At 39.9% G+C, this 71,435-nt stretch overlaps 5 protein-coding genes and 1 pseudogene across 10 annotated transcripts; 5 read left to right on the top strand and 1 right to left on the bottom strand.

Moving 5' to 3' along the window:
• Positions 1-4,513: 4,513 nt before the first annotated feature.
• On the top strand, positions 4,514-6,584 carry LOC149107548 (uncharacterized). Its single transcript, XM_089295899.1, has one exon. It carries the CDS (start codon positions 5,078-5,080, stop codon positions 6,221-6,223), a length of 1,146 nt encoding a protein of 381 aa, XP_089152025.1. The 5' UTR covers positions 4,514-5,077; the 3' UTR covers positions 6,224-6,584.
• A 4,414-nt stretch (positions 6,585-10,998) lies between these two features.
• Positions 10,999-18,660, top strand: LOC149107547 (tetratricopeptide repeat protein 28-like). Of its 2 annotated transcripts, XM_089295167.1 has the most exons (3): positions 10,999-11,077; positions 13,486-16,258; positions 17,531-18,660. In XM_089295167.1, exon 2 carries the CDS (start codon positions 13,506-13,508, stop codon positions 16,254-16,256), a length of 2,751 nt encoding a protein of 916 aa, XP_089151293.1. In that variant the 5' UTR covers positions 10,999-11,077; positions 13,486-13,505; the 3' UTR covers positions 16,257-16,258; positions 17,531-18,660. The 2 variants fall into 2 exon arrangements, with proteins under 2 accessions (XP_089151293.1, XP_089151292.1); XM_089295166.1 differs by lacking the exon at positions 10,999-11,077 and having other exon boundaries at positions 13,440-16,258.
• A 5,965-nt stretch (positions 18,661-24,625) lies between these two features.
• Positions 24,626-33,732, top strand: LOC149107546 (uncharacterized). Of its 4 annotated transcripts, XM_089295146.1 has the most exons (4): positions 24,659-24,712; positions 26,069-26,244; positions 26,500-30,838; positions 32,115-33,732. In XM_089295146.1, exon 3 carries the CDS (start codon positions 26,520-26,522, stop codon positions 30,834-30,836), a length of 4,317 nt encoding a protein of 1,438 aa, XP_089151272.1. In that variant the 5' UTR covers positions 24,659-24,712; positions 26,069-26,244; positions 26,500-26,519; the 3' UTR covers positions 30,837-30,838; positions 32,115-33,732. The 4 variants fall into 4 exon arrangements, with proteins under 4 accessions (XP_089151273.1, XP_089151272.1, XP_089151271.1 ...); XM_089295147.1 differs by lacking the exon at positions 26,069-26,244 and having other exon boundaries at positions 24,626-24,712; XM_089295148.1 differs by lacking the exons at positions 24,659-24,712; positions 26,069-26,244 and having other exon boundaries at positions 26,500-26,615; positions 26,749-30,838.
• Positions 33,733-37,866: 4,134 nt separating this feature from the next.
• LOC149107544 (uncharacterized) lies at positions 37,867-57,483 on the top strand. Its single transcript, XM_089295152.1, has 3 exons — positions 37,867-37,945; positions 39,715-43,333; positions 56,305-57,483. Exons 1-2 carry the CDS (start codon positions 37,936-37,938, stop codon positions 43,329-43,331), a joined length of 3,627 nt encoding a protein of 1,208 aa, XP_089151278.1. The 5' UTR covers positions 37,867-37,935; the 3' UTR covers positions 43,332-43,333; positions 56,305-57,483.
• LOC149107545 (uncharacterized) lies at positions 46,865-47,906 on the bottom strand (annotated as a pseudogene).
• A 3,164-nt stretch (positions 57,484-60,647) lies between the features above and the next one.
• Positions 60,648-68,819, top strand: LOC149107543 (uncharacterized). Of its 2 annotated transcripts, XM_089295153.1 has the most exons (3): positions 60,648-60,799; positions 63,237-66,375; positions 67,568-68,819. In XM_089295153.1, exon 2 carries the CDS (start codon positions 63,257-63,259, stop codon positions 66,371-66,373), a length of 3,117 nt encoding a protein of 1,038 aa, XP_089151279.1. In that variant the 5' UTR covers positions 60,648-60,799; positions 63,237-63,256; the 3' UTR covers positions 66,374-66,375; positions 67,568-68,819. The 2 variants fall into 2 exon arrangements, with proteins under 2 accessions (XP_089151279.1, XP_089151280.1); XM_089295154.1 differs by lacking the exon at positions 60,648-60,799 and having other exon boundaries at positions 63,025-66,375.
• The last annotated feature ends 2,616 nt before the right edge of the window (positions 68,820-71,435 follow it).

The raw sequence follows: 71,435 nt of genomic DNA, 5'->3' as shown, positions 1-71,435 counted from the left end.
TTGTGACGTCACTGCGCACATGTAACTTTACATGCTTTGTTATTTTTTATGCAGTTCGCACAGACCTAACAAAATTTTTTTGTGATGATAACTGTATTACACCTGTATTATGATGTAGTTTGAGTCTGATTTATGAAAGCTCAGGATTCGAAAAAAACGCTGTTGAAAGTAAAAATCAACAGAGACATAGAAGAAGAAAAACGTGGCTTTTTTATCATTTAGAAGGTAATATATCTATGTTTGAAAGCTCATAAAGAATCCCTGACTAGGCGAGAAAAAAACCGTTTTTTGATGTATTCATTTTGCACAGGGATTTTGCATAATAAGGGTTAAGTTGTTAAAGTATTTGAAAAAGCACGCGTTAGTCAAGTCGTAGCGAAATAACTTGTAGATATTAAGACGTACAGGTAGATCAACCCATTCGATGGACAACAGCGCCATATCTATGAAATGGTCTGTGTAAAATTACCATCATGGGTTCTATGTCAATTGCGTGGGTCGGAGAGCGCCATGGCAACTAAATAGGTGGCTTAAGCAACGACGACGGCGACGCCGAGGACCGCGTCCAGTCAAAAATAGATTCATATTTTACCAGCGAAATTCGCGATTATCCAGATCTTTTCAGTATGCCAATGGCTCAGAAAACGTGCTCAGGGTAACCATGCAACTACAGCGTTCAATTCCAAATGGAAATACGAAAAATTAGCCGTTGTCGTTCGTGTTCCTCAGATTACACAGAACTTGGTCATTTCATGTTGTTGTTGTGGCTGTGCAGAGGACAGCAACGAAATGTACAAAAATTTATAACGCACGTACAGAGCCATTGTTTTGCTCATTAACCCTTATGTTTGGTGACATTCTCTTTGCCGCCATCATCGTGGTTAACTAAAACTCCCTAATATTTCAAGTAAACAAATATCTTGCCGTTTTTCGGATTAATTTCAAAGGATTTCTTAACTCGCGAATCATGGACTGGGACGAGTACAAGATGGCGGAATAGACGTGTTTTTTGAAGCTCCCTCAGCAGTGGACGTAAAACCTTTATTGCAGCCTATGTCCGCTAACTTATTTAAGAGAAAGGTTCGGTCACCATCTGCAGACGTTTATGCCAACATACCTGAAGAAAAACGGACGCGAGACCACACTGAGTCAGAATATAGTGAAAGGCAAGACGAAGCGTTGGGCCGACCACGTGCAATGACGGCAGAGATTGCCACAAAGATGGACTTAGTACTGTCCAAATTGGATAATATAGAAAGCAGGCTGAACAGTGTATGCTCGGCAGTAGCCAACATCGAAGAAGCGTTAACCAACCTTGAAAAAGATGTTGCGGACCTGAAAGTTAAAACTGAAGGCAACGAAACAGACGTAAATCAGCTCAAAGAAAGGGTGGATTTTAACGAGGGAGATATTGCGGAGGCGAAGCGTGATGCGGCGGCTGTAAAACTAGAAGCAGAGAAACTTAAAATGAACCTGCTGTACTTTGAAACTTACAATAGGAGAGAAAATTTAAAGTTCTTCGGAACAGAGGAAAATACAAGTAACGTCGCCGAAGACACCGGAGACGCGAATATGGATGGTTCGCCGCATATGACCGAAGACACGAAGCAAGTCATGTACAACTTTCTGGAGCAAGAGTTGAAGATCAGCAACGCTAGAGACAGGATAGAGCTCCAAAGGATCCACCGTCTGGGTAAGCCGAATGATAAAGGTCCTAGACCAATTATCTCTAGATTTCTGCGCTACACTGATAGAGAAGAAGTTATGTCACAAGCCCGCAAGCATCTGAAGGGAAAAGATTTCTCCGTCTTCGATGATATTCCAAAGGAACTTTATGACTTAAGGAAAAAACAGCGAGATAAACTTAAAGATGCAAGAAAGAAGGGTCACACAGCGTTTTTCAGTAAGAAATATCCGGACAGATTATATATTGATGGAAAATTTATTTTTCAAGACGAGCCTTTCGCTTAATTTTCAAATTTACATATGTAGATTTTGGCCAGGTTATTTTTTTTTTCTTTTTTTGCATGCCTTTTCTCACCTAATACTTGCCGCTTAAATTTCTACTAAACACAAGCTCGATAAGCTGCAAAAACAAGACGAATTAATTACATCCTCAGCCGCCACAAAAGGAGCGGAACATCAAACACGCTATTTACCGATGGTGTGAAACTGCCCAAACAAAAACTTCGATGCACTGGGTAGGTAAGCAGTCAATATTCGTTCTTAGCTTTTTGTTTTGTAATTATGTGTTAGGTTGTCCAAGCTTTATACTTGTTATAGTCGCTCTGTACGAGCGTGTCTTGTGGTTAGCTTTTAGATCAGTATTTGCTTCCAATGTTTGGAAGCTCCCATTTATATACAGAATTAGCTTGTTCAAGGATTATTATAGAAAACCGTTAATTTCAAGCACCCGCATTATCTTCAACATGGTTGTGACACTTCAGCTGCTCCCAGGAATAATTTTTATTTCTAGACACTTTGAGGATGCATGGATCTTAAAATATGTTCTCTTAATGTAAGAGGCTTGGGAGACATGCTAAAGAGAAGGGAAATGTTCTCTTGGCTCAGGGCAAAAAACAGCTCTATTTATTTTTTACCAGAAGTCCATTGCTGCGAGAGCACGTCCACTATGTGGTCGGCAGAATGGGGGTACAAATCCTTTTTTAGTTGCTGTACGGGCGCTAAGGCAGGAGTTGCAATTCTATTCAATAATACATTCGATTTCGAAATGAAACGAGTGTACTGTGATCCTAATGGACGATTCATTATTTGTGACATCCAAACCAACCAAAAGTATATAACGCTGGCCACCATTTACGCTCCCAACGACGATGACGCGGCTTTCTTCGAAGGCTTCTTCGAGCATTTATCAGATTTTCAATGTGAAGAAGTAATTATTGGTGGCGATTTTAACTTAGTGCTTAATTTAGATAAAGACAAGAAAGGTGGCGTCGCAAGAACACGCAATAATTCAGTTAGGATCGTTCAGGAATTTATGGAAAACTTAGATTTAATTGATGCTTGGAGAGTGCTACATCCCGATTCCCTAAGATATACTTGGCGCCGACGGAAACCCGAAATTCAATGCCGACTAGACTTCTTTCTTGTTAGCCAAAGCTTAATGTGTAATGTCATGCGCGCCGATATTTTGACAGGATACAAAACAGACCACTCAATGATCGATATCAGTATAGCTGTTCATTCGAATCCAAGAGGACCAGGCTTTTGGAAACTTAATACTTCTTTCTTGAACGAAATTGAATACGTTAACCAAATAAAATCAACAATCCAATCTGTTAAAGAAGAATATCAAAATGATGACACTGTGAACCACGCATTATTGTGGGAGATGATAAAAATGAAAATCCGAGAACAATCATTAAAATATGCAACTGCCAAAAAGGCTAAAATTTTAAAACGGGAAGAAGAGCTAGAAAAAGCAATTAACAACTTGCAAATATATATGGAAACAACAAGCGACGAGGAAAATGCAAAACAAGTTGGGGCTCAGGAATTAGAAAGAAAAAAGGCAGAATTGGAGAATATAATTGAGTACCGCACCAAAGGTGCAATCTTAAGATCGAAATGTAGATGGTATAATGAGGGAGAAAGAAATACAAAATACTTTTTTAACATGGAAAAAAGGCACTACAAACAGGGAGTAATAAGTCAGCTAAAAATTAATGATGATGAAACAGTAAACACTGACAAAGAAATTCTAAATCAGTGTGAATCCTTTTACAGAAATCTATATAGCTCTCATATGAATATCAGCGACACTTATGTTAATGACATGTTTTTCGACGAGAATAATACTAAGGTACTGAACCCAGACGAGCAAATGTCATGCGAAGGCCTGCTGACCAAAGAGGAATGTTTACAAGCCTTAAAAAATACAGAAACAAATAAAACACCAGGCTCAGACGGAATACCTGCCGAATTTTATAAAGTTTTCTGGAACGATTTGTCGGACTTGCTTGTTAATTCGATTAATTTTGCATATCAAACAGGTCAATTTTCGGTAACCCAGAGACGCGGAATCATTAAATTAATCCCCAAAAAAGATGCAGAACCATACTTTATTAAGAACTGGAGACCAATAACTCTTTTGAACTGCGACTACAAAATCGCGACCAAAGCTATTGCAAACAGACTAAAAAAAGTTCTACCGAACCTTGTAGATAATGATCAAACTGGATTTCTTAAAGATAGGTTTATCGGGGAGAATATTAGACTCATTGACAGTATAATTCATTACGCAACGGCTAACAAAGCCCCTGGTCTTTTACTTTTTCTTGACTTCGAAAAAGCATTTGATACAGTAGAGTGGTCTTTCATTCAAAAAACATTTAAATATTACAACTTTGGACAATCACTAATCAACTGGATTAAACTATGCTACCATAACACAGAAAGCTGCATCCTCAATAACGGATGGGCCAGCGACTTTTTTAAGCTCGAAAGAGGAGTAAGGCAGGGTTGCCCCCTTTCTCCGTATCTTTTAATTCTCTGTGTTGAGGTTCTAGCGGATGCAATTAGGAAAAACCAAAATGTCAAAGGCATCTTTGTGAATGGAAATGAAATAAAAATTAGTCAGTATGCAGATGACACCACTTTAATACTCGATGGTTCCAAGGAATCTCTTACATCTTCTCTGCATATATTGGATAATTTTCAACGGATATCTGGCCTTAAATTAAATAACAAAAAGACGGAAGCCCTTTGGATCGGTGCTAATGCCGAAAAAGAAGACAAATTATGCCCAGAAAGAGACCTAAAATGGGTTAAAGGAAAGACCAAAGCTCTTGGAGTATGGTTCTCGACTAATCCTGACATAACAGTAGAGCTGAACTACAACGAAAAATTGATAAAAATAAAAAATAGCCTAAGCTGTTGGGAGTGTCGTCGACTTACCCTTTTTGGCAAAATTACTGTTCTAAAAAGTTTAATTGCGTTCCAACTTGTATACATTTTGTCTCCCCTCACGACTAATCACCGTGTCTTAAGGGAAATCAATAGGCTCTTCTATGATTTCTTATGGAACGGCAAAGGCGACAAAATTAAGAGGGAAGTAATGATTAATGACTATGAAAAAGGCGGCTTAAAAATGATTGATATTGAATCCTTCAATAAAGGATTGAAAACTACCTGGGTCAAAAAATATACTGATGTAAACAATCACGGAAAATGGAAACTTTTTTTTGACTTAGAACTCCGGAACTACGGTGGCAGAGCCTTGTTCAGCGGCAACCTTAGCAAAAAAGACCTGTCAAAGTATGTCAATTTATCCTATCCATTTATTGTGGAAATCTTAAATATCTGGACTGAAATCACTTACGAGAATAATACAGACCATTTTCGCTCTCAGAGCCTTTGGCACAACTCCCTTATAAGAATCGATAACAGACCAATCTTCCACAAAAAATGGCAGCAAAAAGGGATTAACAGGGTTTCGCATTTGATGAAAGATTCAGACACCTTCCTATCCTTTTCTGAATTCAAAGATCGGTATGGTATCACTGAAACAAATTATCTTGCTTTTTATGGGCTGTTATCCGCTTTAAAAAAAATCAAAGTACCTTTACACAATAATACAAATATACAATACGAAAGCTTTTATACGCAATTTATGAAAGCAAGTAAACCAAGCAGACAGGCCTATAAAAAAATAATTGGTCTTAAACAAAGGTGTCCAACCAAGAGTCAAGAAAAATGGGCTACGGATTGTGCCTTTGAAGCCCATGAACCAATAGACTGGAGTGCGGCGTACCAGCTATCTTTTCAGTGTACAAAATCTGTAAAACTAATTGTATTTCAATTCAAATTGCTGCATAGACGACTGGCGACTAATGATTTTCTTAAAAAAGTAGGAATAAAAGATAACGATCTCTGCAGTTTCTGCAAAACTGAGAAGGAAAGCCTAATTCATCTTTTCTGGTCCTGTAGAGTTGTCTCTACCTTCTGGCAAAACTTTAAGGAGCTTCTCGTAAGCCAAAATCTTGCGTTGAGAACATACAACCTTTCTTTAAATATAGTCTTAGGCCTAACGCCAGACAAATCAAAGAATAAACAGAAACTTAATTTTAATTTTCTTGTGGCGAGATATTATATATGGTTGTGTAGGACACGCAACTTGCCCCCTGAAATGAAACATTTCTCTGTCTTTCTGGCATGTTACAACAGCCTCAAAACCGGAGCAGCGTCAAATGATAATCTTTAGAAATCTAAGTGGGTGATAATAATAATTAAACGTATTTACCAACAAGCAACTGTAAAAAAAAAAAAAAAAAATGAAGAAAACCCTAAGGCTAACACTGTGCACGGATATTATTGTACTGTAGGTCAACCTTAACAAGTGTTGCACTTGTCAGTATTGTAAGTAACGTGTATTGTATGTAAGTAGTAAGTAGTCTTTTTAATCAATTAATTAATTAATTAATTGATTAATACAATGTAACTTATTGTAGTGTAAGTAATGTAAGTAATTGTATTGTTAGTAATTATCCAGTAAGTGATGTAGGTAATTGTCCCATAAGTAATGTAAGTAGTTGAACTGTAAGTTGTTTTTTTCCCTGTGTTTTGCAATAAAATTAAAAAAAAAAAAAAAAAAAACTCGCGAATCATCTAACATAGAATTCTACTACCTTAGCTCGCTACTAGTGCAGTGCTATGCAATGAAAATTAATTTGCATATAAACTTGAGTCATGCTTAGCGCCCAAGCCTTTAACATGGCGGCCGCAATACATACATGGGGGACCCTCATCGAGTTTGTCAGTGTTGTCGCAATCTGCTTAAAACGTAAGTATAAATTGTTTGCAAGCACGCACTATATACTCTCATCAAGGCGACTTGCCAAAAATTCGGGTTTTTTAAACTTTCTTTTCTTTTAAAACATAAATCTTACTGAATGAGCAATTATCGAAATCAGAAGCATCTAATTTGCTTCTGTCGAAATACACGGCGTGCTTAGTAATGATGCCGACTGTTTACAAACCAGTATCAACGTAAAGAATCGTTAACTGAATTTTTTTTTGGAAACTTGCGTCTGCTCGATCAAATCTACAAGCGGTAGTGAGGGACTGGTGGTTGATCGTCGGGTGGGTGTTCAAAGCGCGAGCAAAGACATGTTTACATTGTAAGTTACTAATTTGTCACTGACTGTTTTTAAGATGTTACTTCAACACGTTTCGTTTGGCGCTTAACGTTGCATGGGTTGAAACTGAAAGGCTTTACACGTGATTCAAAAAGGCAGCACGTTAAACGCGCACTCTTAAAAGGCGACATGCAAAATTCAGAAATGAATCGCAGGACTCACGCGCGTGCTAAACAGTCTCGCGCGACGTTTTCTGACTGGGCCAATAGGCCATTTGCAATTGCCTTTCGCCTCTGCGTCAAAAGGGGTAATAATAATAATAATAATAATAATAATAATGATAATAATAATAATTATAATAATAATAATAATAAAGATCTTTCAACAGGGAGCCCACTTCACATATATGTGGTTTTCAGTGGGGCCTTGCAAAAATAAAATTGCAAAAGCTAAAGAAATAGTAGATTAAAAATAATAATAACATTTAACCATTGTACTAATAGAAATATAGAAAACAGTAAAAAAAATGATAATTAAAAATTAAGAAATACCCCTAATTCGACTTTTAAAATTAAAAATACTGATACTGTTCCTAACTTCATCGGGTAAAGTGTTCCATTCATTAACGGCATTGTAAATAAAACGCTTTTGTCTCCAGGAGCGACGGGATGGAGGCTTACAATTGTTGTCTTTACTTCTCGTATTATACCCATGAATATCTTTAAAACTACAAAAATTAAAATCCCAGTCAATTAAACCATTTAAGGCCTTAAAAATTAAAATCATGCGATGAAAACTTCTTCTTCTCTTCATGTTCTCCCAGCCAAGCTGTACGAGTGCCTCTGTAGCAGATGAATGCATTGGCTTGTCAAGAACAATCCTCGCAGCTGTGTTTTGCAGTACTTGGATTTTATTCATCAGGATTACATTGTTTTTGTCTCCCTGCGTAACATCCGCATAGTCTAATAACGGTATTATGGTCGTCTTAACAAAAAGTTCTCTGATGTTCCTCGGAAGAAAACACTTAATTCTTCGTAATAAACCCAATCTTTGCGACACTTTGGTACAGAGGTGTTCTACATGGTCTGACCAAGTCAGATTCTCATTTATGATGACGCCCAGATACTGATAAGAACTCACTCTATCCAACTTACTATCCATGATTGACAAAGTAACATCATTAAATGAATTAAGCTTCTTATTGTCACCGATGAGCTTAAATTTAGATTTCGAGACATTTACAGTCAGTTTATGTGCGAAAAGCCATTGTGCTAGTCTGTCCAAATCATGATTCAGTATGGTCTGTAATCTATAAGCTGATTCTGAAGAGCAGTATAGGGCAGTATCATCAGCGAACAAGGTAACGCTGCTGTTCTTAAGGACGTTGAACGGATCATTGATGTAGATGGTAAGCAATAAAGGGCCGAGTATTGACCCTTGGGGAACGCCAACCGTCACTCTCCTAGTCGAAGACGAAACCTGACCAATGACCGTTTTCTGACAACGAGATGAAAGATAAGAGTCAAACCATGCAAGGTCAGTGCTGGTTACTCCTATGGCTTTAAGCTTCTTTAACATAATGCCATGGTCCACCGTATCAAACGCTTTCTTTAAATCGATGAACACTACACCGTTAACTAATCCTTTGTCCAAATTTCTTCGTACCTCATCGGTAAACTGAGTTAAAGCTAGACTGGTAGATCTTCCAGGTCTGAAACCAAATTGGTTAACGAAAAGAATGTTATTGGAAGCAAGGTAGCCATAAAGTTGAGAATGTACAGCTCTCTCGATCACTTTACTGACGGTGGGAAGGATAGAAATCGGGCGGTAGTTATCTTTATCACTTCTGTCACCTTGCTTAAAGAGCGCAATTACTTTAGCACATTTCCATGACGATGGGAATCGGCCACTTTCCAGGGACAGGTTTACGATATATCGTAGTGAACGAGCGAGTACACTTGCTGAATCTCTGAGCAGCCGAGCACTGATGTTATCCAGTCCAATGGCCTTATTGATCTTCAGCTGACTCAACTGCTCTTCAACAAAGGATATTGTTACGGGCTGGAGAGAAAAATTTGAGCTGCATGCAAAGCACTGATCCGGCAAAGCACCGCTAAAGGCTTTGGCAAGCTTCTTGCCAATGCTTGAGGGGGTCTTCGTACGATACCATTCATACGAAAACGAGTTCTGCATACAAGTTCATTTTCATCCAAATCAAACTCATTTTCATTAGAAAGGTTTTGCATGGTACTCTAGCCTGCAGCTCAGGCGTTTTACGTATGTTCACGTGTCATTGGTACTCCTACACCTTAGGACCTCTTTTCGTCTCTTGCGAGTTTGAATCCAAGATGGCGCTTGCCTTATCAAAATGCGTGCGTTCGCTCGTCAAAATACTCCTGCACTGCAGGCTTATGTTACTCTAGTACGTTTTTAATGGGGAAGCTCTGGCCGGAGGTCCACCCTCTTACCCTTTTGTATACCATTTTGACAGAAAAGCTACCCCATCTGGATACCTATTATTGAACAAGGCACCCCTTTCACCCACCTTCTTAAGAACACTGAATCCGTTTTCTAAACCCTTGGAATGAAGTTAATGAAAAATATTACGGAAAACATCAAGCATTACCAGAAGAGATGTTAACCAAAAATCACGTATTTATATTCAGTTCATGTTCCGGCAGGAGCCAAGATACTCCCATTTCCCTACCCTTTCATATACCTCAACTTGTGTAATCCCTGCCCTTTTATATCCCTGAGGCCTGAAAAAGGTACTCCTTTCGGGCGGACCCCCCCCCCGTATAGGCTATTATAGGGAGTACACTCCCCCCCGGTACATGGTAAGTTACCAGTTTGCCACTGACTGTTCTTAAAGTTGTTCTTTATCAACACGCTTCGTTTAGTCCTTACAACTTCATCAGTTGAAACGGAAAGTTTTTTTTATTATATAGACACGAGTGTTTTACTGGAAAATACACCACTCGTAAAATTCATACGAAACTACATCCGGGACTCGGATGGCGTATTTTCCATATCCTTGTGAAGATATCGATGACTTCACTGATATCATGTTTGAACCTTAAACTGTACTTAAGTTTGTTGGTGTATGATCGAAACATCTTCGAATCTTCCTCGAAAGTCTTCGGCAATCTTCAGTAATCTTCCACATTTTCGCAAATTGTTCGGAAGGAGAATCTTTGATCGGAAATCTTCAGAAATTGGTCGGAAATCTTCGGAAAACCGTCCAAAACGTCGTTATTAGTATGTCTATATGATAAACAAAATAATGCATAGTTCCTTTTTAGATATGGAATATCTCTTCTCGTCTTCTCTTCTCTTTTCTTCTCAAAAAGACAGGTCGTTAAACGAACGCGCTTAGAAACTTAGAAATGTAGTGCGCGACTCACGTGCGCTATGTTTTTTTTTTATGTTTTAGACGTAACCTTCCAAGGGCGCTCGTATATTGAATCACATGTAAAACTTTTCAGTTTCATCTGAAGAAGGTCTAAGCACTAACTGAAACGTCTTGAAGTCACATCTTAAAAACAGTCAGTGACAAACCAGAAACTTAAAGTGTCCGCATCTCCTGACTACAATTACTTAATGTTTAAATACGCGTTTACATCATGAAGAAGAGTTTTGTAGTAAGAATTGTACCCGTCCACTCCTCCTCGAGTCATTTTTTACCGGTAATTTATCTGAAAAAAAGTTTTCCTTTCTTACCAAGTTCTTGCTCATGCTCTATAATTATGTCCTTATTAATCATATTTCTGGTTTTTAAATGATCTTGTGCAAAGATCACGCGCAGACAAACATTTCGTTTCTTTTGTTTCCGCTTGGCACGTCAGATGATGCAAAACTGAAATGGTTCTAAGGATGGATAATTTATGCGAGGAACACAGTTATAAGCAGTAAAACACAGACGTACCTCTACAGTTTTTGTTTGGAAGAACGAAAGACTGAACAGAGACTACTGCGCAACGGTCAGTTAGTCGTTATTTTGTTTAAAACAATGCATTATTTGGGCTTCCACTGATAACATTTAACATATTATTCGACATATCGCAAAAGCCTCCTCAAATGATGTAATGCTTGGCCGAGTTAAGACGCGGAGTTCCCTGCTAGCAGTCTATTAGTGGTTTGCCTCAGGAAATGCTACATGACCCGCCCGACCTGTTCTTCGGATTCCCTACGTTCAAGCTTATGAATAGACTACAATGATCAAGAACGCACCTTTATATTTAGTTGACAAAGAAACTGCCCACCTACCGACACCAAGTAGAACTTTAAATCGTACCATGACACTACAAACAAATGTTCTTTACCGTGTACATGTACTGCATGGCTTTGCTGGACGACCTATAAGGAAGTCAGTTTTGGGATGTTCTGTACAAGCAACATCACTTACCGATCAAACTCGAACTCATTCGTTGTTATACAGCTTGATTTAAATCCGTTAAAACTTCTCTCGATTTTATAATGATACTTTTTCTCGGAATTTTGAGAGACTCGCCTACTGTTTCAGTTTCGACTTTTTCCAGTGCGAACTTCACTGTCGTGAGAAAAACTAATCTGTCATTTATTTCAACCAGTCCAAAATAAACTCGAGACTGTTCGGTAAAACTTGGTTTGATTTTGTTTGATTGAAAACATGGGTGTCCATAGCGCATCAAGCTAGACAATTTACGCGTATTACGTTACCCTGCTGGGGGGAATGAGGCACTGAGTATAACAAGGAATAAATCTGAACGGACTAATTTTGTGACCTGTAGCTATCGATGCGTCTTTCGGGCTTCTTGAACTACTTTTGGCTTCTGAGGGAGAGTTAAAGAGGAATCGCGATTCACTGTTTTCCATTCCATATCCCGACATTGATTTGAAAAGAAAGTCTTTCACTCCACTTGCCGAAGAGTGCAAATCATGTTTAAACCTGAAGATGCTTACATTCGGTATCTCGGCGTTATAGTTTTTATGGGTTTAAAAACCCATCTCGCATACCGCCAAACAGATACGTTATATGATCATCAGTTTTCCTGGAATTGCGTGAAACACCCAAATGTTTCGTAGGTGCCATGCACTTTTCAAAGGGAACTCTACTGAGGCTGGAATCCATCACTATGAGTGTGCAACTCCCATAGTAAACCTAGGTCATAGCATTTTTACAGACCGGTCTATTTTTAGGCTTCTTTTCCCGCGAGATAGGTCGGTTTCGGTCTACATGGGCGCGCATCGGTAAGGGAAAAAATGGCCGACCTCACATCAGGAGCCCATCACTTCTACCGGTGTAATGATGACGTCAGTTAAGAATAAAGTCCCTGTTCGTGATTAGTCACTGAAGTTTCTGTGGGGGTCTGAATTCCTGGTAAATTCAAACAAAAAATAGATCGGTCTGTGAAAACGACATGACCAGAATGTAGGGTAGTTGCATGCTCTTAGTGATTTGCTCCTGACTGAGGTAAGAACCTCATCTTGTAGTTTTTGCCTTGTTAGTCGAAAAAATATATCTTTGCGATATTCATAATATGACATGGCGAAGCTTAATCGAAGCAATTTTTTTTCCAAGTTTTTTCACTCAAATTTCGAAGCCTTTTCGCGCGTATTTCAAGCTCAGTTAACCTAATCACTCTGATCTGGGCATTATTGGAAAGATCTTTCCCTGTTGCGGACCTTGAGTAGAAGTAATGCCAATTATGGTCAATGGTGTTGACGTCAGAAGTGGAACAAAGGACAATGTTGGTCAAGGCCGTTTCGGCCGGCACAGGAGTCAAGATAATTAAAGTGTGCTCGCAGTACTGATCCCTCCTATTCACGGTCGATAACACATTCAGTAGAGAAAGGGGCGGGGGGATTTACATAATATATCAAACATGAAAAGCCGTGTTTGACCACATTTTCAAACACCGAGAAGAGAGTTGAAAATACGACGCGCAGCAGAGTATTTTTGACGAACTTCGAGGTATTTGGATATGTGGTCAAACACTGTCTTGAGTGTTTGATAGATGTTCTCAATAGAAAGTAAAACTAAGAAGAAAACGGAGAAATGAAATCGTAAAAATCTATGCTAATTAAGATCAGATATCCAAACACCGTCACGGTCATGATTTCCTTTGTTTAAACTTGATGAATTATTAAGGACTTTGAGAAGATTTCTTCAGGTTATTTTCTTTATAATGGAAAAGTTTCATAAAGTCTGAGCACGAGGTGAAAACCTTCTAGTCTGTGTCAAACCAACGTGTCCCATCTTGCATAAAACGAACAGCTAGGAGCCAATACCAGGCTCACCTCCAGCATTAAGTTCGCCAGTACTCATTTATGCACAAAGGAGAAGAGAAGTACAAAAGTATAATGTTATTTTACACTATGGAGCTTGAGTGGTATTTCCTTTTTACAGGGCTTATAGAGGAGGACGAAATGAACAATCTAGACTACGTTTTTCAAGTCATCTGTGTTGGTTTGGCTATTGCAACTTTCCTTCTCAACACCGGTCGGGGTGTAAAAGCTATAGAGGTCTGTAAAGAATGTTTGATTTTCGTAAATAATGTGATGCCGAAAGAAAAGGAGGAGCAGGTTGTTAAATTAGTTAGCCCTGCTTTCTATAAAACAATCTTCATGGCGTATTGTCTTATCTTTGATTACACAAATGCCATAAAATACGGCAAGCAACTTCTTGACATTTACCTAGAGCGTGGAAAAACAGGCGAAGATGAAGGCATTCTATTATTAGAACTAGCCATGATCTATGAAAAACAATTTAAATATGTAGAGGCAGGAAAACTTTATGAGAAAGCGATCAATATCATGAGAGAAATTGGTGACAGGAGAGGAGAAGCAGCCGCTTACGGAAACTTAGGAGTTGTGTTTGAATCTCTTGGTGAACACGATAAAGCTATAGAATATCTTGGGGAAGCACTTGCTATCAATATTGAAATTGGTGACAGAGCAGAAGAAGCGAGCTGTTACGGAAACTTAGGAACTGTGTTTCTATCTCTTGGTAAATATGACAAAGCTAATGAGTTTCTTGAGAAAGCACTTGCAATGAGAATTGAAATTGGTGACAGAGAAGGAGAAGCATCAGATTTGGCGAACTTAGGAAATATTTTTCAATCTCGTGGTGAATATGACAAAGCTATGGAATATCTTGAGAGAGCACTTGCGGTCAGAATTGAAACTGGTGACAAAGAAGGAGAAGCACGCTGTTACGGAAACTTAGAAACTGTGTTTCAACAGGCTCAGGAATATGGCAGAGCTAAAGAATATCATGCCAAAGCACTTGCGATCAGGCGTGAAATTGGTGACAGAAAAGGAGAAGCAAGAGATTACATAAACTTCGGAACTAAGTTTCTATCTCGTGGTGAATATGAGAAAGCTAAAGAAAATCTTGACAAAGCACTTGCAATCACAGTTGAAATTGACGACAGAGTAGGAGAAGCAGGCTGTTACGTAAACTTAGGATCTGTGTTTCAATCTCTGGGTGAATATGAAAAAGCTAAAGAATATTTTAAGAAAGGACTTGTGATAAGTAAAGAAATTGGTGAAGTAGAAGCAGCAGTATACTTCAACTTAGGATTATTGTTTAGTTCGATTGGTGAGCCCGTCGTCGCTGAAGGTTATCTCGAGAAGGCACTTTCAATTAGTCAAGACATTGGAGACCTTGAAAAAGAGTTTGCATGTCTTTGTGCACTTACAACGATGAAGGAAACCCAAAAAGAAATTCAGGAAGTATTTGACTATCTGGTCTTGAGTATGGAAAAAAGCGAAAGTCTGCGTGCTTTTCTAAGAGACAACGATCAATTTAAAATATCGCTCTCAGATATTCGCAGCTTTCCTTATCAGAATCTTGCTGCCTTCCTTGTTTTTTCGGGGAATCCTAACAAAGCCATTTATGTTGTAGAGCTGGCACGCGCTAGGGCCTTGGCAGACTTGATGACAACACGGTACTCTGTTGAAAGGCAAATCTCTCCTGATCCGCAAACTTGGGTTGGCATAGAGAATATTGTGAAACATGAAAGCAACTGTTCTTGTCTGTATATCTGTAATTTTGATAACGCAATGTTTTTGTGGATTATCAAAACAAGCGGAGTCATGCATTTTCGAACAATAACAGTAAAGGAAAGCGATAACGCTGCCGGATCATCTGACAGCTTGGATGAGTTTTTTGCTAAGAGCTTCCGTAGCTTTGGTATTTTATCCGAAGAGGATTGCGAAGATCGATCTTTAAATGATATTGAGCCAAAACCAGATGTCTCTCATGAGGAGGAGCACGCAACTTTGCGACAAGGAACGGGTGAGGATGATCCCGAACTGAATCTAATCTTGTTCTACAATATGCTCATCGCTCCTGTGGCCGACTTACTTGAGGGGTCCGAGATCATCATTGTTCCTGATCCCTGCTTGTGCCATGTTCCATTTCCAGCTTTACTTGATGACAGTGGAAAGTACTTATCAGACACGTTTAGGATTCGCATTGTTCCTTCCTTGACCACTCTCAAATGCATCCAGGACAGTCCTACTGACTATCACAGTCAGTGTGGCGTTCTGATAGTCGGTGATCCTGAGGTTGGTAGAGTGCGTTACAATAGTCGTCGTACAACTTTCAAACCATTGCCCTTTGCAAGAAAGGAGGCAGAGATGATTGGGCGACTGCTAGGTGTTCAGCCTTTGTTAGGAGAGAAAGCAACCAAGCAGGCGGTGCTTGAAATGCTACATTCAGCAGGTCTGATACATTTTGCCGCACATGGTGATGCCGAAAGAGGAGAAATTGTCCTCTGTCCCGGGCGGTCTACTAAGAAGTTTCCTACAGAAGAAGAGTACCTTTTGACAATGTCTGACATTTCAGAAGTTCAACTTCGAGCCAAACTTGTTGTACTTAGTTGTTGTCACAGTGGACGTGGCAAGATCAGAGCCGAGGGAGTTATCGGAATTTCTCGAGCGTTCTTAGGATCTGGTGCACGCTCAGTGTTAGTGGCATTGTGGGCTCTAGAGGACGAAGCAACAGAGCAGTTCATGAGTCGCTTTTACGAGCATCTTCTAGGTGGAGAGAGTGCCAGTGAATCTCTTCACGAGGCCATGAAATGGATGCGGAGTAACGGCTGGTCTGGAGTGAGGCAGTGGGCACCGTTTATGTTAATTGGAGATAACGTGTCATTTGAGTTTGGAAAATAAGGGTAAGTTTTCAGATAAGATAACAATAATTTTATCATTCTTGTGTTTTGAAGCCAGTATCCTTTAACTTGGATTTCATTACAAGTAGCAAGATCCCGGCAAATCATGCCAATTCTGTTTCAAGATTGCTTCAACTATTTGAGAATGTCTTTTAATATGAACTAATTTAATTTGGAGGACGTACAATGCACTGTCAGAAAAGTTCTTTGTAAATGAAAGGAGTTTTTACCATGTGATCAACTCTCGACTGGGTTAAGCTTCTGATGGTTGGATTTCAGCAGCCAGGCCTATGTATTTCAGTAAAAAAGGTTGGCCAATGATCGAAGGCGACGTGGTACCTTTTCAAAGTCGGTGAAAAATGCAAAGATATGGACTTCATTCAAATTCTTTTTTAATCAATAGTTCATCAGTGTTTACACTAAAATCGTCTGTAATAGTGAAATATTCTTTTGGATTATGACCAAAATAAGAGTAACAAACTTAAGTCAGACAATTTGCGTACTATCCTTTAATGCTGCCAGATTCAGAAACTGGGTTTTTAACGGTACAATAGAATATAGGTATGTCAACTCTATTGACCAATCAGAGCGCGCGTAGTATCTCTGGTATTATACAACAGCCATAGCAACCGCTGGCGTATTTCTCAGTGCTGTAAAATCACGTTAGTTGTTAATCCATGGCCAAAGAGCACTCGTTTTAATCTCTCGGATCGCGCCAAGTAAGACCCAAACGTTGTTGGTGGTATCTTTTGGACCAGAATTAGCTTAATACAACTAAGGAAGTAGCGTTTTTAATATTCTATGAAGGCTTACTTGAAGCTACTCTACCTGCGGGGGCCACGGGGGTGCTTGTCGTACCTTTTAGGGTTTAAGAAAAGGTTTCGGTACCTCGCTCGGTGGGAGCTTCCGCGGTACGTTATAGGGTTTTGAGCCCCAAAAAAATATGACCGGGTATAGTTGATTTTCAACTTTACCAGTAGAAGGTATTTGGAGCAATCGTCTTTAACGCTATTAAAAATTATGAAAGTGTCAGTTAATTTGTTCTTTTAAAATTGGTACCTTTTAGTGGTGAAAAAAATTCAAGCCACGCCCACAAAATAGGATCTTGGAACCTCTTAGGGGGTCTTTTCAAAATTTCCCACAAGCACCCCCCTCCTTTTTACATAGGAGTCTCCGAGGGACTTTACCCTGTTTACATGAAGAAGGAAACCATTTCAGGTGGCGAGTGAATCTATTGCTTACTCACAGTAACTGGTTATTTTTATGTTCTTACAGAGACGTTGTGCATCAGCCTCGTACTTGGGTCTGACATTGAAATCCAAGATGGCCACCACGAGGTATTTTCCCCTCGGCTTGTGTCCTGAGTACGAACAAGTTTGAGCCAAAGCGACATTTCAATTTTTGTGTGAATAACTCCGTGAAAAGACTGATTGATGTGATAGGAAAGTAGTAACAAGTAATCAGTGATTAAGTAGTCAGTAATAAGTGATCAAATCCTGATTTCCCCTTATAAGACCATGAAATTTTAAACAAACAGGTGATGAGAAGAACGAAAGTCATCAACTAGGAGATATTGTCTTGATGAACTCTTAAATTCTCAGAACTAACATCAACGGAAATGTATGGCGATAAGAAGGGAGGATCGGCATTTTGAGCTTAGGGCAGAACTGAAGATCACTGGCAAGAGGATTCAGCAAATTTAAGTTTTACCGTGACCTTTTTTGAAAACCTTGGGTCGTTAAGATAAACTAAAGCAACATGTGGCTGGTTGACATGGTAAAAAGTCGTCGCTGGTGGAACGGCTATCCCTATCCTCCTCGAACCAGCCTGTACTTAGCGTTTGTATCAGAAGAGTTGTCCAGTCTGACCACAGCAGACATTGGCCACCTAGAGTTTGTTCTTTCTCTCTACGTCTCTATTTATCCCGGCTAGGGATGGGTAGTGATATATTCTCCATGCCTTCAAATTAAGTTCTGCTCCACCACGGGGCACCCTGTTGCCCAAGATTTCTCATGTACTAAGTAAATGGTTCTCTGTTATTGATAAACCCACTTACCATACAGAGCTTTCCTCCTTGTAAAACGGCGCAGTGTTTAAGTTTTACACGCCGTGTATTACACTGTGATAAAACGCGACGGGTATTTGAGAACACGAGGGAGATGTAGAAAACACGACTCGCGGAGGAGTTCTTTCTACATTTCTCGAGTGTTCTCAAATGTCCGGTGTGTTTCATCACAATGTAATACTCGGCTTAGGTTTCTTTATTTGCTTCATGATGTAGATTTTACATGCCGCAAGTAGAAACAAAGAAAATGTTTCTCTCCATCTCTAACAAAAATGCTGAATAGAGGTAATGTGGCGAAAAACAATAAAACACGCTTTTTCTGTTTTGTATTCTGATAAAACATGGCTTTTCGACCAATCAGAGCGCGCGCAGGGTCCTATCTCCCTTATAAACTTATTTTAATTACAATAAAATGTTTTAGTAAACCGTAGTAAACAAAAAACAAAAAAACTAAGATGTGTAAATAAAGTTCAGTTCCTCGGGCGCGCTTGTAAAAAGTCAATTTTTGTCTCTTCTGCCTGTAGGAATATCCCATGTTATTCTCATTTGCAAGATGTAACGATGACTTAGCTTAGGTAGTCTTAGGAAAAGTAAACACATATATTAAAACACTTTTTGCTACCATGTCACGATCGTTAATTTACTGTCGTTGACATTTGTATGATTGCTACTTACATTGATACGTTTATAATACATTTGCTTTCTTATATCTTTGATATATTGTAATATCTTTTTCGTAGTTTTATATTTTACTTTTAAAGTCAATTGTAAAGGGGCCAACGTAACTGGTCGAGCCTCTTTAAATAAAGTTAGTTGATGTTTTTTATTATCATACGCTGTGCTTTCTCCTTTCTCATTGACTAACACCCGGAGGGGGACTCCCATATAAAAAGGACGGGGGGGTGCTTGTCGTACCTTTTAGGGGTTAAAAAAGTAGTTTTGTTACCTCTTAGGGTGTTAAACCTCAAAAGGTCCACAGTGGGAAGTGTTCCGGCACCTTTCCGAGTATTGAACCGAAGAAATAGGACAGGCTTTAATGAGTTATGTAAGAATTGGTACCTATTAGAGGAGAAAAAAATTGCAAGCCACGCCCACAAAACAGGATCTTGGTACCTCTTAGGGGTTGTTTTCGGGTGAGGTAGCAGCTCTCGTAAGGTCTCACATGAATGGCTTGATACCCCTTGAGAGAAGAATAGAACTAGCAACAGAAACAATGCCCCTAGCACTAAAACAATAACAGCTGCTAACTATGAAGAGAATTACAAGCTTACGAGAGCTGCACACTTTTGTTCTTATCAAAATATCCGACGAGCAGCCCGTGCTTTTTATATGGGTATCCCCCTACTAATGTGATTTGCTGGCGCATAGGTCAGATTAAGCTAGATTATAAATCTTGGAAACCATCGCGCAGTGAAGCAAACATGTCTTGGTTGTGTTCTGCGCAACAGGATGTTAGTCATTATTTTCTTTGAAACAATGTCAGCCGCCATGTTGTGACGTCACTGCGCACATGTAACTTTACATGCTTTGTTATTTTTATGCAGTTCACCCGTATTATGATGTAGTTTGAGGCTGATTTATGAAAGCTCAGGATCCGAGAAAACACTGTTGAAAGTAAAAATCAACAAAGACAGAAGAAGAAAACTGTGTTGTTTTTATCATTTATAAGGTGATCTATCTGTGTTTGAAAGCTTATAAAGAATCCCTGGCTAGGCGAGAAAAAACCGTTGTTTGATGTATCGATTTTGCACCGGGATTTTGCATAATAAGGGTTACGTTGTTACAGTGTTTGAAAAAGCTCGCGTTAATCAAGTCGCAGCGAAGTAACGTGTAGATATTAAGAAGTACAGGGAGATCAACCAATTCTATGGACAACACAGCGCCATATCTATGAAATGGCCTATTTAGAAATTGCCATCATGGGTTTTATGTCAATTGCGTGGGTTGGAGAGCGCCATGATGACTAAATAGGCGGCTTAAGCAACGACGACGACGACGCCGAGGACTGCGTCGAGTCAAACGATTAATTAACTCGCGAATCATCTAACATAGCATTCGGCTACCTTAGCTCGCTGTTAGTGCAGTGCTATTTAATGAAAATTTATTTGCATCTAAACTTGAGTCAGGCTTGGCGCCCAAGCCTTCAACATGGCGGCCACAATGGGGGACCTTCAACGAGTTTGTCAGTGTTGTCGCAATCTCCTTAAAACGTAAGTATAAATTGTTTGCTTACAGGCACTATATGATCTCATCAAGACGACTTGCTAAAAATTCGGGTTTTTTAAACTTTCTTTTCTTTTAAAACATAAATCATACTGATTAATCTACTATCAAAATCAGAGGCATATTATTTGCTTCTATCGAAATACACGGCGTCCTTAGTAATGATGCCGACTGTTTCCAAACCAGTATCAACGTGAAGAATCGTTAACTGAATTTCTTTTTTTAAAAAAAAAATTTGCGTCTCCTCGATCAAATCTACAAGCGGTAATGAGGGACTGGTGGTTGATCGCCGGGTGGGTGTTCAAAGCGCGAGCAAAGACCTGTTTACATTATAAGTTACTAATTTGTCACTGACTGTTTTTAAGATGTTACCTGAACACGTTTCGTTTAGTGCTTAACGGTTTATGGGTTGAATCTGAAAGGCTTTACACGTGATTCAAAAAGGCAGCACGTTAAACGCGCACTGTTAGAGGGCGACATGCAAAATTGGAGAAACGCATCGCGGGACTCACGCGCCTGCCAAACATAGTCTCGCGCGATATTTTCTGAACAGGCCAATAGGCCATTTGCGATTGCCTTTCGCCTCTGTGTAAAAACGAGTCTTCGTACGAAACCATTCATAGGAAAATGAGTTCTGCATACAAGTTCATTTTCATCCAAATCAAACTTATTTTTATAAGAAAGGTTTTGCATGGTACTCTAGCCTGCAGTTCAGGTGTTTTCCATCTGTTCACGTGTTATCGGTACTCCTACACCTTAGGACCACTTTTCGTCTCTTGCGAGTTTGAATCCAAGGTGGCGCTTGCCTTATCAAAATGCGTGCGCTCGCTCGTCAAAATACGTCTGCACTGCAGGCTTATGTTACTCTAGTACGTTTTTAACGGGGAAGCTCTGGCCGGAGGTCCAAGCCTTACCATTTTGTATACCATTTTGACAGAAAAACTACCCTATTTGGATACCTATTATTGAACAAGGCATCCCTTTCACACACCTTCTTAAGAACACTGTAGCCGTTTTCTAAACCCTTGGAATGAAGTTAATGAAAAATATTACGGAAAACATCAAGCTTTGTCAGAAGAGATGTTAACCAAAAGTCAAGTATTTTATATTCAGTTCATGTTCCGGCAGGAGTCAAGATACTCCCATTTCCCTACCCTTTCATATACCTCAACTTGTGTAATCCCTACCCTTTTATATCCCTGAGGCCTGAGAAAGGTACTCCTTTCGGGCGGAACCCCCCCCCCCCCCCATATAGGCTATTATAGGGAGTACACTCTCCCCCGGTACATGGTAAGTTACCAGTTTGCCACTGACTGTTCTTAAAGTTGTTCTTTATCAACACGCTTCGTTTAGTACTTACAACTTCATTAGTTGAAACTGAAAGTTTTTTTTTATTATGTGGACACGAGTGTTTTACTGGAAAATACACCACTCGTAAAATTCATACGAAACTAGATCCGGAAGTCCGGTAGCGTATTTTCCATATCCTCACCAGTGAAAATATCGATGATTTCGGTGATATCATGTTTGAACCTTAAACTGTACTTAAATTTGTCGGTGTATGATCGAAACATCTTCGAATCTTCCTGAAAAGTCTTCGGCAATCTTCAGTAATCTTCCACATTTTCGGAAATTGTTCGGAAGGAGAATCGTCGATCGGAGATCTTCGGAAATTGGTCGGAAATCTTTGGAAAATCGTCCAAAACGTCGTTATTAGTATGTCTATATGATAAACAAAATAATGCATAGTTCCTTTTTAGATATGGAATATCTCTTCTCGTCTTCTCTTCTCTTCTCCTCTCAAAAAGACAGCTCGTTAAACGAACGCGCTTAGAAACTTAGAATGTAGTGCGTGACTCACGTGCGCTAAGTTTTTTTATGTTTAAGACGTAACCTTCCAAGCGCGCTCATACATTGAATAACGTGTAAAACTTTTCAGTTTCAACTGAAGAAGGTCTAAGCACTAACTGAAACGTCTTGAAGTCACATCTTAAAAACAGTCAGTAACAAACCAAAAACTGAAAGTGTCATCTCCTGACTACAATTGCTTAATGTTTAAATATATGTTTACATCATGAAGAAGAGTTTTTTAGTAAGAATTGTACCCACCCACTCCTCCTTGAGTCATCTTTTACCGGTAATTTATATGAAAAAAAGTTTACCGTGATTTTGCATTCTGATAAAGGTTACGTTGTTACAGTGTTTGAAAAAGCTTACGTTAATCAAGTCGCTTCGAAATAACTTGTAGATATTAAAACGTACAGTGAGATCAACCCATTCCATGGACAATACTGCGCCATAGCTATCAAATGGTCTCTTCAGAAATTAACATCATGGCTTCTATGTCAATTGCATGGGCCGGAGAGCGCATTGATAACTAAGCAAGCGGCTTAAGCAACGGCGACGGCGACGCCAAGGACCACATAAATCTTACTGAGTGATCTATTATCGAAATCAGAAACATATAATTTGCTTCTGTCGAAATACACGGTGTGCTTAGTAATGATGCCGACTGTTTACAAACCAGTATAGACGTGAAGAATCATTAACTGAATTTTTTTTTTAAACTTGCGTCTGCTCAGTTAAATCTACAAGCGGTAGTGAGGGACTGGTGATTAAGCGCCGGGTGGGTGTTGAAAGCACGAGCAAAGACATGTTTACATTGTAACTTACTAATTTGTCACTGACTGTTTTTAAGATGTTACTTCAACACGTTTCGTTTAGTGCTTAACGTTTTACGGATTGAAACTGAAAGGCTTTACACGTGATTCAAAAAGGCAGCACGTTAAACGTGCACGCTCAGAAGGGGACATGCAGAATTCAAGAAACGCATCGCGAGCCTCACGCGCGCGCTAAACAGAGTCTCGCGCGACGTCTTCTGAATAGGCCAATAGGCCATTTGCGATTGCCTTTCGCCTGTGTCAAAACGAGCGCGCGCGCGCTTATTCAGTAGAACCCCGCCTTACGGTCACCTCGTTAATTACGTCACCTCGATTTTACGGCCAGTCTTTTTTGTCCTGGCGAAACGCCCATACATTTTCTCATAAGAAAACCCCGTTAATCTGGCCACTCTGTTAATACGGCCAACAGCCTTATTGTGAAATCCAAACTGTTTTTAATACCGTTTTTCCCCGTTAATATAATACGGCCTTTCGAACCACTTATGTTCATCTTCCCATTGTAATTATTGCAGGTTTTGATTGAACTTTCAACTTTTTTAAAAAAAAAATACCTGCAGTTTGAATGCTTATTAAAGAGCAGTTGCTTACAAGTGAGTTGTGATGTCTGTCAAGAAGTCACTTAAAATAGACCAGTTATGAAATTTTGATCCGATCCCTTCAATATCATATGGCCACCCCGTTAATACGGTGAAATTTTCATGGCCAGTTGGTGACCACTGTATGAAATCACGTGTAAAATCTTCCAGTTTCAAATGATAAAGGTTAAAGCACTCAATAACCGAAACTCTTGAAGTAACATCTTAAAAACAGTCAATGACAAACCACAAGCTTACAATATTATATCCTGACTACAATAACTCAATGTTCCAATATATGAAAGAATGAAAGATGCCAATGCAGCCATAAAACTTCTGGAAAAATGGCCTGAAAACATTTCTGGCTCTGAACGGGATTCGAACCCACGACCTTTGCGTTACCGGTCGTGGGTTCGAATCCTGTTCAGAGCCTGAAATTTTTTCAGGTCATTTTTCCAGTAGTGTTATCGCTGCATTCGCATCTTTCATTCTTTCACTATTTAATTGCTACTGTTGGACATCTATTACCATGAGTTCCAATACGTGTTTACATGATGAAAAAGAGTTGTTTTTGGTCGGAATTTTACCCGCCCACTCTTCCTCGAGTCATTTTTTTACCCATAATTTACACGAAAAAAGGTTGTCCTTTCTTAACAAGTTCTCGCTCATGTTCTATAATTATGTCCTTATTAATCATACTTCTGGTTTCAAATGATCTTCTGCAAAGATCACGCGAAGACAAACATTTCGTTTCTTTCGTTTCCGCTTGGCACGTCAGATGCTGGGAAACCGAAATGGCTTCAAGGATGGATAATTTATGCGAGCAACACAGTTATAAGCAGTAACACACAGCCGCATTTCTACAGTTTTTGTTTGGAAGAACGAACGGCTGAACACAGGCTACTGCGCAACGGTAAGTTAGTCGTTATTTTCTTTTAAAACAATGCATTATTTGGGCTTCCAATGATAACATTTAACATATTATTCGAGATATCACAAAAACCTCCTCAAATGATGTAATGCTTGACCGGGTTAAGGCGCGGAGTTCCCGGATTTAAAACCTCTGCTAGCACAAATCTGCTAGCAGTCTATTAGTGATTTGCCCTAGGAAATGCTACATGACCCGCCCGACCTGTTCTTCGGATTCCCTACGTTCAAGCTTATGAATAGACTACAATGATCAAGAACGCACCTTTATAGTTAGTTGACAAAGAAACTGCCCACCTTCCGACAGCAAGTAGAACTTTAAATCGTACCATGATACTACAAATAAATGTTCTTTACCGTGTACATGTACTGCATGGCTTTGCTGTACGACCTATACAGAAGTCAGTTTTAGGATGTTCTGTACAAGCAACATCACTACCGATCAAACTCGAACTCATTCGTTGTTATACAGCTTGATTTAAATCCATGGAAACTTCTCTCGATTTTTTAATGATACTTTTTTCTCGGAGTTGCGAGAGATACGCCGACTGTTTCAGTTTCGACTTTTTCCAGTGCGAACTTCACTGTGGTAAGAAAAACTAATCTCTCATTTATTTCAACCAGTCCAAATTAAACTCGAAACCGCGCTCGGTAAAACTTGGTTTGATTTTGTTTGATTGATAACACGGGTGTCCATGGCGCATCAAGCTAGACAGTTTACGCGTATCACGTTACCCTGCTGGGGGGAATGAGGCACTGAGTATAACAAGGAATAGATCTGAACAGGTTGATTTTGTGACCTGTAGCTATCAATGCGTATTTCGGGCTTCTTGAGCTACTTTTAGCTTCTGAGGGAGAGTTCAAAGAAGAATGAATCGCGATTCACTGTTTTTCATTCCGTATCCCGGCATTAATTATAAAAGAATACCGCATTCCACTTCCCAAAGAGTGCAAATCATTTTTGAACCTGAGGGTGTTTACATTCCGTACCCCGGCGTTGTATGGTTTAAACCCATCTCGCCTACGCGCCAAACGCATGCATTTGTGATACAGTCATACGTTTTCTTGTAATTTCGCCGGAGATACTCAAATGTTTCGTTGGTTCCTTGCACTTTTCAAAGGGAACAAAAATTGACGTAAGAATCTAATCTTGTAATGTTTCCCTTTTAGTAAAAAAATACATCTTTGCGATATTCTAAATATCACATAGCGTAGTTAAATTGAAGAAATTCTCCTCCAATTTTTTCATTCAAATGTCGAAGCATTTTTGAGCGTATTTCAAGCTCAGTTGACCCAATCACTCTAATCTGGACATTATTGGAAAGATCTTTTCCTCTTGCAGAACTTGAGTATAAGTAATGCCAGTTATGGTAAAAGGTGATGGCGTCGGAAGTGGAACAAAGGACAATGCTCGCCAAGGCCGGTTTCGGCCGGCACAGGGGCCAAGATAATTGAAGTGTGCTCGCAGCACTGATTCCTACTATTCACGGTCGATAACACATTCAGTAAAGAACGAGGGTATTTACGATTTCTTCAGGTTATTTTCTTTACAATGGAAAGGTTTGATAAAGTGTGAGCACGAGGTGGAAACCTTCTCGTCTGAGTTGGACCAACGTGTCCCATCTTGCATAAAACGGCCAGCTAGGAGCCAACAGCAAGCTTACCTCCAGCATTAAGTTCGCCGGTACTCATTTATACACGTAGGAGAAGAGAAGTACAAAAGTATAATGTTATTTTACACTATAGAGCTTGAGTGGTATTTTCTTTTCACAGGGCTTATAGAGGAGGACGAAATGAACAATCTAGACGACGTTTTTCAAGTCATCTGTGTTGGTTTGGCTATTGCAACTTTCCTTCTCAACACCGGTCGGGGTGTAAAAGCTATAGAGGTCTGTAAAGAATGTTTGATTTTCGTAAATAATGTGATGCCGAAAGAAAAGGAGGAGCAGGTTGTTAAATTAGTTAGCACTGCTATCTATAAAACAATCTTCATGGCGTATTGTCTCATCTTTGATTACACAGATGCCATAAAATACGGCAAGCAACTTCTTGACATTTACCTAGAGCGTGGAAAAACAGGCGAAGATGAAGGCATTCTATTATTAGAACTAGCCATGATCTATGAAAAACAATTTAAATATGTAGAGGCAGGAAAACTTTATGAGAAAGCGATCAATATCATGAGAGAAATTGGTCACAGGAGAGGAGAAGCAGCCGCTTACGGAAACTTAGGAGTTGTGTTTGAATCTCTTGGTGAATACGATAAAGCTATAGAATATCTTGAGAAAGCACTTGCGGTCAGAATTGAAATTGGTGACAGAGCAGGAGAAGCAAGCTGTTACGGAAACTTAGGAACTGTCTTTCTATCTCGTGGTGAATACGACAAAGCTAAAGAGTATCTTGAGAAAGCACAAGCGATCAAAATTGAAATTGGTGACAGAGAAGGAGAAGCAAGCTGTTACGGAAACTTAGGAACTGTGTTTATATCTCTTGGAGAGTATCACAAAGCTATAGAATATATTGAGAAAGCACTTCCGATCAGAACTGAAATTGGTGACAGAAAAGGACAAGCATCAGATTTCGCTAACTTAGGAATTATTTTTCAATCTCGTGGTGAATATGACAAAGCTATAGAATATCTTGAGAGAGCACTTGCAACCAAGAAAGAAATTGGTGACAGAAAAGGACAAGCATCAGATTTCGCAAAGTTAGGAACTGTGTTTCAATCTCGTGGTGAATATGACAAAGCTATAGAATATCTTGAGAGAGCACTTGCAACCAAGAAAGAAATTGGTGACAGAGCAGGAGAAGCAGGCTGTTACGGAAACTTAGGAACTGTGTTTCGATCTCGTGGTGAATATGACAAAGCTAAAGAGTATCTTGAGAAAGCACTAGCGATCAAAATTGAAATTGGTGACAGAGCAGGAGAAGCAAGCTGTTACGGAAACTTAGGAACTGTCTTTCTATCTCGTGGTGAATATGACAAAGCTAAAGAGTATCTTGAGAAAGCACTAGCGATCAAAATTGAAATTGGTGACAGAGCAGGAGAAGCAAGCTGTTACGGAAACTTAGGAACTGTCTTTCTATCTCGTGGTGAATATGACAAAACTAAAGAGTATCTTGAGAAAGCACTAGCGATCAAAATCGAAATTGGTGACAGAGCAGGAGAGGCAAGCTGTTACGGAAACTTAGGAACCGTGTTTATGTCTCTTGGAGAGTATCACAAAGCTATAGAATATATTGAGAAAGCACTTGCGATCAGAATTAAAATTGGTGACAGAAAAGGACAAGCATCAGATTTCGCTAACTTAGGAAATATTTGTCAATCTCGTGGTGAATATGACAAAGCTATAGAATATCTTGAGAGAGCACTTGCAACCAAGAAAGAAATTGGTGACAGAGCAGGAGAAGCAGACTGTTACGGAAACTTAGGAACTGTGTTTCGATCTCGTGCTGAATATGACAAAGCTAAAGAGTATCTTGAGAAAGCACTAGCGATCAAAATTGAAATTGGAGACAGAGCAGGAGAAGCAAGCTGCTACGGAAGCTTAGGAACCGTGTTTATGTCTCTTGGAGAGTATTACAAAGCTATAGAATATATTGAGAAAGCACTTACGGTCAGAATTGAAATTGGTGAGAAACGAGGAGAAGCAACAGATTTCGTGAATTTAGGAAACATTTTTGAATCTCGTGGTGAATATGACAAAGCAAAAGAGTATCTTGAGAAAGCACTTGCAGTCAGAATTCAAATTGGTGACAGAGCAGGAGAGGCAAGCTGTTACGGAAACTTAGGAACTGTGTTTATATCTCGTGGTGAATATGACAAAGCTAAAGAGTATCTTGAGAAAGCACTTGCGGTCAGAATTGAAATTGGTGACAGAGCAGGAGAGGCAAGCTGTTACGGAAACTTAGGAACCGTGTTTCTATCTCTTGGAGAGTATCACAAAGCTATAGAATATATTGAGAAAGCACTTGCGATCAGAATTGAAATTGGTGACAGAAAAGGACTAACATCAGATTTCGCGAACTTAGGAACTATTTTTCAATATCGTGGTGAATATGACAAAGCTATAGAATATCTTGAGAGAGCACTTGCAACCAAGAAAGAAATTGGTGACAGAGCAGGAGAAGGATGCTGTTACGCAACCTTAGGAACTGTGTTTCAACAGGCTCAGGAATATGACAGAGCTAAAGAATATAATGTCAAAGCACTTGAGATCAGGAGTGAAATTGGTGACAGAAAAGGAGAAGCAACAGATTGGATAAACTTCGGAACTAAGTTTCTATTTCGTGGTGAATATGAGAAAGCTAAAGAAAAACTTGACAAAGCACTTGCAATCACAGTTGAAATTGACGACAGAGAAGGAGAAGCATGCTGTTACGGAAACTTAGGATCTGTGTTTCAATCTCTGGGTGAATATGAAAAAGCTAAAGAATATTTTAAGAAAGGACTTGTGATAACTAAAGAAATTGGTGACAGAAAAGGAGAAGCAGGAGAATACTTCAACTTAGGATCATTGTTTAGTTCGATTGGTGAGCCCGTCGTTGCTGAAGGTTATCTCGAGAAGGCACTTTCAATTAATCAAGATATTGGACACCTAGACAAAGAGTTTGCATGTCTTTGTAAACTTGCAGTCGTGAAGATAGCCCAAGAAAAGATCCAGGAAGCATTTGACTATCTGGTCTTGAGCATGGAAAAAAGCGAAAGTTTGCGTGTTTTGCTAAGAGATAACGATCAATTTAAAATATCGCTCTCAGATATTCGCAGCTTTCCTTATCGGAATATTGCTGTCTTCCTTATTGTTGAGTACAAACCTGACAAAGCCCTTTATGTTGTGGAGCTGGCACGCGCTAGGGCCTTGGCAGAGCTGATGGCAAAACGGTACTCTGTTGAAAGGCAAATCTCAGCTGATCCGCAAACTTGGGTTGGCATAGAGAATATTGTGAAACAAGAAAGCAACTGTTCTTGTCTGTATATCTCTAATTATGATAACGCAATGTTTTTGTGGATTATCAAAACAAGCGGAGTCATGTATTTTCGAACAATTACAGTAAATGAAAGCGATAACGCTGCCGGATCATCTGACAGCTTGGAAGAGTTTTTTGCTGAACGCTTCCGCAGCTTTGGTATTTTATCCGAAGAGGATTGCGAAGATCGATCTTTAAATGATATTGAGCCAAAACCAGATGTCTCTCATGAGGAGGAGCTCGCAATTTTGCGACAAGGAAGGGGTGAGGATGATCCCGAACTGAATCTAATCTTGTTTTACAATATGATCATCGCTCCTGTGGCCGACTTACTTGAGGGGTCCGAGATCATCATTGTTCCTGATCCCTGCTTGTGCCATGTTCCATTTCCAGCTTTACTTGATGACAGTGGAAAGTACTTATCAGACACGTTTAGGATTCGCATTGTTCCTTCCTTGACCACTCTCAAATGCATCCAGGACAGTCCTACTGACTATCACAGTCAGTGTGGTGTTCTGATAGTCGGTGATCCTGAGGTTGGTAGAGTGCGTTACAATAGTCGTCGTATAACCTTCAAACCATTGCCCTTTGCAAGAAAGGAGGCAGAGATGATTGGGCGACTGCTAGGTGTTCAGCCTTTGTTAGGAGAGAAAGCAACCAAGCAGGCGGTGCTTGAAATGCTACATTCAGCAGGTCTGATACATTTTGCCGCACATGGTGATGCCGAAAGAGGAGAAATTGTCCTCTGTCCCGGGCGGTCTACTAAGAAGTTTCCTACAGAAGAAGAGTACCTTTTGACAATGTCTGACATTTCAGAAGTTCAACTTCGAGCCAAACTTGTTGTACTTAGCTGTTGTCACAGTGGACGTGGCAAGATCAGAGCCGAGGGAGTTATCGGAATTTCTCGAGCGTTCTTAGGATCTGGTGCACGCTCAGTGTTAGTGGCACTGTGGGCTCTAGAGGACGAAGCAACAGAGCAGTTCATGAGTCGGTTTTACGAGCATCTTCTAGGTGGAGAGAGTGCCAGTGAATCTCTTCACGAGGCCATGAAATGGATGCGGAGTAACGGCTGGTCTGAAGTGAGGCAGTGGGCACCGTTTATGTTAATTGGAGATAACGTGTCATTTAAATTTGGAAAATAAGGGTAAGTTTTCAGATAAGATAACAATAATTTTATCATTCTTGGGTTTTGAAGCCAGTATCCTTTAACTTGCATTTCATTACAAGTAGCAAGATCCCGGCAAATCATGCCAATTCTGTTTCAAGATTGCTTCAACTATTTGAGAGTGTCTTGTAATATGAACTAATTTAATTTGGAGGGCGTACAATGCACTGTCAGAAAAGTTCTTTGTAAATGAAAGGAGTTTTTACCATGTGATCAACTCTCGACTGGGTTAAGCCTCTGATGGTTGGATTTCAGCAGCCAGGCCTATGTATTTCAGTAAAAAAGGTTGGCCAATGATCGAAGGCGACGTGGTACCTTTTCAAAGTCGGTTAAAAATTCAAAGATATGGACTTCATTCAAATTCTTTTTCAATCAATAGTTCATCAGTGTTTACACTAAAATCGTCTGTAATAGTGAAATATTCTTTTGGATTATGACCAAAATACGACTTACAAACTTAAGTCGGGCAATTTGCGTCCTATCCTTTAGTGCTGCCAGATTCAGAAACTGGGTTTTTAACGTTACAATAGAATATAGGTTTGTCAACTCTATTGACCAATCAGAGCGCGCGTAGTATCTCTGGTATTTTATAACAGCCATAGCAACCGCTGGCGTACATATTTCTCAGTGCTGTAAAATCACGTTAGTTGTTAATCCATGGCCAATGAGCACTCGTTTTAATCTCTCGGATCACGCTAAGTAAGACCCAAACGTTGTTGGTGATATCTTTTGGACCAGAATTAGCTTAATACAACTAAGGAAGTAGCGTTCTTAATATTCTATGAAGGCTTACTTGAAGCTACTTTACCTGCGGGGCCGACGGGGGTGCTTGTCGTACCTTTTAGGGTTTAAGAAAAGGTTTCGGTACCTCGCTCGGTGGGAGCTTCCGCGGTACGTTATAGGGTTTTGAGCCAAAAAAAAATATGACCGGGTATAGTTGATTTTCAACTTTACGAGTAGAAGGTATTTGGAGCAATCGTCTTTAACGCTATTAATAATTATGAAAGTGTCAGTTAATTTGTTGTTTTAAAATTGGTACCTTTTAGTGGTGAAAAAAATTCAAGCCACGCTCACAAAATAGGATCTTGGAACCTCTTAGGGGCTCTTTTCAAAATTTCCCACAAGCACCCCCGTCCTTTTTACATAGGAGTCTCCAAGGGACTTTACCCTGTTTACGTGAAGAAGGAAACCATTTCAGTTGGCGAGTGAATCTATTGCTTACTCACAGTAACTGATTATTTTTATGTTCTTACAGAGACGTTGTGCATCAGCCTCGTACTTGGGTCTGACATTGAAATCCAAGATGGCCACCACGAGGTATTTTCCCCTCGGCTTGTGTCCTGAGTACGAACAAGTTTGAGCCAAAGCGACATTTCAATTTTTGTGTGAATAACTCCGTGAAAAGACTGATTGATGTGATAGGAAAGTAGTAACAAGTAATCGGTGACGAAGTAGTCAGTAATAAGTGATCGAATCCTGATTTCCCCTTATAAGACCATGAAATTTTAAACAAACAGGTGATGAGAAGAACGAAAGTCATCAACTAGGAGATATTGTCTTGATGAACTCTTAAATTCTCAGAGCTAACATCAACGGAAATGTATGGCAATAAGAAGGGAGGATCGGCATTTTGAGCTTAGGACAGAACTCAAGATCACTGGCAAGAGGATTCAGCAAACTTAAGTTTTACCGTGACCTTTTTTGAAAACCTTGGGTCGTTAAGATAAACTAAATCAACATGTGGCTGGTTGACATGGTAAAAAGTCGTCGCTGGTGGAACGGCTACCCCCATCCTCCTCGAACCAGCCTGTACTTAGCGTTTGTATCAGAAGAGTTGTCCAGTCTGACCACAGCAGACATTGGCCACCTAGAGTTTGCTCTTTCTCTCTACGTCTCTATTTATTCCGGCTAGGGATGGGTAGTGATATATTCTCCATGCCTTCAAATTAAGTTCTGCTCCACCACGGGGCACCCTGTTGCCCAAGATTTCTCATGTACTAAGTAAATGGTTCTCTGTTATTGATAAACCCACTTACCATACAGAGCTTTCCTCCTTGTAAAACGGCGCAGTGTTTAAGGTTTACACGCCGTGTATTACACTGTGATAAAACACGACGGGCATTTGAGAACACGAGGGAGATGTAGAAAACACGACTCGCAGGGGAGTTCTTTCTACATTTCTCGAGTGTTCTCAAATGTCCGGTGTGTTTCATCACAATGTAATACTCGGCTTAGGTTTCTTTATTTGCTTCATGATGTAGATTTTACATGCCGCAAGTAGAAACAAAGAAAATGTTTCTCTCCATCTCTAACAAAAATGCTGAATAGAGGTAATGTGGCGAAAAACAATAAAACACGCTTTTTCTGTTTTGTATTCTGATAAAACATGGCTTTTCGACCAATCAGAGCGCGCGCAGGGTCCTATCTCCCTTATAAACTTATTTTAATTACAATAAAATGTTTAGTAAACCGTAGTAAAAAAAAACAAAAAAAACTGAGATGTGTAAATAAAGTTCAGTTCCTCGGGCGCGCTTGTAAAAAGTCAATTTTTGTCTCTTCTGCCTGTAGGAATATCCCATGTTATTTTCATTTGCAAGATGTAACGATGACTTAGCTCAGGTAGTCTTAGGAAAAGTAAACACATATATTAAAACACTTTTGGCTACCATGTCACGATCGTTAATTTGCTGTCGGCGACATTTGTATGATTGCGGCTTACATTGATACGTTTATGATACATTTGCTTTCTTATATCTTTGATATTGTATATCTTTTTCGTAGTTTTATATTTTACTTTTAAAGTCAACTGTAAAAGAACCAACATAATTGGTGGAACCTCTTTAAATAAAGTTGGTTGATGTTTTTATTATCATACGCTGTGGTCACTGCTTCCTCATTGACTAACACCCGGAGGGGGACTCCCATATAAAAAGGACGGGGGGGTGCTTGTTGTACCTTTTAGGGGTTAAAAAAGTAGTTTTGGCGCCTCTTAGGGTGTTAAGCCTCAAAAGGTTCACAGTGGGAACTGTTCCGGCATCTTTACGAGTATTGAACCGAAGAAATAGGACAGGCTTTAATGAGTTATTTAAGAATTGGTATCTCTTAGAGGAGAAGAAATTGCAAGCCACGCCCACAAAACAGGATCTTGGTAACTCTTAGGGGTTGTTTTCGGGTGAGGTAGCAGCTCTCGTAAGGTCTCACATGAATGGCTTGACACCCCTTGAGAGAAGAATAGAACAAACAACAGAAACAATGCCCCTAGCACTAAAACAATAACAGCTGCTAACTATGAAGAGAATTACAAGCTTACGAGAGCTGCTACACTTTTGTTCTTATCAAAATATCAGACGAGCAGCCCGTGCTTTTTATATGGGTATCCCCCCGGGACTAACAGTCCAGGCATTGCGTTACTAATGTGATTTGCTGGCGCATATGTCAGATTAAGCTAGATTATAAATCTTGGAAACCATCGCGCAGTGAAGCAAACATGTCTTGGTTGTGTTCTGCGCAACAGGATGTTAGTCATTATTTTCTTTGAAACAATGTCAGCCGCCATGTTGTGACGTCACTGCGCACATGTAACTTTACATGCTTTGTTATTTTTATGCAGTTCACCTGTATTATGATGTAGTTTGAGGCTGATTTATGAAAGCTCAGGATCCGAGAAAACACTGTTGAAAGTAAAAATCAACAAAGACAGAAGAAGAAAACTGTTTTTTTTTATTATTTATAAGGTAATCTATCTGTGTTTGAAAGCTTATAAAGAATCCCTGACTAAGCGAGAAAAAAACCGTTGTTTGATGTATCGCCTGTTTTGCACCAGGATTTTACATAATAAGGGTTACGTTGTTACAGTGTTTGAAAAAGCTCGCGTTAATCAAGTCGAAGCGAAGTAACGTGTAGATATTAAGAAGTACAGGGAGATCAACCCATTCGATGGACAACACAGCGCCATATCTATGAAATGGCCTGTTTAGAAATTGCCATCATGGGTTTTATGTCAATTGCGTGGGTCGGAGAGCGCCATGATGACTAAATAGGCGGCTTAAGCAACGACGACGGCGACGCCGAGGACCGCGTCGAGTCAAAAATCAATTTTTATTTTACCAGCGAAATTCGCGATTATCTTGATCTTTTCAGTACGCCAATGGCTCAGAAAATGTGCTCAGGCTAACCATGCAACGACAGCGTTCAATTTCAAATGGAATTACGAAAATTAGCCGTTGTCGTTCGCCATCCTCAGACTACACACAACTTGGTCATTTCATGTTGTTGTTGTTGTGCAGAGGACGGCAAAGAAATGTACAAAGATTTATAACGCACGTGCACAGCCATTGTTTTGCTCATTAAACCTTATGTTTGGTGACATTCTCTTTGCCGCCGTCGTCGTAGTTTGCTTAAACTCCCTAATATTTCAGGTAAACAAATATCTTGCCGTTTTTCGGATTAATTTCAAACGATTAATTAACTCGCGAATCATCTAACATAGCATTCGGCTACCTTAGCTCGCTGTTAGTGCAGTGCTATTTAATGAAAATTTATTTGCATCTAAACTTGAGTCATGCTTGGCGCCCAAGCCTTCAACATGGCGGCCACAATGGGGGACCTTCAACGAGTTTGTCAGTGTTGTCGCAATCTCCTTAAAACGTAAGTATAAATTGTTTGCTTACACGCACTATATGCTCTCATCAAGACGACTTGCTAAAAATTCGGGTTTTTTAAACTTTCTTTTCTTTTAAAACATAAATCATACTGATTGATCTACTATCAAAATCAGAAGCATATTATTTGCTTCTATCGAAATACACGGCGTCCTTAGTAATGATGCCGACTGTTTCCAAACCAGTATCAACGTGAAGAATCGTTAACTGAATTTTTTTTTTTTTTTTTTAAATTTGCGTCTCCTCGATCAAATCTACAAGCGGTAATGAGGGACTGGTGGTTGATCGCCGGGTGGGTGTTCAAAGCGCGAGCAAAGACCTGTTTACATTATAAGTTACTAATTTGTCACTGACTGTTTTTAAGATGTTACCTGAACACGTTTCGTTTAGTGCTTAACGGTTTATGGGTTGAATCTGAAAGGCTTTACACGTGATTCAAAAAGGCAGCACGTTAAACGCGCACTGTTAGAGGGCGACATGCAAAATTGGAGAAACGCATCGCGGGACTCACGCGCGTGCTAAACATAGTCTCGCGCGATATTTTCTGAACAGGCCAATAGGCCATTTGCGATTGCCTTTCGCTTCTGTGTAAAACGAGTCTTCGTACGAAACCATTCATAGGAAAATGAGTTCTGCATACAAGTTCATTTTCATCCAAATCAAACTTATTTTTATAAGAAAGGCTTTGCATGGTACTCTAGCCTGCAGTTCAGGTGTTGTCCATCTGTTCACGTGTTATCGGTACTCCTACACCTTAGGACCACTTTTCGTCTCTTGCGAGTTTGAATCCAAGATGGCGCTTGCCTTATCAAAATGCGTGCGCTCGCTCGTCAAAATACTCCTGCACTGCAGGCTTATGTTACTCTAGTACGCTTTTAACGGGGAAGCTCTGGCCGCAGGTCCAGCCTCTTACCCTCTTGTATACCATTTTGACAGAAAAGCTACCCTATTTGGATACCTATTATTGAACAAGGCATCCCTTTCACACACCTTCTTAAGAACACTGTAGCCGTTTTCTAAACCCTTGGAATGAAGTTAATGAAAAATATTACGGAAAAACATCAAGCATTACCAGAAGAGATGTTCACCAAAAATCAAGTATTTATATTCAGTTCATGTTCCGGCAGCAGTCAAGATACTCCCATTTCCCTACCCTTTCATATACCTCAACTTGTGTAATCCCTACCCTTTTATATCCCTGAGGCCTGAGATAGGTACTCCTTTCGGGCGGAACCCCCCCGTATAGGCTATTATAGGGAGTACACTCCCCCCCCCCACGGGTACATGGTAAGTTACCAGTTTGCCACTGACTGTTCTTAAAGTTGTTCTTTATCAACACGCTTCGTTTAGTCCTTACAACTTCATCAGTTGAAACTGAAAGTTTTTTTATTATATAGACACGAGTGTTTTACTGGAAAATACACCACTCGTAAAATTCATACGAAACTACATCCGGGACTCGGATGACGTATTTTCCATATCCTTGTGAAGATATTGATGACTTCACTGATATCATGTTTGAACCTTAAACTGTACTTAAATTTGTTGGTGTATGATCGAAACATCTTCGAATCGTCCTCGAAAGTCTTCGGCAATCTTCAGTAATCTTCCACATTTTCGGAAATTGTTCGGAAGGAGAATCTTTGATCGGAAATCTTCAGAAATTGGTCGGAAATCTTCGGAAAATCGTCCAAAACGTCGTTATTAGTATGTCTATATGATAAACAAAATAATGCATAGTTCCTTTTTAGATATGGAATATCTCTTCTCGTCTTCTCTTCTCTTTTCTTCTCAAAAAGACAGGTCGTTAAACGAACGCGCTTAGAAACTTAGAAATGTAGTGCGCGACTCACGTGCGCTATGTTTTCTTTTATGTTTTAGACGTAACCTTCCAAGGGCGCTCGTATATTGAATCACGTGTAAAACTTTTCAGTTTCATCTGAAGAAGGTCTAAGCACTAACTGAAACGTCTTGAAGTCACATCTTAAGAACAGTCAGTGACAAACCAGAAACTTAAAGTGTCATCTCCTGACTACAATTACTTAATGTTTAAATACGTGTTTACATCATGAAGAAGAGTTTTTTAGTAAGAATCGTACCCGCCCACTCCTCCTCGAGTCATTTTTTACCGGTAATTTATCTGAAAAAAAGTTTTCCTTTCTTACCAAGTTCTTGCTCATGCTCTATAATTATGTCCTTATTAATCATATTTCTGGTTTTTAAATGATCTTCTGCAAAGATGACGCCCAGACAAACATTTCGTTTCTTTTGTTTCCACTTGGCACGTCAGATGCTGCAAAACTGAAATGGTTCTAAGGATGGATAATTTATGCGAGGAACACAGTTATAAGCATTAAAACACAGACGCACCTCTACAGTTTTTGTTTGGAAGAACGAACGGCTGAACACAGGCTAATGCGCAACGGTAAGTTATTCGTTATCTTGTTTAAAAGAATGTATTATTTAGGCTTCCACTGATAACATTTAACATATTATTCGAGATATCACAAAAACCTCCTCAAATTATGTAATGCTTTGTCGGGTCAAGGCGCGGAGTTCCCGGATTTAAAATCTCTGCTAATACAAATCTGCTCGCAGTCTATTAGCGATTTGCCCTAGGAAATGCTACATGACCCGCCCGACCAGTTCTTCGGATTCCCTACGTTCAGGCTTACGAATAGACTACAATGATCAAGAACGCAGCTTTATAGTTAGTTGACAAAGAAACTGCCCACCTTCCGACAGCAAGTAGAACTTTAAATCGTACCATGATACTACAAATAAATGTTCTTTACCGTGTACATGTACTGCATGGCTTTGCTGTACGACCTATACAGAAGTCAGTTTTAGGATGTTCTGTACAAGCAACATCAATTACCGATCAAACTCGAACTCATTCGTTGTTATAAAGCTTGATTTAAATCCATGGATACTTCTCTCGATTTTTTAATGATACTTTTTTCTCGGAGTTGCGAGAGATACGCCGACTGTTCCAGTTTCGACTTTTCCCAGTGCAAACTTCAATGTGGTAAGAAAAACTAATCTCTCATTTATTTCAACCAGTCCAAATTAAACTCGAGACTCGCTCGGTAATTGATTTTGTTTGATTGATAACATGGGTGTCCATGGCCCATCAAGCTAGGCAATTTACGCGTACCACGTTACCCTGCTGGGGGAATGCATGAGGCAATGAGTATAACAAGGAATAGATCTGAAAAGGTTGATTTTGTGACCTGTAGCTATCAATGCGTATTTCGGGCTTCTTGAGCTACTTTTAGCTTCTGAGGGAGAGTTCAAAGAAGACTGAATCGCGATTCACTGTTTTTCATTCCGTATCCTGGCATTAATTATAAAAGAATCCCGCATTCCACTTGCCATAGAGTGCAAATCATTTTTAAACCTGAAGGTGGTTACATTCCGTATCTCGGCGTTGCATGGTTTAAACCCATCTCGCCTACGCGCCAAACGCATGCATTTGTGATACAATCATATGTTTTCTTGTAATTTCGCCGGAGATACTCAAATGTTTCGTTGGTTCCTTGCACTTTTCAAAGGGAACAAAAATCGACGTAAGAAGCTAATCTTATATTGTTTGCCTTGTTAGTTAAAAAAGACATCTTTGCGATATTCTTAATATTACATAGCGTAGTTAAATTGAAGAAATTGTCTTCCAAGTTTTTCACTCAAATGCCGAAGCATTTTTGAGCGTATTTCAAGCTCAATTGACCCAATCACTCTGATCTGGACATTATTGGAAAGATCTTTTTCTCTTGCATAACTTTAATATAAGTAATGCCAATTATGGTAAAAGGTGATGGCGTCGGAAGTGGAACAAAGGACAATAATCGTCAAGGTCGGTTTCGGCCGGCACAGGAGGCAAGATAATTAAAGTGTGCTCACAGCACTGATTCTTTCTATTCACGGTCGATAACACATTCAGTAAAGAACGAGGGGATTTACGATTTCTTCAGGTTATTTTCTTTATAATGGAAAGGTTTGATAAAGTCTGAACAGGAGGTAAAAAGCTTCTAGTCTGAGTCGAGCCAACGTGTCCAATCCTGCATAAAACGGCTAGCCAGGAACCCATAGCAGGTTTACCTCCAGCATTATTTATACACGTAGGTGGAGAGAAGTACCAAAGTATGTTATTTTGCACTATATATAGAGCTTGAGTGGTATATTATCTTTTCACAGGGCTTATAGAAGACGACGAAATGAACAATCTAGAAGACGTTTTTCAAGTCATCTGTGTTGGCTTGGCTATTGCAACTTTCCTTCTCAACACCGTTCGGGGTGTAAAAGCTATAGAGGTCTGCAAAGAATGTTTGATTTTCGTAAATAATGTGGTGCCGAAAAAAAAGGAGGAGCAGTTTGTTAAATTAGTTAGCACTGCTATCTATAAAACAATCTTCATGGCGTATTGTCTTATCTCTGATTACACAAATGCCATAAAATACGGCGGGCAACTTCTTGACATTTACCTAGAGCGTGGAAAAACAGGCGAAGACGAAGGCATTCTATTATTAGAACTAGCCATGATCTATGAAAAACAATTTAAATATGTAGAGGCAGGAAAACTTTATGAGAAAGCGATCAATGTAATGAGAGAAATTGGTAACAGGAGAGGGCAAGCAGTCGCTTACGGAAACTTAGGAGTTGTGTTTGAATCTCTTGGTGAACACGATAAAGCTATAAAATATCTTGGGAAAGCACTTGCGATCAGAATGGAAATTCGTGACAGAGGAGGAGAAGCAAGCTGCTACGGAAACTTAGGAACTGTGTTTCTATCTCGTGGTGAATATCACAAAGCTAAAGAGTATCTTGAGAGAGCACTTGCGATCCAAATTGAAATTGGTGACAGAGCAGGAGAAGCAAGCTGTCACGGAAACTTAGGAACCGTGTTTATGTCTCTTGGAGAGTATCACAAAGCTAAAGACTATACTGAGAAAGCACTTGCGATCAGAATTGAAATTGGTGACAAACAAGGAGAAGCGGCAGATTACGGGAACTTAGGGGCTAACTTTAAATCTCTTGGAGAATATGACAAAGCTAAAGAGTATCTTGAGAAAGCACTTACGATCAAAATTGAAATTGGTGACAGAGCAGGAGAAACAAGCTGCTACGGAAACTTAGGAACTGTGTTTCTATCTCGTGGTGAATATCACAAAGCTAAAGAATATATTGAGAAAGCACTTGCGATCAAAATTGAAATTGGTGACAGAGCAGGAGAAGCAAGCTGTCACGGAAACTTAGGAACCGTGTTTATGTCTCTTGGAGAGTATCACAAAGCTAAAGAATATACTGAGAAAGCACTTGCGATCAGAATTGAAATTGGTGACAAACAAGGAGAAGCGGCAGATTACGGGAACTTAGGGGCTAACTTTAAATCTCTTGGAGAATATGACAAAGCTAAAGAGTATCTTGAGAAAGCACTTGCGATCAGAATTGAAATTGGTGACAGAGCAGGAGAAGCAGGCTGTTACGGAAACTTAGGAACTGTGTTTCTATCTCGTGGTGAATATCACAAAGCTAAAGAATATATTGAGAAAGCACTTGCGATCAAAATTGAAATTGGTGACAGAGCAGGAGAAGCAAGATGTTACGGAAACTTAGAAACCGTGTTTATGTCTCTTGGAGAGTATCACAAAGCTAAAGAATATACTGAGAAAGCACTTGCAATCAGAATTGAAATTGGTGACAGAGAAGGAGAAGCAACAGATTTCGCGAATTTAGGAAACATTTTTCAATCTCGTGGTGAATATGACAAAGCTATAGAATATCTTGAGAGAGCACTTGCAACCGAGAAAGAAATTGGTGACAAAAAAGGAGAAGCAAGCTGTTACGGAAACTTAGGAACTGTGTTTCAACAGGCTCAGGAATATGGCAGAGCTAAAGAATATCATGCCAAAGCACTTGCGATCAGGAGTAAAATTGGTGACAGAAAAGGAGAAGCAAGAGGTTACATGAACTTCGGAACTAAGTTTCTATTTCGTGGTGAATACGAGAAAGCTAAAGACAATCTTGACAAAGCACTTGCAATCACAGTTGAAATTGACGACAGAGCAGGAGAAGCAGGCTGTTACGTAAACTTAGGATCTGTGTTTCAATCTCTGGGTGAATATGAAAAAGCTAAAGAATATTTTAAGAAAGGACTTGTAATAAGTAAAGAAATTGGTGACAGAAAAGGAGAAGCAGCAGAATACTTCAACTTAGGATCATTGTTTAGTTCCATTGGGGAGCCCGTCGTTGCTGAAGGTTATCTCGAGAAGGCACTTTCAATTAATCAAGATATTGGACACCTAGACGAAGAGTTTGCATGCCTTTGTGAACTTACAGTCGTGAAGATAGCCCAAGAAAAGATCCAGGAAGCATTTGACTATCTGGTCTTGAGCATGGAAAAAAGCGAAAGTTTGCGTGCTTTTCTAAGAGATAACGATCAATTTAAAATATCGCTCTCAGATATTCGCAGCTTTCCTTATCGGCATCTTGCTGCCTTCCTTATTGTTGGGGACAAACCTGACAAAGCCCTTTATGCTGTGGAGCTGGCACGCGCTAGGGCCTTGGCAGAGCTGATGGCAAAACGGTACTCTGTTGAAAGGCAAATCTCTACTGATCCGCAAACTTGGGTTGGCATAGAGAATATTGTGAAACAAGAAAGCAACTGTTCTTGTCTGTATATCTCTAATTACGATAACGCAATGTTTTTGTGGATTATCAAAACAAGCGGAGTCATGCATTTTCGAACAATAACAGTAAATGAAAGCGACAACGCTGCAGGATCATCTGACAGCTTGGAAGAGTTTTTTGCTGAAAGCTTCCGCAGCTTTGGTATTTTATCCGAAGAGGATTGCGAAGATCGATCTTTAAATGATATTGAGCCAAAACCAGATGTCTCTCATGAGGAGGAGCTCGCAACTTTGCGACAAGGAAGGGGTGAGGATGATCCCGAACTGAATCTAATCTTGTTCTACAATATGATCATCGCTCCTGTGGCCGACTTACTTGAGGGGTCCGAGATCATCATTGTTCCTGATCCCTGCTTGTGCCATGTTCCATTTCCAGCTTTACTTGATGACAGTGGAAAGTACTTATCAGACACGTTTAGGATTCGCATTGTTCCTTCCTTGACCACTCTCAAATGCATCCAGGACAGTCCTACTGACTATCACAGTCAGTGTGGTGTTCTGATAGTCGGTGATCCTGAGGTTGGTAGAGTGCGTTACAATAGTCGTCGTACAACTTTCAAACCATTGCCCTTTGCAAGAAAGGAGGCAGAGATGATTGGGCGACTGCTGGGTGTTCAGCCTTTGTTAGGAGAGAAAGCAACCAAGCAGGCGGTGCTTGAAATGCTACATTCAGCAGGTCTGATACATTTTGCCGCACATGGTGATGCCGAAAGAGGAGAAATTGTCCTCTGTCCTGGGTGGTCTACTAAGAAGTTTCCTACAGAAGAAGAGTACCTTTTGACAATGTCTGACATTTCAGAAGTTCAGCTGCGAGCCAAACTTGTTGTACTTAGCTGTTGTCACAGTGGACGTGGCAAGATCAGAGCCGAGGGAGTTATTGGAATTGCTCGAGCGTTCTTAGGGTCCGGTGCACGCTCAGTGTTAGTGGCATTGTGGGCCCTTGATGACAAAGCAACAGAGCAGTTCATGAGTCGTTTCTACGAGCATCTTGTTGGTGGAGAGAGTGCCAGTGAATCTCTTCACGAGGCCATGAAATGGATGCGGAGTAACGGCTGGTCTGAAGTGAGGCAGTGGGCACCATTTATGTTGATTGGAGATAACGTGTCATTTAAGTTTGGAAAATAAGGGTAAGTTTTCAGATAAGATAACAATAATTTTATCATTCTTGTGTTTTTAAGCCAGTATCCTTTAACTTGCATTTCATTAGAAGTAGCAAGATCCCGCCAAATCCTACCAATTCTGTTTGAAGATTGCTTCAACTATTTGAGAATGTCTTTTAAGGTATCATGGTAGGTGGATTGACAGTGTTTGGAAATCGCGCTCTTACGCAGGCGATTTGAGAGAAAACCCAATCAACCTATATATTTTCTGAAAGCGTAATAGTTATAGAACACAATCATATCTTTGAAATTTTCTAAATTTTATTGTCGCAGTGATATTAAAAGAAATACACAGAAACACTGCTTCGCTTAAACTGGTTCGCTTCCGCGCGTGAATTATCGGAGCGAAGCGATCAACATCGGAAATATTTTCTCACACATCACCCTCAAAAAGGGTGTCTGCGATTTTCTGATGTAGTTTGGTTTTTTTTTTGTACACCCTCCTAAAGTTTCATGTTTTCAACGCGGACGTTTCCTTCTACTAAAGAGGCCATAACTTTGAAACGGAAGCGGAATTAAACAAAACTCGAAACCCTTTTTCGAAGGAGGTATCCTGGAACATACCTGCCGATTTTCAGCCAAATCCGTAGGAAGACGCGCGTAAACGAACTAAAAATGTTCATCCTTGTATGCAGTTTATTTTATCGAGAAAAAGACGAAAAACCTTTTATGAGATTGGTATGATTAGGTGTTAAAAATCCCCTCCGCACTGACAGATGTCGGCGTGGGTCAGTTTACTACAACAGTGGCTTATGACAACTTGAAATAAACAGACGTCTAAAATTCTGGCGCGGAAACCAGTCGTAGTGAAATCGTCCGAGAAGCGACAAACTACCAAGAGCTTTATACAGGTTTGTCTTTAAGAGCAATCGTCCCAAAATTTCGCCTAGAGGTATGCAAAATGAAAAAATCGAAAATCCCCAAACTTTGCCAGAATATAAGTCTGGATGAACTATTTCTAGAAAAAATACTTAAGGTTCGATTAGATTGTTATTTTACGCGAACGGCGACAAAATCGGTTTGGCGGCTCTCACATCAGTTTCACCAGCTCCAAACAATGCATTATTTGAGCTTCGCTTAAAAATAAGCAAAACGGTAAATCTGGCCATTGAATATCTTAATGAAAAGAACACATATTTACGAACAGTCTGAAATGTTATTTGTCCGATTCCATCGCAAACTGAATTTTTGGGCGATTTTTGCTTTTCTTCAATATTTCACTCATTTCGGCGGCCAAAAAAAAAGCAGAATTGAGAGGGTAAAATAGCACTTTGGTACATGACATGGAGTTACGTCAAGTTAATCCAGCGAAAGAACAGGGTTTCTTCTTCAAATAGCTGAAATAAAATTTTTGGGCTACTTAAAATGCGAAATTTTAGGGCGCCAGACAAAGGTGACACAAAGGACAAAACACGCTATTCCTTGTCACGCAACTAGAAGTGAAAAATCAACAAAGCGCTCGTGGAAAAGACAATAAGCCAGTTTTTTGGCGAAAAATCGTTGCTATTCCGAATAAAAAGCTACTTTCTATCAATATTTGTCCTGTCTGCTGCTCAGGTTGCCTGAAATTTAAACTTTTAGCGATTATTTTTCGAAGCAAAATACAAAATCCTCAAGTTTTGAACGGCCGAGGACGGATACAATTTGTAAATTGTAACAAACCGTAAAATCGATACTTTGTCGTATTTATACTTCAATTTGAGTATTGTAGTTAATCTGTGCATACCATTTATCAGCGCCAAGCATGAACTGCATGTGTATTGGCTTCACAAGTTGTTTCCGTTAACTGCCGACCACTGCAAACAGTGAGAATTGCGTGACAGACTGCTGAAGGCCAACGCACCTTGCACGTGTTCCACAGTCCACCCTCTATTGTCCCTACTAAACAATCACCCTTGGGGATATGGATTTTGGGACTTCGACTACCGGCCGCCTAAGAAGGGTGGCCGTTTAATAGGTCACCGCTTAATAGGGGTTCGATTTGTAATGTAATTAAAAGAAGTAGTTGTTATACCTCCTTTATTCTTAGTACAATTTTGTTCCGAACCCCAATACTTGAATAGTTTTTTCCTATTTTTGTTTAATAATTATTTCACAAGATACGTCTACCCCTACTCCAGCGCGCTGGGCCTGTTAATCGTGAATATCTTGACAAATTTGGTGGCTATAGACTATTAGCATGAAACTCGAGGTTGTTTTGTAGCCAAACTAGTGTGAAAAACTAAAACTAAACGACGGAGGCATGGGTGATGGGTCTGTCGATCCTAATCGATGCATGTAACATGTGATGACTCTGATCGACGTAAAGACCCAGTAGGGATAAATAGTCTCACATCGATGTAAACAAAAATTTAAGACAGTTATGCACACGAACATGACCTCACGAGCTCTTCAATTAATTGAACATACGGCTTTTTTAGCTTTAGTGGAATATTGTCAATTTCCACTTCAAAGTGGCTGCATATTATGCGCAAAATAGGGACGCTGGGCTTGGTTAGCTTATTTCTTGAGGACAGTTCACAGAGATTGTATGTATCGTAAGTGATCGGGTCGATCAGCCGACACTCTTCAAGAATGTGCGCACGGGCGGAGGAATACGCATCTTGCTCTGCAACAGCTTGACCGTCAGACTCGTCTGCAGCGTCGTGACTTTCTTGCCTGAATTTCGCCGCCATTCTTGAAAAATAAGATTTTATTTCTGTGGGGCTAGGAATTCATCTACAGTGAATCTGCCGCTCCCGTCTTCATGTTTTGTATGTCTCATATCTTGAGCCACCTGTGCGGGGTCTGCTTTGAATCCTGTCTGTTCTCTATTTTAAATTTCTCGTCTAGGTAGGCCTTCTGCGCGCTTAGCACTGAAACGGGCAGCCTTCTTCGTAGATCGCAATCCCCAGCCCTGCGGTAACGCCTGAACACTTTGCTCTGAAAGCTCAGAACCGGCAATAAATGGCCGTGCGCTTGATGCTTCCTGTAGTTTTTCAGCGTAAATAATCTTTGCCTTGTCGAGAAGCGAGTGTCTTTCCTCTACAAATTTGTACTTGCCATAATGCATATGCCGCTCCAGGTTACAATGGCGCTGAAAAGTACTCACGCATCCTTCAACTGGACAGGAAAAAAGACCACCGTGCTCGTTGTCAGCGGATGCAATGTTTTGCTCTCCTTGAACGGTGTTTTCTGGATTGTCTTCAACAGGAGACCGCGTGTTGTCAAACAAAGAGACGTTTTGGAAGTCTCCAGGAGAAAAGGAACTCTCGGGGAATACTGCATCCTTCACTGAACCCGTTTGGACTAAGGAAAAGAGAGCATAAAAAATAACTAACTTATAGTACAAGACACGAGATTTTGTTGCAGTTTGTGGCAATGACATTTGAAATAAAAGCGCCATCAGTAATAAGGGTATAAACCGAACCTAAGATTCTTCGATTAATTACATTAGCGGTAACCCTGATATACTACGGGCAGCCCTTACTTAGTCCGTCGAGCGTGCCTCGAAAAAAAAAGCGCGCGAGAAAATAGAAATTTGGTAAAAGTAAGCAAAAAATATTTTTTTGCCTTGTAACTGAGACCATGGTATGGTTTTTCCTTCTCCCACATCAAATGCTTTCCATACAGTCAGACATTCCTCTCCATAATGGAAATTATTTAAGTTGCTCGCTCCTTCCAGTTTCCCCTGCAACGAGATTGAATGCTGCTTTGTGGAATCAATCAAGGTAACTCGGGCAACTCTGACACCACCATGAGATAGAATAGCTCGTTTTAGATCATCCGCAGAGACTACATCATGGCCTTCATTAATGTAGCGAAGAAGATGTGCTTTGATCGTTGCTGTTCTTCTGTCGCATGGACCCTGACCGCCTTGTGGGTCGCTGAATTTCACTCTCTCAACTTTGTTATCAGTCGTTTCTTTCATAAGTCGGCAAGCAGCTAACATGGTAAAGCTGTTGTAACACCCGGCGTTGTAATCTCCGGATGTTCTTTCTTGAGTTCTTGGAGTGTGTGTCGTATGATGCAGACCACCACGTTGCTGTCTTGACTGCAATTCTCGACTATGTGAGCAAACGCTTGGTGCTGCAGCTTGTCAGCAATCTTACGGGCAACAACACTAGTGCGCCAAGAAATCCCTCTTTCGGCAAACCAATCAGCTTGCGTTTCCCTGTAGTTTTGTGGCAGGAACTTCATGGCCCAGTCCTGTGTGATGAGAATTGAAGACGTTTCCAGGTTTTCCAGAAGATTCGTTCTTGACTTGTCCTGCTGAATTGATCTCAACTGGTGAGCCGTCCATGATTCAATTGCCTGATAGGCTTGTTGAAGTGTGTACATCAAGTCATCGCGGTCTCAACTCGGAGGATCTTAATGAAGACTCAGTTTCCATCATTATGGATTCCAGCTGGTCACAAGAAGGACAGTACTTCTCATGGGAATGGTCACACGCCACATGGAGGCAGTCCTCTCTAGGATCACTTAGAGCGTGCGTTTCAACCACCTATATACCTTATATCTGCGTAGAGGGTTTCATAACTGATCCGCGAAATTCTGTACATCTGACTGGTAATCCTTTCTTGAAAAAATGTTCCTTTTCGCTTTTGCTAATGAGGCAAATCAATCAAGAGATCATTTTCTCTTGGGGAAATATAATTCACTTGTCACTAGAAACCCCCAACCTCCAACCCGGGAAAACATGGGGTAGGGTAGGGCTTTGTGTAGGCTTTGACTCTCTGCCCTTCTCAAGGGTGTGGGGGATAATTAATTTTTTTTCCCTTTGCATTCCCAGAGAGGCGGGGGATTAGTATTACATTTTTGCCTTTGCTTTACCCGATGGGGTTCGGGACCAGAATACTTTAGTCTAATGCCGTGTCCAAGCAGGGAGGAGTAACAGAAAGGTCACATAACAAATCGGTACGAAAGGGGTCTGGGACGAGAGCCTGGTAACGTGGATCATCTTCACCTTGTGATAGTGAGTTTATTTGCATGCAATTAAAGTATAATCCTCATCCTACCTCTTCTTTTGCTAGCTAGTATTAGTAGTGTCCAGTGACAGGTGCGTGCATGACTCGGGGAAAAACCGAAGCAAAACTACAAGGCATTGCCTTACTTCAGTAACCATCTCGACTTATTTCATTGTTTACCCCTTGCATAACCTCTAAACAATTTGTGAGAAATATTGACAAGAGAAGGAGATCTGCCTCCGTTTGCAAAGTGAATCAAAGCAGTCGAAAAACTTCAACTGACTCTTGATGTTTCTTCCGCACCTTTCTATCGTTTCACACACAGCATTTGCCGGGTTGGAACTACTGCATCCACACACCCCTCTAACAAGTTCAGAGTAGCCACAGGTTGCCATTTCTTAACGTGCATCATGCAACTGTACAAACGCGGTACAGATTATCGACTCTGACGTAATCTGATTATGTGTTGGTGGGCGGTTTTAAGCGTTTATTTGTGGATATCGAAAGCAAAATTAAAGTGTTCGTGTCAGTCATTGTGTGCTAAGTACTTGAGTAATACTTAAGTACTTTGTGTTACGTGCCCGTGCAATTGTGGCCTGGCCGCCTGTCACGCAAACTTTAGTGTTTGAACATTTCGCGAGCAGCGGGGTACAGTTAACGGAAACAACTTGTGAAGCCAATACACATGCAGTCCATGCTTGACGCTGATAAATGGTATGCACAGATTAACTACAATACTCAAATTGAAGTATAAATACGACAAAGTATCGATTTTACGGTTTGTTACAATTTACAAATTGTATCCGTCCTCGGCCGTTCAAAACTTGAGGATTTTGTATTTTGCTTCGAAAAATAATCGCTAAAAGTTTAAATTTCAGGCAACCTGAGCAGCAGACAGGACAAATATTGATAGAAAGTAGCTTTTTATTCGGAATAGCAACGATTTTTCGCCAAAAAACTGGCTTATTGTCTTTTCCACGAGCGCTTCGTTGATTTTTCACTTCTAGTTGCGTGACAAGGAATAGCGTGTTCTGTCCTTTGTGCCACCTTTGTCTGGCGCCCTAAAATTTCGCATTTTAAGTAGCCCAAAAATTTTATTTCAGCTATTTGAAGAAGAAACCCTGTTCTTTCGCTGGATTAACTTGACGTAACTCCATGTCATGTACCAAGGTGCTATTTTACCCTCTCAATTCTGCTTTTTTTTTGGCCGCCGAAATGAGTGAAATATTGAAGAAAAGCAAAAATCGCCCAAAAATTCAGTTTGCGATGGAATCGGACAAATAACATTTCAGACTGTTCGTAAATATGTGTTCTTTTCATTAAGATATTCAATGGCCAGATTTACCGTTTTGTTTATTTTTAAGCGAAGCTCAAATAATGCATTGTTTGGAGCTGGTGAAACTGATGTGAGAGCCGCTAATCCGATTTTGTCGCCGTTCGCGTAAAACAAAAATCTAATCGAACTTAAAGTATTTTTTCTAGAAATAGTTCATCCAGACCTATATTCTGGCAAAGTTTGGGGATTTTCGATTTTTTCATTTTGCATATCTCTAGGCGAAATTTTGGGACGATTGCTCTTAAGCTGGCGTGATTTCTTTTACTTAAAAGATTTCGTCGGCGGCATTGGTATTATGTTGCTCCAGTTTAGGCTTCTTCGTTCTCGAGACATGTTTTGAAACCATGTCTCGTGAAGGCAAAAGAGGAAATCTCGAGGTCTACATCTGCGCTTGACTCTCTCATTGTGGGAAACGCGGAATCGCGTCCGTTCTCCAGCAATTTCGTGCGACGATTACTTGTTGTAGTTTGTCCTTCAGCTTCATTGGCGGGAGTTGTGTCCTCGAGTTCCTTCAACATTTTTCTTGGTTTAATACAGTGCTACCGTGGGTCGCTAAGAGCCAAATACCTTGTTCGACGAATTCGCTTTACACGTGACAACTTGCGGTGAATTTTATTTAGAGGTGTCAATGCGCCGTAAGGGGTTAATGCTATTCAAATATAGCTTTTTCTCCTTACCTTAGAAAGTAAAATAGCTTTTTTCCCATTCATTTTGCAAAATATTTATTTCAGTCTTCTCAATTTGAACAGCAAATAAAAAAAACAAAAAAAAAAAACACCGATTTTTCGCATTTTTCGTAAAATTGACCTACCATGATACCTTAATATGAACTAATTTAATTTGGAGGGCGTACAATGCACTGTCAGAAAAGTTCTTTGTAAATGAAAGGAGTTTTCACCATGTGATAAACTCTCGACTGAATCAAGCTTCTGATGGTTGGATTTCAGCAGCCAGGCCTATGTATTCCAGTAAAAAAGGTTGGCCAATGATGGAAGGCGACGTGGTACCTTTTCAAAGTCGGTTAAAAACGCAAAGATATGAACTTCATTCAAATACTTTTTTAATCAATAGTTCATCAGTGTTTACACTAAAATCGTCTGTAATAGTGAAATATTCTGTTGGATTAAGACCAAAATAAGACTTAGAAACTTAAGTCGGGCAATTTTGCGTCCTATCCTTTAGTGCTGCCAGATTCAGAAACTGTTTTTTTAACGGTACAATGGAATATAGGTTTGTCAACTCTATTGACCAATCAGAGCGCGCGTAGTATCTCTGATATTTTACAAAATTCGATAGCAACCATTGGCGTATTTCTCAGTGCTATAAAATCACGTTAGTTTGTTAATCCATGGCCAATAGGCACTCTTTGTATTCTCTCGGACCGCGCCAAGTAAGACCCAAACCTTGGGTCTTACTTACTAAGGCGCAATACAAATAATAAATGTTATTGTTATTGTTATTGGTATCTTTTAGACCAGAATACGCCCTTTGCACGATCCGGTCACATGGTATAAAATCACACATGCTGGTGAGCAAGTTGCGCAGTGGGACTTCCAAAACAATGCAACTCGTAACAGTCCACCTGGACCTGCCTTTGTTTTGGAAGTCCCACTGTGCAACTTGCTCACCAGCATGTGTGATTTTGTACCATGTGACCGGATCGTGCAAAGGGCCTATTAGCTTCATACAACTGAGGAAGTAGCGTTTTTAATTCTCTATGCAGGCTTACTTGAGACTACTTTACCCCTGGGGGGGGGGGGGAGGGGGGGTAGACGAGGGTGCTTGTCGTGCCTTTTAAGAACAAATGTCACCGAAAACGAAGCAAAATTTGAATTTAGCGGCAGAAGTTGAAAAATCGATTTTCCTCTCTTTTCGTCCGCAAAAAGCCCTTAGGTAGATATGAAACGTTATATAGTCTTTTGGAGCTCGAAGCGCTTTAAATTCGAGAAAATCGAGGAAAACGATTTTCGCCTCGACGATCACCAAAATGACCGATCGCAAAGGCTTAAAATTAGTAATCTGAACTCAATTTGCGTTCGCGTGTTAAGAAGAACCAACACTTATCGATACTTTTTCTTGAAAGACAAAGTATTCAGCTATCCAAACCAGGTTAGAACTTAACTTGAGCGCCATTTGAGAATAAACACACAATTTTTTTAAAAAATCCCTCTCAGTTGCTAGGTCGAATTCCTAATTTACGAATAAAATTCAGAGATATTTTTCGACATGTGCCATAACTCCAAATTCCTTGAAACTTCGCCTTAAGGACACTTTTATGTTGTTGTAAAACATATATTAAAATCAGCTTGGGTTATTCTTCGGGTGCTTTTTGAGGCCCGGCTGAAAAACCCTGATTTTACCTGAAAGATCACGAAAAGTAAACAATGGACTTCTGCGCGTTGGTCTGAGGGCAAGCGGGTATAGGCATTTAAAGTCCTTGTATTATTAGTTCCTTGTACGTAACACTTTTATGTTGTTGTAAAACATGTCTCAAAATCAGCTTGGGTTATTCATCGAGTGGTTTTTAAGGTCATTCCTCACATTTGCATTGCGCATCCTTACTGCGCATAATTTATGGCGTCATTAGCGCGCGCTCGTGCACGCGCATATTGAAAACATGACGGATTTGCCTTGATATTGAGCTCTTTCAGTTGAAAAATGGCTCTAGCTCACCAACAAGCACGGGTACCCCAATTTTTTTTCCAGTCATTTTAATCAACTAATCATAAGCTTCGCGTGAGAAAAGACTGATCTAAATTCTATTGCTGAAAATTGAATAAATAAGAAAACTAGCAGATACACTGTGGTCTTTTCTATTTTGCAGTCGGTAACCACGTCAAGAAATTTAGTTCAAATTTTAATCAACGATTTAGCTTTTTGTCTGAATCAAACTTAAAATGTTTAGTTGTGTCCGACACAATGTATTGACTGTAGTTTAATGCGTTTTCTTATGAGTCTGGGCTCACAAAGATCTTACAATTACTGGGAATGCGTTTTTATAATAAGCATTAAATAATGCCAAAATGGGGCATTTTCAATGCCTCACTGCTCCTTAATGAGCATGGGCACCCCCCTTTTTTATTTCAAAATTGAAGTTATCATATGACAAATATTCAGTGGATAAAGTTTGAACAAAAATCTATTGTCACTTTTATTTCAGAGGAATTACCTTAACGCGCCGCTGATATAACCGGATTTTAACGAAAACATCAGTAAGAAGTAAACAATCGAATGCTTGCGTGTTTTTCTGAGGCCAAGAGAATCTGCTGAAGTAAAGCGGTTTAACTTCTGTCATCATGATATTTTCGTTCTGCAGGTCAATATGCTTCTGTTAAAGTAAAGTAAAATGATAACAGGAGTTCATTCATGCAAGGAATATTTCAATCTTTTACGTTAATTAGATTACTGACAAACGGACAATGTGTAGATTTCACAATCACGGCACCGCAATTCTAATCAATTCAACGTGGTTAACTGTGTACATGTATAAATGAAGTTACAGATGAGTTGCATTTACTTCAATTCACTATGGAAAACGGGTCTGCAAAGTAAATGCGAGCAGACACGTGTCCATTTAAAACTGGGAAGGTAGAACGGAAGGTATACTAACCTGCGCCGACAAAAACAACATCGATCACAAGAAAGATTTCCGCTGGCAATCCTGACATAGCAGCATTTATAAGTCTTGGGATTTTTATGCTATTCTTCTCTCCTTCGTGACCTCTTCGTGGAACGGATACCATGTTGGATAGCGGCAAACTGGTGTCACCCAACCTGTCTTTTCATATCACTGCCAAATAGGATTCGCTGACCTCACAGGCAGCCCAAGCTCTCTCTATGAACCACACAAGCAACACAATATGGAATCGAATTATAAGGGTTTATATGGGATTTTCTACAAGATATCCATGGAGGTAGTTAAAAGTGAAAATTCTCAATAAAAATGGCTTACCTTATTCCAGACGTGTGTTGTTCACTCCTGGTGTGGTTATTTTACCGATTGTACTTGATTTAAGCGACTTTTTTGAATTCCGCTTTTCCCTTTATAAAGAGAGGACAAGGCGAAACACCTCAGTCGGTACAGCCTGTCGAACGAAGTCAAAAATCCCAGGTTAAAATGTAGCCACGGCCACAAATCCACCGCAGAATTCAAGGGCAAAGGTTGATCTTTCATTTCAATCCTCTAGCCACACAATCGCAGCCCTGCGAGCGACGCCAGGCGGCTCTTCGTGTCCCCAGTGAAACGATAAAACTATGGAAGAGCTCCGTGTCGTTTGATCCGTGACCCAACGACCGTTGAAATCGGCTTGGTAACCTCGTCATGTTGGCAAACCAAGACTCGCGGGGGTACTAGACATGTGTGGTTCGTAGAGAGAACTTGGGCTGCCTGTGCTGACCTCTGACTTTCCTCGACAATCTCGTTCATCAGTTTATGCTCCGATAATGGAAGAATAACTGACCAGAGTCCACCCGCATTGCTTAGCAATTCATCTGATCCAAAAACAGAACAGTTCGTGTTTTTGAAACATACCAAAGGAGAGACGATAGAAACCTTTAAAAAAAGATCCGCATTTGCGAACTTCAGCCGTCCGACCTTCAATCGGCTATATATATGACGCGTCACGCGTTCCGAAAGCAAACGAAGTGTTAGCAAAAGTCTCAAAATTAATTTAGGGTAGAGCTTCGATCATTATATAGTTGCAGTATGTTTTACACGACGGAAAAAAAACAACAAAACAAAACAAAACAAAACAGAAAAAAATAGAAAGCAAAAAAAGAACAAGAGGACTGGGGATACATATCGTTTTTACATGCAGCGTGACGTCTAAAATAGAATTCTCTTGGGAAAATTCAACTTATACTGCCCTAGATGAAATTAATTAGCGTAAATGGATTTGGCGTGCTTAAATATTCTATCCTGCAGTCCAGCTAACTACTGCAAGCGGGTCTTTTAGTGAGTCATGGATTGCCAATCGTAGAAAGTCGAAACAAAGTGAAAACATTAGTAAAAAACACTTCGCTTTGGCGGGAAATATTTCTGACCGAACTTTTCATTGGAATTCGTACTCCGATTTGTTTGTAGCTTCCCAATTTTAACTAAACTATATATTGACAGAACTACAAAAGACTATTGGAAACATGTTTTACTTCGGAAATAAACGGCTGCCTTTTTGTAAAACAACGCACTCTGTGGGACATAGTAAATTCCACGGCCGGGAATGATACCGTGACTTGCAATCAAAATAAACAATGAAACTGAAGATTTCTTTACCAAATTTAACCTGTATTGCCAGTCCTGAAATGACTCTGAAATAACTTTTTGCGAACAAACTTGATAGGTTACAGAAAACGCAACTCTTTTAAGCTCTAATTCAGTAAATATCTCCTTTAGCGACTAGTTATCTTAAATTAATTATTGGAAGGTCGCGTAGTAAAACGTTTTGAACTTCCTGTTTCGCCTCGGTGTTAAATCGACATCTCGTCACAAATATCTGGCATTCGAAGCGATAAAACATACGCGGATTAAATAAAGTCACTTTGGCGTTGAGATTGCACTGTTTTACCGTTATATTACCGGCGCAAGCAAACAATTTGCTTATTACTACAAAGAACTCATAATATAAGGACTTGAATGCCTGTACTCGCTTGCCCTCAGACCAACGCCCAGAAGTCCATTGTTTAATTTTCGTGATCTTTTAGGTAAAATCGGGGTTTTTCAGCCGGGCCTCAAAAAGCACTCGAAAAATAACCCAAGCTGATTTTAATACATGTTTTACGAAAACATAAAGGTGCTCCAAAGGCGAAGTTTCAAGGAATTTGGAGTTATGGCACATGTCGAAAAATATCTGAATTTTATTTGTAAATAAGGAATTCGACCTAGTAACTGAGAGGGATTTTTTTAAAAAATTGTGTGTTTATTCTCAAATGGCGCTCAAGTCAAGTTCTAACCTGGGTTTGGATAGCTGAATACTTTGTCTTTCAAGAAAAAGTATCGATAAGTGTTGGTTCTTCTTTACACGCGAACGCAAATCAAGTTCAGATTACTAATTTTAAGCCTTTGCGATCGGTCATTTTGGTGATCGTCTAGGCGAGAATCGTTTTCCTCGATTTTCTCGAATTTAAAGCGCTTCGAGCTCCAAAAAGCTATATCGCGTTTCATATCTACCTAAGGGCTATTTGTGGACGAAAAGAGAGAAAAATCGATTTTTCAATTTCTGCCGCGCTATGTTTGCTAATTAGACAAATTCGCTCTCAAGGTTTAAAAAAGCGGTTTTGGTAGCTTTTAGGGTGTTTAGCCTCATACGTCGTACGGCGGGAGCTTTTGCAGTACTTATTAGGGATTTTGAGCCAAAAAAATACGAGTAGAAGGTATTCGAAGCAATCATCATTAACACTTAAAAATTATGAAAGTATCAGTTTATGTGTTGATTTAGAATGGGTTCCTCTTAGAGGTGAAAACATTCCAAGCCACGCCCACAAAATTGGACCTTGGTACCTCTTAGGGGTTCTTTTCAAAATTTCCAACAAGCACCCCCGTCCTTTTTATATAGGAGTCCACGCGGGACTTTACCCTGTTTACATGAAGGAAACCATTTCAGTTGGCGAGTGAATCTATTGCTTACTCACAGTAACTGGTTATTTTCCTGTTCTTACAGACACGTTGTGCATCAGCCTCGTACTTGGGTCTGACATTGAAATCCAAGATGGCCGCCAAGAGGCATTTTCGAAAAAGTTCCCCTCGACTTGTGTTCTGAGTACGAACAAGTTTGAGTCAAAGCGACATTTTAATTTTTGAGTGGAATAACTCCGTGACAAGACTTATTAATGCGATAGGCAAGTAGTAACAGGTGATCAGTGACTAAGTAAGTAGTCAGTGATAAGTGATCAAGTCCTGATTTCCCCTCACAAGACCATCAAGTTTAAAACAAACAGGTGACGAGAAGAACGAAAATCATCAACTAGGAGATATTGTCTTGATGAACTCTTAAATTCTCAGAGCTAACATCAACGGAAATGTATGGTAATACGAAGTGAGAAACGAAATTTTGAGCTTAGGACTGAACTGAAGATCACTGGCAAGAGGATTCAGCAAACTTAAGTTTTTCCATGAACCTTTTTGAAAACCTTGGGTGGTAAATATAAACTTAATAAGCATGTGGCTGATTTACATGGTAAAAAGTCGTCCCCGGAGGAACGGCTACCCTCATCCTCCTCAAACCAACCTGTACTTAGTGTTTATATCAGGGGAGTTTACTATTCTGACCGCAGCAGACATTGGCCACCTGGAGTTTGCTCATTCTCTCTATGTCACTATTTAACCCTGCTAGGGGTGGGTGGTGATATATGCTTCAAGCCTTTAAAATCAGTTGTGTTCCACAAAGGGGTACGCTGTTGCTCAAGAATTCTCATGTACTAAGTAAACGGTTCTCTGTTATTGATAAACCCTCCGACCATACAGAACTTTTCTCCTAATAGAAAAGTTCAGTGTTTAAGTTCAAGTTTATTTGTTGACACTTATTTCAATTACAATTAAAGGTTTTAGTAAACAGTAGTAAATAAACTAAGAAGTGCAAACAAAGTTCAGCTTCTCGGCCGCGCTTGTAAATAGTCAATTAGTATCTCTCTTGCGAGCTGAATTTCCCATGTTGTCTTCATTTGAAATATGTAACAATCACTTAGTTTAGTTCAAGGTTCTAAATGGGGTTAATCGTTAGGCATTGATCTATTTATTGTAATATTTCTTTCGTCGTTTTATATTTTACTTTTAAAGTTAATTATAAAAGGGCCAAGATAATTGGTCGAGCCTCCTTAAATAAAATGGGTTAATGTTTTTATTATCAGACGCTGTGATCACCACTTTCTCGTTTTTCATTGAACAACAGTCCCCAGTTCACTGTGTTAGTCATGCATCCCGGCATTCCATAGCGCATCTAGCAGATCAGTAAATACATGCCGGGAAGGAATGTATGATTTTTCAGGAGTTGGCGCACTCTGCGCATGCCTGTAAATCTTGTAAACAATTACAGAGTGAAGCAAATATGCCTCGATTGTGCATGATTCTTCAAAACAACGTATAAATTCAGCATCGGATGAGCAGCAATCTGAATCCAGATAATGGTTGTGTCTGTAACACTGAACAATACACCTACCAATACGCATGCACTACACTGTATGATATTACACGACACAGTTCTTATTATGATAACACTGTAATATCAAGAGGCGCTACCCGGTTGAGTAGTTAGAGGCCAGAATTCCTGAATTGAAATTCTTCCTAATTGCCACCAGCTGGATTTGCGTTTGATGATCCCGAACATCAATCTGCTGACTTCTCTAGTGCTTGTTGTTGAATTTTTCATTATAACTGCTGGTTACATCAAGAAAAGAAATGTCAGCGGCCATGTTGCGACGTCACTGCGCACATGTAACTTCACATGCTTCGTTACTTTTTATGCAGTTCTAGCAGACCTAACCAAATCTTTTGCGATGATAATTGTATTACACCTATAATATGACATAGTTTGAGGCTGGTTCAATTGAACACAAAAGAGATAGTGCAGGATCCGAAAAAGACGCTGTTGAAGAAAAGAAATAAAGACGCTGTTGAAAAAGAAAAAGAAAAAAAGACGCTGTTGAAAGTAAATAAGTTTTTTTTATCATTCAGGAGATAATATATCTGTGTTTGAAAGCTCATAAACAGTCCCTGACAAGGCGAGAAGAAACCTTTGTTTGATGTAGCGATTCTGCACAGGGCTTTTGCATAATAAAGGTTAAGCAGTTACAGCGTTTGAAAAAGCTAGCGTTAGTCAAGTCGCAGCGAAATAACTTGGAGATATTAAGATGTACAGGGAGATCAACCTATTCCATGGAAAATACTGGGCTATAGCTATCGGATGGTCTGTTCAGAAATTCCCATCATGGGTTTTATGTCAATTGCGTGAGTCGGATAGCGCCATGATGACTAAATAGGCGGCTTAAGCAACGACGACGGCGACGCCGAGGACCACATCGAGTCAAAAATCAATCTATATTTTACAGCGAAATTCGCTATTATCTTGATCTGTTCAGTACGCCAATGGCTCTGAAAACGTGCTCAGGCTAACCATGCAACCACAGCGTTCAATTTCAAATGGAATTACGAAAATTAGCCGTTGTCGTTCGCGTTCCTCAGACTACACAGAACTTGGTCATTTCATGTTGTTGTTGTTGTGCAGAGGACGGCAAAGAAATGTACAAAGATTTATAACGCACGTGCACAGCCATTGTTTTGCTCATCAAACCTTATGTTTGGTGACGTTCTCTTTGCCGTCGTCGTCGTGGTTTGCTTAAACACCCTAATATTTCAAGTAAACAAGTATCTTACCGTTTTTCGGATTAATTTCAAAGGATTTCTTAACTCGTGAATCGTCTAACATAGAATTCTACTACCTTAGCTCGCTATTAGTGCAGTGCTCTGCAATGAAAACTAATTTGTATATAAAATTAAGTCATGCTTGGCGCGCAAGCCTTCAACATGGCGGCCAAAATGGGAGGACCACATCGAGTTTATCAGTGTTGTCGCAATCTGCTTAAAATGTAAGTATAAATTGTTTGCAAACACGCACTATATACTCTCATCAAGACGACTTGCTAAAAATTCGGGTTTTTTTTAAACCTTTCTTTTCTTTTAAAACAAATCTTCCTGAATGACCTATTATCGAAATCAGAAGCATATAATTTGCTTCTGTCGAAATGCATGGCGCGCTTAGTAATGATGCCGACTGTTTACAAACCAGTATCAACGTAAAGAATCGTTAACTGATTTTTTTTTTCAAACTTCCGTCTGTTCGGTCAAATCTACAAGCGGTAGTGAAGGACTGGTGGTTGATCGCCGGGTGGGTATTCAAAGCACGAGCAAAGACATGTTTACATTGTAAGTCACTAATTTGTCACTGACTGTTTTTAAGATGTTACCTCAACACGTTTCGTTTAGTGCTTAACGTTTTATGGGTTGAAACTGAAAGGCTTTGCACGTGATTCAAAAAGACAGCACGTTAAACGCGCACGCTCAGAAGGGGACATGCAAAATTCAAGAAACGCATCACGGTACTCACGCGCGTGCTAAACAGAGTCTCGCGCGATGTTTTCTGAATAGGCCAATAGGCCATTTGCGATTGCCTTTCGCCTCTGTGTCAAAACGAACGCGCGCGCGCTTATACAGTAGAACCCCGCCTTACGGTCACCTCGTTAATTACGTCACCTCGTTTTTACGGCCAGTCTTTTTTGTCCTGGCGAAACGCCCATCCATTTTCTCATAAGAAAACCCCGTTAATCCGGCCACTCTGTTAATACGGCCAACAGCCTCATTGTAAAATCCCAACTGTTTAGTCGTCTATAATTTTACCCCGTTAATATAATACGGCCTCTCGAACCAGTTACGGTTTTGATTGAACTTTCAACTTTTTTTAAAATTAAACTTGCAGTTTAAATGCTTATTAAAGAGCAGTTACTTAGAAGTGAGTTGTGATGACTGTCAAGAAGTCACTTCAAATAGACCAGTTATGAAATTTGATCCTATCCCGTTAATATCATACAGCCACCCCGTTAATACGGTGAAATTTTCATGGCCAGTTGGTGGCCACTGTATTGAATCACATGTAAAATCTTTAAGTTTCAAATGATGAAGGTAAAAGCACTCAATAACCGAAACTCTTGAAGTAACATCTTAAAAACAGTCAATGACAAACCGCAAGCTTACAATATCATCTACTGACTACAATAAGTCAATGTTTAAATATGTGTTTACATGATGAAAGAGAGTTTTTTTTTAGGTCGGAATTTTACCCGCCCACTCTTCCTCGACTCATTTTTTTACCGATAGTTTACAGGAAAAAGGGTTGTCCTTTCTTACCAAGTTCTCGCTCATGTTCTATAATTATGTCCTTATTAATCATCTTTCTGGTTTTCAAATGATCTTCTGCAAAGATCACGTGCAGACAAACATTTCGTTTCTTTTGTTTCCGCTTGTCACGTCAGATGCTGCGAAACTGAAATGGTTTTTAGGATGGATAATTTATGCTAGCAACACAGTTATAAGCAGTAACACACAAACGCACCTCTACAGTTTTTGTTTGGAAGAACGAACGGCTGAACACAGGCTACTGCGCAACGGTAAGTTAGTCGTTATTTTGTTCAAACCAATGCATTATTTGGGCTTCCACCGATAACATTTAACATATTATTTGAGATATCACAAAAACCTCCTCAAATGATGTAATGCTTGGCCGAGTTAAGCCGCAGAGTTCCCGGATTTAAAACCTCTGCTAGCACAAATCTGCTAGCAGTCTATTAATGATTTGCCTCAGGAAATGCTACATGACCCGCCCGACCAGTTCTTCGGATTCCCTACGTTCAAGCTTATGAATAGACTACAATGATCAAGAACGCACCTTTATATTTAGTTGACACAGAAACTGCCCACCTACCGGCACCAAGTAGAACTTCAAATCGTACCATGACACTACAAACAAATGTTCTTTACCGTGTACATGCACTGCATGGCTTTGCTGGACGACCTATACAGAAGTCAGTTTCGGGATGTTCTGTACAAGCAACATCACTTACCGATCAAACTCGAACTCATTCGTTGTTATACAGCTTGATTTAAATCCATTAAAACTTCTCTAGATTTTGTAATGATACTTTTTCTCGGAATTTTGAGAGACTCGCCAACTTTAGTTTAGTTTAAGTTTCGACTTTTTTCAGTGCGAACTTCACTGTGGTAAGAAAAACTAATCTCTCATTTATTTCAACCAGTCCAAATTAAACTCGAAACTGTTCGGTAAAACTTGGTTTGATTTTGTTTGATTGATAACACTGGTATCCATGGCGCATCAAGCTAGACAATTTACGCGTATCACGTTACCCTGCTGGGAGGAATGAGGCACTGAGTATAACAAGGAATAAATCTGAACAGGTTGATTTTGTGACTTGTAGCTATCGATGCGTATTTCGGGCTTCTTGAGCTACTTTTAGCTTCTGAGGGAGAGTTAAAGAAGAATCGCGATTCACTGTTTTTTATTCCATATCCCGACATTGATTTTAAAAGAGTCTTTCATTCCACTTGCCGGAGAGTGCAAATCATGTTTAAACCTGAAGATGTTTACATTCAGTATCTCGGCGTTACAATTTTTATGCGTTTTAAAACCCATCTCGCATACCGCCAAACAGATTCGTTATATGATCATCGGTTTTCCTGGAATTACGTGAAACACCCAAATGTTTCGTAGGTGCCATGCACTTTTCCAAGGGAACTCTACTGAGGCTGGAGTCCATCACTAGGAGCGTGCAACTCCCATACTAAACCTATATCACGGCAGTTTTACAGACAGGTCTATTTTTAGGCTTCTTTTCCCGCAAAATAGGTCAGTTTCGGTCAATATGGGCGCGCATCGCTAATGAAAAAAATGGCCAACCTTACATGAGGAGCCCATCACTTCTACCGGTGTAATGATGACGTCAGTTAACAATAAATTCCGTGCTTGTGATTGGTCACTGAAGTTCCTATGGGGGTCTGAATTCGGGATAAATTCAAACAAAAAATAGATCGGTCTGTGAAAACACCGTGACCAGAATATAGGGTAGCTGCACGCTCTTAGTGATTTACTCCTGACTGAGGTAAGAACCTAATCTTGTATTTTTTGCCTTGTTAGTTGAAAAATATATCTTTGGGATATTCATAACATTACATAGTGAAGCTTAATCGAACAAATTTTCCTCCAAGTTTTTTCACTCAAATTTCGAAGCCTTTTCGCGCGTATTTCAAGCTCAGTTAACCCAATCGCTCTGATCTGGGCATTATTGGAAAGATCTTTTCCTGTTGCAGACCTTGAGTAGAGGTAATGCCGATTATGGTCAAAGGTGTTGACGTCAGAAGTGGAACAAAGGACAATGCTCATCAAGGCCGGTTTCGGCCTGCACAGGAGTCAAGATAATTAAAGTGTGCTTGCAGTACTGATCCCTCCTATTCACGGTCGATAACACATTCAGTAAAGAAACGGGGGATTTATGTAATATATCAAACACGAAAGACCGTGTTTGACCACATTTTCAAACACCGAGAAGAGAGTTGAAAATACGACGCGCAGCAGAGTATTTTTGATGAACTTCGAGGTATTTGGATATGTGGTCAAACATTGTCTTGAGTGTTTGATATATCTTCTCAATCAAAACTAAAACTAAGGAGAAAACGGAGAAATGAAATCGTGAAAATCTATGCTAATAAAGTTCAGATATCCAAACACCGTCACGGTCATGATTTCGTTTGTTTAAACTTGATGAATTATTAATGACTTCGAGAAGACTTTTTCAGGTTATTTTTCGTTGTAATGGAAAGGTTTGATAAAGTCTGAGCACGAGGTGAAAACCTTCTAGTCTGAGTCAAACCAACGTGTCCCATCTTGCATAAAACGGCCAGCTAGGAGCCAATACCAGGCTCACCTCCAGCATTAAGTTCGCCGGTACTCATTTATACACGTAGGAGAAGAGAAGTACAAAAGTATAATGTTATTTTACACTATAGAGCTTGAGTGTTATTTTCTTTTTACAGGGCTTATAGAGGAGGACAAAATGAACAATCTAGACGACGTTTTTCAAGTCATCTGTGTTGGTTTGGCTATTGCAACTTTCCTTCTCAACACCGGTCGGGGTGTAAAAGCTATAGAGGTCTGTAAAGAATGTTTGATTTTCGTAAATAATGTGATGCCGAAAGAAAAGGAGGAGCAGGTTGTTAAATTAGTTAGCACTGCTATCTATAAAACAATCTTCATGGCGTATTGTCTTATCTTTGATTACACAAATGCCATAAAATACGGCAAGCAACTTCTTGACATTTACCTAGAGCGTGGAAAAACAGGCGAAGATGAAGGCATTCTATTATTAGAACTAGCCATGATCTATGAAAAACAATTTAAATATGTAGAGGCAGGAAAACTTTATGAGAAAGCGATCAATATCATGAGAGAAATTGGTCACAGGAGAGAAGAAGCAGCCGCTTACGGAAACTTAGGAGTTGTGTTTGAATCTCTTGGTGAACACGATAAAGCTATAGAATATCTTGGGGAAGCACTTGCTATCACAATTGAAATTGGTGACAGAGCAGAAGAAGCGAGCTGTTACGGAAACTTAGGAACTGTGTTTCTATCTCTTGGTAAATATGACAAAGCTAATGAGTTTCTTGAGAAAGCACTTGCAATGAGAATTGAAATTGGCGACAGAGAAGGAGAAGCATCAGATTTCGCGAACTTAGGAAATATTTTTCAATCTCGTGGTGAATATGACAAAGCTATGGAATATCTTGAGAGAGCACTTGCAACCAAGAAAGAAATTGGTGACAAAGAAGGAGAAGCAAGCTGTTACGGAAACTTAGGAACTGTGTTTCGATCTCGTGGTGAATATGACAAAGCTAAAGAGTATCTTGAGAAAGCACTAGCGATCAAAATTGAAATTGGTGACAGAGCAGGAGAGGCAAGCTGTTACGGAAACTTAGGAACCATGTTTATATCTCTTGGAGAGTATCACAAAGCTAGAGAATATATTGAGAAAGCACTTGCGATCAGAATTGAAATTGGTGACAGAGCAGGACAAGCATCAGATTTCGCAAACTTAGGAACTATTTTTCAATTTCGTGGTGAATATGACAAAGCTATAGCATATTTTGAGAGAGCACTTGGAACCACGAAAGAAATTGGTGACAAAGAAGGAGAAGCATGCTGTTACGGAAACTTAGGAACTGTGTTTCAACAGGCTCAGGAATATGGCAGAGCTAAAGAATATCATGCCAAAGCACTTGAGATCAGGAGTAAAATTGGTGACAGAAAAGGAGAAGCAAGAGATTACATAAACTTCGGAAATAAGTTTCTATTTCGTGGTGAATATGAGAAAGCTAAAGAAAATCTTGACAAAGCACTTGCAATCACAGTTGAAATTGACGACAGAGCAGGAGAAGCAGGCTGTTACGTAAACTTAGGATCTCTGTTTCAATCTCTGGGTGAATATGAAAAAGCTAAAGAATATTTTAAGAAAGGACTTGTGATAAGTAAAGAAATTGGTGACAGAAAAGGAGAAGCAGCAGAATACTTCAACTTAGGATCATTGTTTAGTTCGATTGGTGAGCCCGTCGTTGCTGAAGGTTATCTCGAGAATGCACTTTCAATTAGTCAAGATATTGGACACCTAAACGAAGAGTTTGCATGCCTTTGTCAACTTACAGTCGTGAAGATAGCCCAAGAAAAGATTCAGGAAGCATTTGACTATCTGGTCTTAAGCATGGAAAAAAGCGAAAGTTTGCGTGCTTTTCTAAGAGATAACGATCAATTTAAAATATCGCTCTCAGATATTCGCAGCTTTCCTTATCGGCATCTTGCTGCCTTCCTTATTGTTGGGGACAAACCTGACAAAGCCCTTTATGCTGTGGAGCTGGCACGCGCTAGGGCCTTGGCAGAGCTGATGGCAAAACGGTACTCTGTTGAAAGGCAAATATCAGCTGATCCGCAAACTTGGGTTGGCATAGAGAATATTGTGAAACAAGAAAGCAACTGTTCTTGTCTGTATATCTCTAATTATGATAACGCAATGTTTTTGTGGATTATCAAAAGAAGCGGAGTCATGCATTTTCGAACAATAACAGTAAATGAAAGCGATAACGCTGCCGGATCATCTGACAGCTTGGAAGAGTTTTTTGCTGAAAGCTTCCGCAGCTTTGGTATTTTATCCGAAGAGGAATGCGAAGATCGATCTTTAAATGATATTGAGCCAAAACCAGATATCTCTCATGAGGAGGAGCTCGCAACTTTGCGACAAGGAAGGGGTGAGGATGATCCCGAACTGAATCTAATCTTGTTCTACAATATGATCATCGCTCCTGTGGCTGACTTACTTGCGGGGTCCGAGATCATCATTGTTCCTGATCCCTGCTTGTGCCATTTTCCATTTCCAGCTTTACTTGATGACAGTGGAAAGTACTTATCAGACACGTTTAGGATTCGCATTGTTCCTTCCTTGACCACTCTCAAATGCATCCAGGACAGTCCTACTGACTATCACAGTCAGTGTGGTGTTCTGATAGTCGGTGATCCTGAGATTGGTAGAGTACGTTACAATAGTCGTTGTACAACCTTCAAACCATTGCCCTTTGCAAGAAAGGAGGCAGAGATGATTGGGCGACTGCTGGGTGTTCAGCCTTTATTAGGAGAGAAAGCAACCAAGCAGGCGGTGCTTGAAATGCTACATTCAGCAGGTCTGATACATTTTGCCGCACATGGTGATGCCGAAAGAGGAGAAATTGTCCTCTCTCCCGGGCGGTCTACTAAGAAGTTTCCTACAGAAGAAGAGTACCTTTTGACAATGTCTGACATTTCAGAAGTTCAACTTCGAGCCAAACTTGTTGTACTTAGTTGTTGTCACAGTGGACGTGGGAAGATCAGAGCCGAGGGAGTTATCGGAATTTCTCGAGCGTTCTTAGGATCTGGTGCACGCTCAGTGTTAGTGGCACTGTGGGCCCTAGAGGACGAAGCAACAGAGCAGTTCATGAGTCGCTTCTATGAGCATCTTGTTGACGGAGAGAGTGCCAGTGAATCTCTTCACGAGGCCATGAAATGGATGCGGGGTAACGGCTGGTCTGAAGTGAAGTACTGGGCACCATTTATGTTGATTGGAGATAACGTGTCATTTAAGTTTGGAAAATAAGGGTAAGTTTTCAGATAAGATAACAATAATTTTATCATTCTTGGGTTTTGAAACCAGCAATCAAATCATGCCAATTCTGTTTGAAGATTGCCTCAACTATTTGAGGATGTCTTTTAATATAAACTAATTTAATTTGGGGAGCGTACAATACACTGTCAGAAAAGTTTTTTGTAAATGAAAGCAGTTTTTACCATGTGATAAACTCTCGACTGGGTTAAACGTCTGATGGTTGAATTTCAGCAGCCAGGCCTATGTGTTTTAGTAAAAAAGGTTGGTCAATGATGGAAGGCGACGTGGTATCTTTTCAAAGTCGGTTAAAAATGCAAAGATATGAAATACATTGAAATTCTTTCATAATCAAAGTTCATCAGTGATTACACTAAAATCGTCTGTAATAGTCAATTTTGCGTCCTATCCCTTAATGCTGCCAGCTTCAGAAACTGGTTTTTTAACGGTACAATGGAATAATTGTTTGTCAACCCTATTGACCAATCAGAGCGCGCGTAATATCTCTGGTATTTTATAGCAGTCGATAGTAACCACTTTGTTGTTTCTCAGTGCTTTAAAATCACGTTAGTTTGTTAATCCATGGCCAATAAGCACTCGTTTTATTCTTTCGGACGCGCCAAATAAGACCCAAACCTTTTTGGTGTTATCTTTTAGAAACAGAATAAGCTTCATAGAACTGAGGAAGTAGCGTTTTTAATATCTTATGAAGGCTTAATTGAGGCTACTTTCCCCCCCCCCCGGGGGGAAGGGGGCGGGGGGACGGGGGTGCGTGTCGTACCCTTTAGGGTTTGAAAAAGCGTTTTGGTAACTTTTAGGGTGTTTAGCCTCATACGTCGTACGGCGGGAGCTTTTGCAGTACTTATTAGGGATTTTGAGCCGAAAAAATACGAGTAGAAGATATTCAAAGCAATCGTCATTAACACTGTTAAAAGTCATGTCAGTGTCAGTTTATGCGTTGATTTAGAATTGGTACCTCTTAGAGGTGAAAACAAAGCCGCGCCCACAAAATAGGATCTTGGTACCTCTTAGGGAATCTTTTCAAAATTTCCCACAAACATCCCCGTCCTTTTTACATAGCAGTCCCCGCGGGACTTTACCCTGTTTACATCAAGAAGGAAGCCATTTCAGTTGGCGAGTGAGTCTTTTGCTTACTCACAGTAACTGGTTATTTTCCTGTTCTTACAGAGACGTTTTGCATCAGCCTTGTACTTGGGTCTGACACTGAAATCCAAGATGATCGTCACGAGGCATTTTCCCCTCGACTTGTGTCCTGAGTACGAACAAGTTTGAGGCAAAGTGACATTTTAATTTTTGAGTGGAATAACTCCGTGACAAAACTGATTTATGTGATAGGAAAGTAGTAACAAGTGATCAGTGACTAAGTAAATAGTCAGCAATAAGTGATGAAGTCCTGATTTCCCGTTACAAGACCATCAAATTTTTAAACAAACAGGTGATGAGAAGCACGAAAATCATGAACTAGGAGATACTGTCTTGATGAACTCTTAAATTCTCTGAGCTAACATCAACGGAAATGTATGGCAATAAGACGGGAGAATCGCCATTTTGAGCTTAGGACAGAACTGAAGATCACTGACAAGAGATTCAGCAAACTTAAGTTTTTCCATGAACTTTTCTGAAAACCTTGGGTCGTTAAGATAAAGTAAATCAACATGTGGCTGGTTTACATGGGAAAATTCGTCGCTGGTGGAACGGTTACCCTCATCCTCCTCGAACCAGCCTGTACTTAGCGTTTATATCAGAAGAGCTGTCCATTCCTTACCGCAGCAGACATTGGCCACCTGGAGTTTGCTCATTCTCTCTATGTCTCTTTTTATCCCGGCTAGGGGTGGGTAGTGATATATTCTCCATGCCTTCAAAACAAGGTCTGTTCCACCAAGGGGCACCCTGTTGCCCAAGATTTTTCGTGTACTAAGTAAATGGTTCTCTGTTATTGATAAACCCTCCTACTATACAGAGCTTTCCTCCTTGTCAAAACAGCCCAGTGTTTAAGTTTTACACGCCGTGTATTACACTGTGATAAAACACGACGGGCATTTGAGAACACGGAGATGTAGAAAACACGACTCGCAGGCGAGTGTTTTCTACATTTCTCGAGAGTTTTCAGATGTCCGGTGTGTTTTATCACAGTGTAATTCTCGGCTTAGGTTTCTTTATTTGCTTTATGATATAGATTTTACACGCCGCGAGTAGTAACAAAGAAAATGTTTTTCTCCATCTCTAACAAAAATGTTGACTAGAGGTAATGTGGCAAAAGCAATAAAACACGCTTTTTCTGTTTTATATTCTGATAAAACATGGCTTTTCGACCAATCAGTGCGCGCGCAGGGTCCATCTCCCTTATAAACTTATTTCAGTGACAATCAAATATTTCAGTAAACCGTAGTAAAAAAAAAAAAAAAAAAAAAAAAAAGAAGTGTAAATAAAGTTCAGTGCTTCGGCCGCGCTTGTAAAAGGTCAATTTTTGGCTCTTCTGCCTGTGGGAATATCCCATGTTATTTTCATTTGCAAGATGTAACGATGACTTAGCTTAGGTAGTCTTAGGAAAAGTAAACACATATATCAAAGCACTTTTTGCTACCATGTCACGATCGTTAATTTGCTGTCGACGACATTTGTATGATTGCGGCTTACATTGATACGTTTGTAATACATTTGTTTTCTTATATCTTTGATATATTGTAATATCTTTTCCGTAGTTTTATATTTTACTTTTAAAGTCAATTGTAAAGGGGCCAACGTAATTGGTGGAGGCTCTTTAAATAAAGTTGGTTGATGTTTTTATTATCATACGCTGTGGTCACTGCTTTCTCCTTTCTCATTGACTAACACCCGGAAGGGAACTCCGATATAAAAAGAACGGGGAGTGCTTGTCGTACCTTTTAGGGGTTAAAAAAAGTGGTTTTGGTACCTGTTAGTGTGTTAAGCCTCAAAAGGTCCACTCCCGCCCGCCGCCGCATCACGAGCCAGAGCTAACCGGAAGCTCAAATATTCGCCAGTTCTCGTTGCTATGGGGTGACGTCATTTATCTGTTATGTTGCTGTCATCGCAAGAATTTTGCGATTCTATTGTGGTTTGCGATAATTGCTTTCAATGAGAGAAATTAATTGTGTACAAAAGTAACCTGATTATTTTCAGATATGATCTGGCCACACAATTGATATTTTATAATAAATTTTCACAACACGTGAATATTGCGCGGTCATATATACTTAGGACTTCGACTTCGAATGAACCCGTCATCGGTCGTTGAAAACGGACACAAAACGAGATTTGCCTCTGAGTTAGAAGATATGGTATTCCTGCTGAGGCATTTGTGCGAAATTGAGCCAGTTTCAAATCGAATTTGCTTCGAGGAGTTACAGAAGATGCGCGAGTTTTCTTTTCACGGGAAGGGCAACAAAGAAGCGGCCCTGCCTGTTCATTTGGATTGGTTGTCGCTTAAACCATAAAACAGTTGTTGAAAGCCAAACGAAACCGCCAACCACCATTGATTTATACATGAGTTCATTTACCCAAGAACGACGGAGAGAACCGAGGAAGTGTCTTCAGCTAGCGCTGCCCGTGACCAACCTCCTAGAGCATCAAATCAAGACAACAGCTTCAAAACTCAACAAGCCGAATGCACCAAGTTAAGTCATCCGATTAATCCTTTATTGATATCACAACTTACACGCATTGTCATGCTTTTAGATTGTATGGGGACCAGATAGCTACTAAAATGTTAAATCACTATTTTTATTCGTGGGTTAAACCCTAGACTGAAGTCCCAGGTACACTATAGTTTTCTAAAAGACAAAAATCACCATATGGCCACATATTACCCTCGCAGTATCTCTACGTTGCCGAGTGCTACAGGATATTTTACAAAAGCCACATAATTTATCAGTCATATGTGAATTACAGGCTTACGAGAGCTGCTACACTTTTGTTCCTATCAAAATATCCGACGAGCAGCCCGTGCTTTTTACATGGGTATCCCCCCCGGGACTAACAGTCCAGGTATTCCCTTACTAATGTGATCTGCTGGCGCATATATCAGATTAAGTTAGATTATAAATCTTGTAAACCATCACGCAGTAAAGCAAACATGTCTTGGATGTTAGTTGTTATTTTCTTAAAAAAATTGTGTAAGTTCAGCTGGGATTAGTCGAAGATATTAGTAAGCAGCAATGTAAATCCCAATTGAAAAAATGGGTATGTCCGTAACATGCACTGTAACATAAACCTAACAATACGCATGCATTGTATTATATTAAATAATACAGTTCTTATTATGATACTACCAGTGGCGAATCCAGGCCTTGGGCTAAGGGGAGGGAGGATGGGGGTTGGACTTGCCCTGCTGGCTTTTCTTCCTGTTGCGATTTTTCCTTTTTTTACCCAAAATAAGGGGGGCGGCCCCTCGGCCCCTCCCCTAGATCTGCCACTGACTACTATAATATCAGGTGATTAGCGGCCAAAAATCTCGAATTGAAATTCGCATTACTTGCCACCAGCTATAGATTTCGAATACGTACCAGTCTCTCGCTTGTTGCAATTGCTCGCTATTTCGACTGCGCTCATTCGATTCACGTCCATAATGAAGAATGGCAATACCGAGAATTGGGGCTGCGATATCTAAACCACGGATGCTAAGAGAACTCAACTGGAGTTTAAATCAGCACTCCCACTGAGAAGGTTATAAACAGGAGAACGAAAAGAAAAAGAAATGATATTTTATACGAACACGCTAAATTATAGAAATAACAGCCAAAAACCGCAGACAATTTTCGAAATTTGAACGACCGATTTGTGGGTAGCTTTTCTACCGATTCCAAGAAAGACATGTCAGCCGCCATGTTGTGACGTCACTGCGCACATGTAACTTTACGTGCTTTGCTACTTTTTATGCAGTTCGCACAGACCTAACAAAATCTTTTTGTGATGATAATTGTATTACACCTGTATTATGATGTTGTTTGAGGCTGATTTATGAAAGCTCAGGATCCGGAAAAACGCTGTTGAAAGTAAAAATCAACAAAGACATAGA

This window comes from Orbicella faveolata, unplaced genomic scaffold (genome assembly GCF_042242905.1).
Source record: "Orbicella faveolata isolate gen_17 unplaced genomic scaffold, um_ofav_v1 contig_26, whole genome shotgun sequence".
NCBI lineage: Eukaryota > Metazoa > Cnidaria > Anthozoa > Scleractinia > Merulinidae > Orbicella > Orbicella faveolata.
Note: the sequence above shows the minus strand (reverse complement) of the source record. Positions and strands in the feature narration are given on the sequence as shown.

Coding starts and splice junctions, on each gene's coding strand:
- LOC149107548 (XM_089295899.1), top strand. CDS start 5,078: ATGATTAATGACTATGAAAAAGGCGGCTTAAAAATGATTGATATTGAA.
- LOC149107547 (XM_089295166.1), top strand. CDS start 13,440: ATGTTATTTTACACTATGGAGCTTGAGTGGTATTTCCTTTTTACAGGG.
- LOC149107546 (XM_089295145.1), top strand. CDS start 26,454: ATGTTATTTTACACTATAGAGCTTGAGTGGTATTTTCTTTTCACAGGG.
- LOC149107543 (XM_089295154.1), top strand. CDS start 63,191: ATGTTATTTTACACTATAGAGCTTGAGTGTTATTTTCTTTTTACAGGG.